Source organism: Monodelphis domestica, chromosome 1 (genome assembly GCF_027887165.1).
Source record: "Monodelphis domestica isolate mMonDom1 chromosome 1, mMonDom1.pri, whole genome shotgun sequence".
Taxonomy (NCBI): domain Eukaryota; kingdom Metazoa; phylum Chordata; class Mammalia; order Didelphimorphia; family Didelphidae; genus Monodelphis; species Monodelphis domestica.
The window spans coordinates 30,869,290-30,919,897 of record NC_077227.1 but is presented as its reverse complement, the minus strand read 5'-3'; the positions used below and the strand labels follow the sequence as shown (position 1 = coordinate 30,919,897).

The window sequence follows — 50,608 nt, the reverse complement described above, 5'->3', positions numbered from 1 at the left end:
ATCTCCTTGACTAGACTCCACTTACATGAGCACCTCACCTAGTTCATGCTTCTGTTTCTAGTTCAACCTTCTACATGCTGCCAAGGCATTTATTGTCTGATATTCCCTTTCTTAGATATCTTCACTGGTTCCATGTAGGGGCAGCGAGGTGGCTAATGGATGGAATATCAGGCCTGGAGTTAGGAAGACCCAAATTCAAATCAGAGAATTAAATGTAACTCTCCCCAGATTGTGAAAATGAAACTAACTCTCCCCTGATTATGAAAATTAACTCCCCTGCCCATTTTTAGATTTAATCATCAAAAGTATAAATATGCTACTTACAGTTGAGTGGGGAGATCTGCCCATTTTTAGATCTAATCACCCAAAGTGTAAACATACCACTTAATCATTAAATGGGGAGATCTGTGACCCACCTGTGCAATAGTGGGAGATGAATCAGAATTAAACTGACTGCCCCTGGGCAGTACTTAAGCTGTAATTGGTAGACGTAAAATTAGGGGAAGGCACAGGAAATGATGCAAAAGAAAGTGTCTTTAAAGGGGAGTTACAACTTCCTGAGTAGAGTTCAACTTGGACTTCAGCTTCTTCTGGAGTTCTGAGTTTGAGTTGGAGGCTGGTGAAGAATCTGCTGACTGGACCCGAGACCCTGTTATGTGGTGAGACTGTCCTTGAATCTCTCCCCTTTGGACTGACACATGGTAAGTGAAAAAGCTGACTCCTTTCCTGGATTTTATGAAGAGACTAGCCTCAGGAGAGACCTACCTCTTGAGAGAGACTTCCCCAGATCCTCTGCTTTGCTGAGGCCTCTCCAGCTAAGGACTAACTCTCCCTGCCCGGGTTGAGCTAGGGGCTGGGAGTAAATGCTTAGGGTAAGATATATAGCCTATCTTATGTCACTTTCTATATTTTGCAAATAAATTATAAATAAATCTCTTTGGAATAAATTCAATTCCTGGCAACCCTGTTTTAAATATAATCCAGTCCAACCTTTATAAAATTAAGCCTTATTTCCCCCTTAGTTTTGTATAGTTTCTAAAGCAGAAAGATAAGAAGAGTCCCTGGGAGTTCTCCCTCCACATTTTTGCTACACTCCCAAAGCAACATTTGGAATTTCCAACTGCAGCATTTTTGTTTTGGGGACTATGAGATAAAGCAGTGCCCTAGACTGTATTTTTTTTTTTGCGTGCCAAATCTTGGGCTCAGAAACCTAATAATCTAACATACTTTCCTACTACCATAACAGTGGTGGTGGGCCATGGGCATAAATTTGTAAATCCATTTGACACCATATTGTTTATTTTGCTGAAATTCTGTTATGAGGATTTTTTGGAGGTGCTGAAAATGCCAATAATGCAAATACAAAAAGCTTCAATAAACCCTTTAAATGTCTGTTCTCTTCCTTGCCAAATTCTTAAATATGATTTTATCACATCTCAGAATTAGATTTTCCACCCCCTCCCCTCAGGGAAAAAAACCTATCTTATTATTATGAAAAGAGCACTAGCATCAGTCAGGAAACCCAAGTTCAAGTCTTAACTGCTACTTCCCAGCTGTGTGATCTTAGGCAAGTGGCCAAGCTAATCAACTTCCATGCACAAGTTTCTTCCTCTATTGAAGGAGGATGCTAACAGGTAGGTGAGGAGAGTAGTGATAATGAAAAGAGTTAAGGGCAAGAATCACGGGCTCACTGGAAGGCAAACAACTTTTAAGTTTCAAAGCTCTATATAAGTGTTCAGGTTCAGTATAAGAGACCATCCCCCTCTGTAAGATGGCTTGTGAAGCCATCATGAGACTCAAGGGCAACTAGGCGTTTTTTCTCACTAGAATTTTTTATCTGGCGGAGACTTAGCAAAAGCAGCCTAGGACACAACACAATCTCCAGGGCCTTCCTGGGCTTGCACAAGTAAGTAAACACAGGAAAAGGAACCGATTATTCCAAAGCCTGAGTTTAGGGCCCCAATTAAAGAATAAAGCTCTCTCTTTTGTGAGTGTATGAAACGTGAGAATTCTCCCTGTAAAGATTGATGATTAGAGCCCAGAAACAGTCCTGGTATCAAACAGCCACCTATCCTGGTGATACTGTATGAGTTTTTAATTAATAGCCCTCCTAAACCCAGATCAAGATTTTTTATTAATTTTTTTCATTCCTTAAATTGGTTGTCAAAAGGTGAATATGCACATTGTATGCAATCATGTGGATTTGAAACAAATTCACGTGGGGTTGAAGTAGAGTGAAACTGAGAGTAACCAAGAACCCTTGATTTTGTCAAGGTGAGAACTCTTAGATATGACAAACTCTCCTGGCCTTTCTTTCAGTGGCTATGACCAAAAAAAGGCAGTAGATCTGTCCCTAACCTCATCATAGACCCCTTTGAACTTGGCAAGGATGAAGATGGACTACAGGTAAGAGCTGTAAGGTTCAGGCCACTAAACTCTGGGCTCAAAGGTTAAGATAGGCCAGTCAAACAGGGCCTATCACAGCTTGAGCCCCACTGGCATCCCTGCGGCAGAAGTCACCTGCTGGATTAACAGCAGTATTTAAATTCAATTGCTTGTTATCCCAAGAACAACCTCCTAACCTAACCTGTGGTAAAGTAAGCCCAACTTTACAGGACACTCATAGCTCAAGTCTAAGGCAAACAGCTAAGAAAAGAGACCAGGCTTCTTGAGAATACAGCTATTTTTAATCATTCAAATAGCAGCTCAGTATCATTTTCAAATTCTTTATTTTACATGGTTGCACAATTGAAGGCTGGTTAAATATAATCAGTTTTCAAAATCTTCTCAAACAGTTTCTAGATATTACATGCAAGTGACCATGAAAATATTTGGCATTTTAAAATTTTTTTTAAATTTCTGAACAGGCACTTACATGAGGAAAAAAAATCCATCTGTTTCCATCCCCATAGATATCCCGCAGCACGCAGACCCAGAGCGTCTTCTGTAGTAAAAGGTGGTGCTTACAGACTATTTGGTCAGTGCCATAGGAGGAAAGCAGACTCTCAGAGATGCCTGACCCAGGGACTGAGCTCCCCACCAAGTAAGGTAGAGGCACCGCCAAGGCTAGCACTGTCGTTAGGGAGAATTCTTGGTTGGTTCATGAACCTTAAGTACAAGAGGCTTCTGTGGCTCAGACAAGACTGGGGCCTCCGCCACGTGGTGGACAATGGAAACTGAACCTAGTCTACAACCACGTAACCTTCGAGAGTCTTTGTACCAAGGAGGATATAAATTCAACATTCAACAAAATAAAGGATATTGTATATTTCCTAGAGAGGTTGTTTAGCTTGCAAAATCGGAGTTTTGGTTGGTCAAAGCTGCAGCTTAACACAGGTATGTTTAATCAGAAATGGATAGAAGATGACACAAAGTTCACCCACTTCAACAATCAAGAGGTGTGTGAATCTGAGAATTAGCATCCTCTGCACACACAGCCAAGTTTTCCCAATTTAAAAATAAAATGCCCATAAGTGTCTATGGGGGAAAAAATCTTATATGAAAATGAAAAAATTTTTAAATACAAACAAAGCACTGCAGAAAATCTACTGTAGTGCCAATGCAAAACAGTTAGACTAATGACAAAAAGGAAATTCTGGGAATAAGATGGCAATCACCCCATCCTATTACAGATCTCTTTAAGCTGAAAGGCTGTAAGGAAGTCCCCATGGGATTGGAAGATTCAGGACAAAGTCAGTGCCTGAATCCCTCAAACACCCACAAGACTTTGAATAGAAATCCTCAGGGAATGGTGTGCCTAGGGGATAGAGGCTCCCGAAGCCTCACAGCCCCGCCACGTCTCTCTCATACAAATCTCAATGTTTCGCAGAGATGGGAGGGAATCAATGAGGTGGAGATGGGGCAGGAAGCTTCATAATCTACATCCTAGAGAAAGAAAACAAAATTATGAAACACCAGCCTACACATGTAGAAATGTTTAATGTTTAAGCATATGCATATCTGAGTGCATCTGAGCAAATCAAAGTAGGAAGTTTAAAAAAAAAAAAGACGGCAGCTTGAGAAAGTTCCAGTGTTTCAGAGAAAGCACTTTGTTTTTAACTGAATGTACACCTTTGAGAATGGTTAGTAGTGCGGCAAAATAGGTGAGTGTGGTCAGAGAGGCAAGGCCGGGGCCTCAGGCCTGGCCCTGTGCAGGCTGTGACCCCTGGGCCCAGGAGCCTCTCCTTCCCTCTCCCCCTCCTTCCTCCCTTCACATTTCAGGCTGCTCAGCTGATGCCTGCGGCTCTGGAGGCTCAAAGCGCTGGTGAAAGTTCGTCCTGGGCTTCCTCAACTTCTCCGGAGCTTTTCTCCATAAGATGATTTCCTGGGAAAACAAACACCAGAACACCAGCCTATGAATTCTCCATGGGTGTGAGTGTTTGAGTCTGTATTTTATTTCTGAAGTACCTACTATATGCCAGGCACTGGGGAAAGGGAGCAGAGTAAAGCAATCCCTCCTCTCAAGGAGCTTACACTTGACAGAGACCTAGTCCAGACAGAACAAATAGAGGCAAAAGGTAATGCAGTCTCAGAGGAAGGATGAAGTAAATGGGGAAGCCCTGCATCTTTAAGGAAAAAAGATTCTGAGGCAGAGTAAGGGAGGGAAGGAATGCACGCCAGTTACAGGGGACAGAAAATGCAAAGGCATGAAGTCTGGAGGGATCACAGAATGTGAAAGTAGAAGTAATGTCCAAGGAGGATGGAAAGATAATCTGGAGTCATCAGTGAAGGCTTTCAAAGGCAAAGGTGGTTCATAATTGGTTCTAGAGGTAACAGGGAGCCAGGGGAGTGGAAATAAGTAGAGGAATGACCTGGGCAGATCCGTGTTTACAGAAAATCACTTTGGCAGCTGTTTGAAGGATGACCTGGAGGTAGAGAGATCTGAGCATGAAAAGAGACTGTAACAGCCCAGACAAGGGGTGCTGAAGTCCTGAGCCAGAGTGGTAGTGGAATGAGAAGAGATGTGGACACAGACATGGAAAGATATGGCAATTACGTACTAAGGAAGAGTAAAGAGACAAGGATAGCACAAAGGTCAATAGACTGGAGGACTGAGAATGGTGGGTTTGGGGAAAACAATATTCCAGATTCCCTTCTGGACATATTGAGTAGGAAATGTCTCCAAGCCATCCAGTCTGAAATGCCCAAAGGGCAGTTTGTGAGAGAGGAGTTGGGGTGGGGTAAACATATCTGTAAATCAGTTACCCACAGGGAAATAATGAACTAGCAAAGGGATGGCCAGATCCGAACCAGGAGAGAGTAAAAGCCCAGAGAAGGGAGTGGTCAAGGTTGTCAAAGACAGCAGAGAAGTCAAGAAAGATTAGGACCAGGACAGCTAAGTGGCTCAATGGATAGAGCACCAGGCCTGGAGATAGGAAATCCTGAATTCAAATCTGCCCTCAGATACTTCCTAGCTGTGTGACCCCCAGGCAAGTCACTGAGCTCCAACTGCCAAGCCCTTACTGCTCTTAATACTCATATTTTTTAAAAAGACCATCAGAGATCACTGGCCACTGTGGCCAGGGCCATTTCTGTTCAATGTTGATGTGAAAAGTGATGATGAAGCTAGACTGGAAAGAGAGGAAAAGTGATGGAGAGGAGAGGAAATAGAAAACAATGAATGTGGACAGTTTTTTCTAGGACTGTGGTTGAAAAAGGATAGAAGAAAACAGCCTGAGCACGTGGGAGGTCAAGATTTTGCTTGCTTGTTGGTTTGTTTTTAAGGGTGGTGAGGCTGAAGTCAAAAGGGTAAAGAACCAGCAGGTAGGGACGAGGGAGCTGACTGAGGAGATAACCTGCCAGAGAAGGCAGGAGGGGATGGCAAACCTTTTAGAGGCAAGTGCTGGGCCCTACCCCATCCTCCCCAGACCATACCCACTCACCCCCTCACACTAGACAGGGGAGGGAGGAAGTGCTCCCATTGGGCTGCTGGGCAAAGGGGCAGGTGATGAGGGGCATGTGTGGAGAGGGGGAGACTGGACCCAGCACTCAGCTCCCCTCAAACCTAGCTCTTTTCCAACCCCACCACAGGAATCGCCTTTACTACAAACTCAACAGGCTGAGTGTACACTGTGCCCTCATGCAGCATGGGAGCCCCTCCTCTCCAGTCCCCAGTGCCTTGCCCCAGACAGGGGAGGGAAGAAGGGCTCCCACTGAGCTGCTGAGCAGAGGGGTGGGGGAAGGGAGGAATGTCCTCAGGCTCATGGAGAGGGGAAGGGAACAGCTCCACCCCAGTCCCTCCTTTCTAGTAAGGAACTCTGGCATGACAGCAAGAGAGAGCTCTGAGTGCCATTTTTGGTTTGCCATCACTTATCTATAACAATCCTACCATTAGCTTCAATCTGTCTAAAACAAAGTTAAACTTTTCCCAAATATCAACATAGTGAAGTCAGGAAGGGAAGGTAATAAAAGCACCCCTCTTCTTTCTCCTTGACTCAAAAACATGGAGGCATTTTCAAACATCTTCCTATCACTTGTCCCCATATTGAATCAGTCACCAAATCTTGCCTATTTTCGCTCTGAAATAAATGTAATGTTTGCCCCTTCTTAGCCATCCCAATTAAATATCTATCAAGCATTTCCTCGTGTACAAGGCATTCAGAAACATCAGTAAATTCAACTACCCTAAAAAACTCCTACCTCAATCTTCTTGCTTCCTGACCCCTCCCCAGGACCCCTTCATGCAATGCTCATTTTCCTAAAACGTGTCTTTATCCTATCACTCTCTTAGAAACCTTCATTGGTTCCACAATATCTCCCCCCCCCCCAAAAAAAAGATAAAACAGCTTCCTTTGCCTAGCATTCGTGTTGGGAAGGCTTCTAATTTATCCCCATTGCAAATGATACTTGCTGATGGTTTTAAATATATACTGTTTATTATTTTTAGGAAAGGCCCTTCTATTCCTATACTTTCTAGTGTTTTTAATAGGAACGGGTATTGTATTTTGTCAAACACTTTTTCTGAATCTATTGAAATAATCAAGTGATTTCTGTTGGTTTGCTTGTTGATGTGGTCAATAATGTGGATAGTTTTCCTAATATTAAACCATCCTTGCATTCCTGGTATAAATCCCACCTGATCATAGTGAATAAGACTTGCTGGAGTCTTTTTGCTAGTATCCTATTTTAAGATTTTTGCATCTATGTTCATTAAGGAGATTGGTCTGTAGTTTTCTTTCTCTGTTTTTGCCCTGCCTGGCTTTGGAATCAGTATCATGTTTGGGTCATAAAAGGAATTTGGTAAAACTCATTCTTAGCTTATTTTGTCAAATGGTTTGTATAGAATTGGGATTATGTCTAGCATTCATGTTATCGGAAAGCTTGGTCCTAGAGAAAAGTTGAGGAAATGAACTCCTTTCTCTCCTCTTTGCAGAAGCTTCAAGGTTCTGTGGCTGTTTACACTGTAGTTCCTGTCAACTCAGTTGACATGTTAGTTTATTTTACTATCATTTTTTTCTTGTTTATTCTTTGTTCTAAAGAGTCAAATGTCCTGCATAAATTAGTGGGGAGATATCCAGAAAAGAAAAAAGATATTTTTTAAAAAGCATGCCCATCACGGCTCTCCATAATCTAACCCCTCTTGCCACTCCCCTACACTAACTCCTCACTTCAATCCATCTGATTTATTTACTTGACCCCTGAAAATATACTTTCTCATTTCCCTGAAATAGCCACTCAAGCCTCCCCTTCCAGCCTCTTCCCTCATCTAAATCCTGCTAGACTCTACAAGGGATTTCATCCTACCTCATCCATAAAACTCCACAAATTATATACTGGCCTGTGATTTTTCTTTCCTCTGGACTCTTAAAGAAATCACTGATTTAAGCTTAGAAGCCATGAAACTAATAAGACTCATTTGTTAAACAAGTCACAATTCCCTGATTGTTGGTCTTCAAAGACAGCACAAAGTGTGGCTATGTCTATACTCATGCCATTATGCAGTTTTGGAGCTATTATATTAGAACCGATTTCAGCTTAAAATTCGTGAACAAGTAAACAAGTTTTACTCCTTTATGGTCATCCCTGATTCTGATCCTTTTGGCTCCATAACCTTGATTACCCTTATCATTTCACACTTGGCACAACTGCCTATTGACTGATTGACTTGGATTTCAATGAATTTTGGCTCTAAAAGTCAAATCCATCCTTCAAAGGATGTAAAGGTATTTTGTTGAGACTATCCAAAAGAACCTTCTACATGCTCTGAAGGATATTCCCACAGAGGTGTTTCAAGAATGTTTTGAGCCTACAGATCTTCCCATCTTTTGGCTCAATAGCCTGGGTTGTACAGAGGAGTGCCTCCTAACATCTCCAGTATTCTAAAACATATTCAATATTTACATTTGCTTCACCTTTCCCATTCAGTTGTAGCCTCTGGTACCTCGCTCTAACACTGCCCCCTCCCCCACGTGTCCAGCCCACTTCCTTGCCCAGAGAAGATGATTAATAAAGGCTCATTCATTTGTCTTCATAAAATGTGAGAAGTCTCTTAATTCACCACAAGTAGTTTTCACTTATAAAAGTCTGGGCAAAGTCTATTTAGGGTTCAGATTGAAAACCAATTCATCTGTGAACTTAACCTTTCAAGAGCCAAAATAAAGCCTATATGCCAGTCTGTGTCTGACTGCTGAAATATATTTGAAGGACATTTCCACCATTTGCACTAACAAGCTCAATACAAGCTCCACACAGTCAACAAATTCATTTGAGAGCTGAAAAAGACAGTCCCTGATTGAAGTGGCAGAGTTGAAAGAAAAGCGTTTTCAGTAGCTTCACTTAATGGACAGAGGCTACCTGGGCTTCTCTGAGTGAAATGAACACGGTATGCTGGCCCCAAAGGCAGCCATGCCTCCCATCAGCCAGCATCAGACCATACCTGCTGCTTGAAGTACCGTCTATCTTCCTCATCCACGAGGACCAGGTTCAAAAAATATCGTACGGAGAATTTCTTGTTCACGTCTCTCATTGTTGGAGTTGGGTCATATCCCGCTAGAAAGAGTCTTATGGGAATGGATTCACCTTAAGAAAAAGATAGTTATTTTGGGGTGGGGTGGGGAATGATCCTAAAATGTCACTAGACAAAGTCACGTGCCACCCAGGACTTCAGCCAGCCTTTGACAACGTGATGGTGAATTCTGGAGGAACCTCCCACAGTCCTACTACTCACCAAGTGACAAGAGCCCAGCACTATCCCATGTACAGACTCACACTATTCTCATCAATTCAATTTCCTTTAAATGTTAGGACAAAAATCAACCCCCCATGATTGATTTCAGGGTTCCATTGGCCCTTTTGAAGAAAAAGAAACAGAAGAATGCCAGGTTTTTGCACTCAAGCAAGAGGGGCTATTATCTTAACCCTTCTTTACAGAATCCTCACTCCACTTCCAAGGGATACTTTCCTCAAAAAAGCCTTTCCCACCCCACCTTGACTCAAGCACTGCCACCAGTTAGAAACACTAAAGATTAAGGAGGAAAATGTAATCTGTCCACTGGTTAGCAGTGCCTCTCCAGCTCAGGAAGCTGATTCTTGTAAAACTCAGCCAACCTGCACTAATGTCCTCCTGTGGTGATTCACTGGGCTAGGAAGAGGCCCTGGACTTCTGTAAGGCTTCCCCAGCAGAGCACAAACTCTGGTAGGTCTTAGCCTAGCCGCATGAGCTCTGCCCAACAGACTCTGCTAAGAATAGACAGGCTTGCTGCCAGGCTGGCTGCAGGGAGAGGGAGACTTTGGCTGGAGCCAGGGCCATCTCCAAGAGCAGAGCCTTAACCTGACAGAAGTGGTTAGTGGCATGTGACAGCTCAGAAATTTGACCTATCATGCCCTGTAATAGTAACAAGGCGAGGTGACCAACCAACCAGGGAAGAGAAAGTCCCTTCTAATGAAATCTCCATCTCTCCCTGCCCTGCAATCCTACAGTCCTACCTTTAGTGGTGACCCTCAATTCAAGGGGATGTCTCTAGGCTTGTGTGACCACCTTAGTCTAATTAAAGAATCTCAAGGGCAACGGTGGAGTCTTAATAGTTTTTTAGCCCCCGCATGCAATTGGGCAGAATGCCCATACCCCGAAGTGCCAACCTGCATCTTCTTGGGAAGATTAGCCACTTACAGAAAGGGTGGGGAATTGGGTTCCCATACATACAGTAGATTTGTGCCAAGGGAATTTTACATAAGTACAAAGCATTGCAAAATCCTGATTCGAGGCAGAGAGCAAACAAATATTTTCAAACTAAAATCTCAACTAGTCCTCTTAAGAATGTTTGGAACCAAAAGACAATGGGAGAAAGGAAAGCAAGTTACCTTTAACTGGTGCACCATCCATTATTTCATACTTGGCAATGGTCTCTGTTTCTGTCGTGGTACTGGGCCCTGGTCACACAATTGGAATGTTATTAATATGAACATCTCCAGGACACTCTGTCTCCTGCCTCCACTTTTCCATGTTTATTCCACAGAAGTCCAGCCATGCTTACACAATAAGAGTATCTAGCCTGCAATGAACATGCTAATTGTGCAAGTTCAAGTTTTACTCTATTCTTCCCAGAGAGTCAATACGTCTTTCCTTCATACAATGACTGAGTATTTCTTATCTCTATGGAAGCAGACACAATTCATATAGTAAATAAGCATCATTCTAAATTTTTCCTTTCTACACTCAAAGCTCAGATTTTCAATAAATTATCAATTCTGGTACAGGAAAATGATCCTGCTGGAGACTTAACAATCAATTCCTTCTGATATATGCCAACCTCTCCATCCCATTCTCCTCTCTCCAAAAAAAGTGAGTTTCTGAACCCTGACATGAGACTATAATGACCACTTACTGAATTACAGATGGGAGTCTAGGAGCATAAAAAGGCAATTCTAATGTTTGAGTTTAATTCACAACTCTTTCAGAGCATTTTCCATCTTGTTAAAATCAGTATTAGAGACCTCTGAGAAACTGAAATTATAACCAGAGATCATAAATTCTCAAAAAATGTGAAAGGGATCCCTGTCTCCATACTTGCACTTCTTTTTCAGCAGAAGGAAATAGTAACAAACTAAAGATAAAAGAAACTACTATAAAATAACTTTATGGCAACTAAAAATAAAAGGATAATCAGTGAATAATTTCCAGTTAGTACTCCAAGAGACAGGCTGCCTAATTGTGCAGCTTCTATTTTACAGTTTGGGCTAAATTTGTTAGGAAATGTTAAAATTTTAAATGAACTACATTGAGAAATTTCTAATCACATCTAGCAGGATATTTAGTTGATGAATGTTTCCAATTTACCTATTCCAGTGATCTCTTTCTTTATCAGTTGTAACTCCATATGCTGAATTTTTATTCTTACTAATAAGAAATAAATTTTTCCAACAATGACATCCTTTAAGTGATACCTTTAAAAAAAGAAGACATCTTTATTATTAAGACAGGTTTAAGTTTAACAAGCCATCTTTATACAGCATATTTATGATACCAGTGAAGAACTCTTAGGATATTTTATCTTGACAAATTCAAACTTGGAAAGTACAGTCATCATCTATCCACAGCAAATAAGAATATATATGGCTATATGAGTAGCAAAGAAAGAATATTTAATTTCATTTCATCTCTAGTCTATCCCAAGAGAACAATGCAGGCTAGTTACTTTCTGATACTTATTTACAAGGCTGCTTTAACACAAGGCAGCATGGATGCCAAGCTCAGAAAAATCTGCATTCAACACCACCAGCTAGCTCATTGGCTGGCTATGTGACCCTAGGCAAATCATTTCCTTCATTTGGCTTCATCTATAAAGTACGCGGGGGACTCAATGGCCTCTAAGATCCTGTCCAGCTCTGAATCTGTACTTAAATGATCTTTATTTCAGAGAACTTAATTACTTCAGAGAAATGTAGATTTTTCTTTCTGGAGTGTTTATTTAGTAGCTCAAGTACCATACTGGGAATACCCAACTATTGAATCTGTCGATTTGGGGTTCAGTTTTTTGGCAAAACAATCCAGGATCTGCTGGGCTCTTTTCCTTCTACACTCATTACTATTTTTCCTTCAAGTATTTCAATCTCCCAAATACCTTAGTGACACTGGAATACAATAGTTATCTCTACATGGAAAGGAACATGGAGTAAAGCACTTGAAAATCATGGTTTCAGGTCTCCCCTTTACTATTTCTGAATACAAACATTCTTATGACACCAGAGGTCTGATTTGCTTTTAATAGCACCCAACTGACCAGTCCATGAACTGACTTCATATGGACCCAAACACCATTTCTTAATTCTCTTTCCTTTGAAAAGATACTCACTTGGATTTATTATATTCAAACTCTATGTGTAGACAGTCTTCAATGCCCACTTCCATCTTAATGGAGTTGTTAACATCTGGGTAGGTGGCCAGCTGGTGAACAATAAGATCATACTCTTTTACCAAGTCTGACAGTCGTCTTACTATTGTCACTTTAAGAAAATACCTACAAAGTAAATGGGGAAAATGAGTTAAAATTTCCTAGGATTAATTTTAATGTTTTGAATCAAAAAAATCTTTAACTAGAGCCAGAACTATTTTAGGATAAACTATCACTTTAATAGAATTTCTAATTTATACAGAATAATATGCTAATGGCTCTAAAAATGAGTTACAGGATCTTCTCTGTAGCCTCCCCAGATCTCCCCTTACCTCAGGTTTCTGACATTTTGGATGAATCTGAGTATGAATAATTGTGAATCAAAAATGAAAAGGCTTAAAATTTAAATAAGAAACAAAACTGGGAAGGTAAAACCAAAGCTGTCAAATAGAAGATGAAAATTTTTCATTTATGGCATTTCCTGGGGGAGGAACAACACAGAGAGAAAACTCTGATCACCAGCCACATCAGAAAACACTGTGAAACAGGTGCGATGGAGGGTAACCAAGAAACCAGGAAATATGGGGCTCTCCAACTCCAGACTGTCTCAGGATGGCCCCAAAGGAGGCTACAGGATGCAGAAAGCATGGCCATGGTCCGTGAAGATCTGGGAGATGCCTCCTCAGTCTCTTCTCAAAACCTTTCCTCAATCTACCTGTCCTTCTGGCCTGCACAAATTCTTGGGAAAACAAATTCCATGAGTTACTTTAAGCATAGCATTAAAATGAAGAGAGCTGCTCTGAAGAATGATTAGACCTTAGTTCAAATCCTTTACTACACATGTGATTTTGGCCAAGTTGCTAAACATATTTGCATCCCAGTTTTCTCCTCTATAATATGAAGGGACTGGACTAGATGACCCCTGTGGTCCACTTCAGCTCTAAATACACATTCTCATAGGAGCTAACTCACTATATGATGGGAAAAAACAGCTAAATTGTTATAAAATGTCTTTTCCTAAGCTTCTCAACCTAAATTACCACATTTCACAATCAAAGAGCTAGACTATAATTGGATATCCATATTTGTGATCCTCAGAACCTTCAGTGATAACAAGTCCCTACTTCCCAAGATGAGTATTAGCCATAAAAACTATGGGGTCTTGACTACAGGACTTTATTTTTTTGTATTGGTTCTGTATAATTAGAATCTGTTACCCTAAAAACCAGGGAATCATAGTTTTTAGGGTAAAAGATTCTAATTACACAGTTTCAGGGCAGAAGAACAGTAAGGGCTAGGGAAAGGTCAGGATTAAGTGACTTGTCCAAGGTCACACAGGTAGGAAGTATCTGCGGCTAGATTTGAGGTGTGGCTCTCAATTCACTAAACCACCTAGCTTCTATCAGTATGTCATAATTCTGTTTTACATCAGCATTTTGCTTTGTAGCTCTCATAGAATAGGGAGAAAGGGAAAGACTTGTAAAAGACTGGCCATAAATTACTTTCGTGCTTTGACTCTTTTCTTTCTTTCCTTCTTTTTTAAAAATGAATTGAGGTCTAAGACCTATTCCAGTCCCAGATGTGTAACAACATTCATACCTCAATCGGACATTGGCACCAATGTAGGATTCATATGGCTTTTCAACCTGCATAAATTCAAAGTCATAACTTCTGCTTTGTGTCAATTCTCCAGGCAAGGCCAATTCTTTCACTAGGTTTACAAATTCATGAGTATTACTCTTGTCATTGAAGAGTTCTAAGAAATTAAGAGAAACAGAAATCGACCAAATTATTTTAAATATCTACTTTATAAAGTTTACAAGTGCTACCTCTAATCAGTCTGCTGAGCTTTCTTTCCCCAACTTCAGCAAAAATCTGGACCGATCAAATTCTTCTTCACTGGAATAGTAGCCTAACTAGTCATTTGTGTTGCACAAATCTTAGTGGCCAACACTATATAAAAATGCCTCGGAAGATTTGCTATTTTGATGGTGTGGTAACGTTACCAGTAGTCATCTGAAGCTACAAGGTCAAAAATGGGGTCACCATCCCAGGAACATAAACAACTTTGGTAAATCTGTCACACATTCCATACCAAGATGCCAAGATGTGATTTTTCTCTTCTAGGAAGGAGAAAATTATCTCCCATTTTTATACTCAAGAACCGAGTCAAATTTCATAGAAGTCCTCTGACCTAATGCTTTTACAGAATGTCAGTGGGATCTGGGTGTGCATGGGGATAGGGAGATGATGGGTGCCACTGCCATCATCAATCAATTCAAGGATTTGGAATTTGGAAGGGAAAATAGGCAGAAATATCTTTTAGATATGAAAGTTAAGATACTACATTAGAACATAGCTTTTAATTGCTGATGCCAAAAGCTTTTCCTGGGTATCTAGTCTATTAGATTTTGTGTTGCTAGATAAAACTGTGGATGAATCAGACTCCAGGCAAACATGAGTTGATGAACCCTAACAATAATCTGGGAGCCGCATGAGGGGAGGCTGAGGACAGGCTTTAGTAAGTGACTCATTGTTCCATTTTACAAGTCTGCTGGTGGGCTGAAGCACCTCCACCTCATTTCCATTTCAGTAATGGAAACCAAAAGTTCATTTGGAAGCATAAGACTAGGATTAGGAAGACTGTTCTTAAGATGTTACTCAGCACGTTTATAAACTGTCTTCTCTCCACATCAATTCTCTCATTCCACTGAGATAAGCATCGAGTTAATCACTTAAATTCCAACACAAACCTTCCTTTCACTCTTGAATTAACAGGAAAAAGAAACATTTTAAAACTCACCAATTTGGCCTACAAATTCAATTCTAATTCCTTGGTGTTCTAGCCTCTTTCCAGGTTGCTTAAAGGCTAGGTTTACCTGCCAAGACATAATGTTTTAATAAATGTTAAGGGAATGCCATCACAAACAGCTTTTTGGGGGGCAAGTACATATTTATTTTCATTTATTTTGATACCATATTTAATTCTGTGTCTTTAGCAGATTTCACACCTGTTTATAATTTATATATTTAAGTATTAAGTATTTTCAGGAATTAACACAACTTTTCCTTTGCATGGTGGCCCACCCACCTCCCTCCTTCCCTCCTATCTCAGAGAAAGAGGAGATGACCCCCATATTCCTTGGCTAAATGAAGTAATTAAGCACTCTATATATGGAGGAGTAATATTGTCAACAATGTACTTCCTCACCAATTCTGGTCTTCTGTTCTTTTTTTAGTTATGCAGTGATCTGCCACATTGGATTCATAAAGTATATTCACTGCTCTGATAAATCAGGAAAAGGCTACTTACATTTAAAAGACTATTTCCCTATTTATGAAAGACCTCATACTGAATCAGAGATTTAAAGCTGGAAGGGGCTTCAAACCTCAACTAGTTCAGGCCCCAATCTTATAGAGGAAACAAAGGCCCTGAAGTAGCAAAGTCACATGGGATAAATGACAGAACAATATTTGAACCTAGGTCCTCTGATCCTAGATACATTGCTCTCTAAGGAACATACTATCCTTAAGTTTCACCCAGGTCCTTCTGGAAGGCAGGTTTAGGACAAACATATAATACCAAACTCTACAGAGTGATATCACCCCCCCTCTTCCCCACTCAATAAATTTAACCCTCTATGATCAAATATGAAGTCTTTTAATGAGTGTCCTTTGCAGGCTACTTACGCTTTACCCCATACCCTGCCATTCCTCAATACTGTGATACTAGCTTCCTGGCCGCTCCTTGTACACTGGTCACCCCCCATGCCTATAACTCTCTCTCTTCCCTCATCTCAGCCTTCACTCTTCCTTCGGTTCAAGTCCCACGTTCTGCAAGAAGCATTTTCCAGTCCTCTTTAGTCTTAGTGTCTTCCCTCTGAGAAGAACAAGCTCTCATTTATCCTGTCTCTGGCTTCTACCTTGTTGGTATCTTGTCTCCTTCATTAGACTGGGAGCTTCCTGAGGGTAGGGACTGTCTTATATCTTTCTCTGTCCCCTCATCATGCTTAGCACAGTGCCTAGCTCATAGTAGGCACTTAATGCTTGAATGAGGCTTCAGGATTTCCAAACTAAGTTTCTTTTTTTCATTTTTTTTAAACCCTACCTTCTATATTAGTTTTGGGTTTATGGCAGAAGAGCAATAAGGACTAGGCATTGGGGGTTAAGTGACTTGCCCAGGGTCACAAAGCTAGGAAGTATCTAAAGCCATATTTGAACTTAGGATCTCCCATCTTCAGGCCTGGGGCTCTATCCACCTAGCTGCCCCCAGAATAAGTTTCAAATTGTTCCCCAAAGAGCACTATTCGTGGTCATACTCACCAAGGAGTCAATACAATATCTCCTTGTTTTAGTAAAAAGCTAAACAATATCATTACCAGCTGCCTATCATCTCATCTAGTCCCTTTTCCTCCCTGATACTCAAAGTCACTGACAAAACCAGAACTATCTTCAAAAGAAGAAAATTACCTCTAGCTACATGAAGACATGCTCCAAATCGCTGAAATGGGAATTACAATTAACTACAAGAATCTGTGGTTTTCCTCATACCCTGAAAATTAACCAAGACAACCCAATAAACAAGGGTCACTGCAATGGTGGGAAGGACTGAAGGAAGAAAGGCACACAATCCTCCCTGCCAAGAACTATGAAATGGTCCAACCATTCTAAAAAGCCATTGGGAACTCACAAGTACCACTAAACTGTTCACACCATTTGACCAAGAGGTCCTGCTCCCCAGAATATAGCCCCAGGAGGTCCAGGACAACAACCACCATCTGATATGTGCCAGAATATACAGAGCAGCACAATGGAAGATACCAAAGAACTGGAAACAAAAAAGTGTGCCATTGATTGGGAATTACAGCACAGTAAGAAATGATCAATCCTAGAAATTCAGAGAAATAAGAGTTCTATGGGCTGATATAGATGAAGCCTAAACTTCCTGAAGAATACCTCCACCTGGGACAATAAAAATGAAAAAAAAAAATCAAAGTCCAATAGTCCTGAAGAATAATGGCAAGGGTAAGGGTCCCTAGGAATGTTGTTGCTGCTTGCATATCTTTCTTATAAAGGAAGGGTCAACTGAGGGATGGTATCCAGAAATGACTTAGAAAAAAAAGATTAGGCATCAAAGTATTTTAAAATAAATATATTGTAACTAGTAAAGAACTTGACAAGAATCATAATTATAAAAGATTCTATATGACTAAAAGTGAGAAGAGAAAGAGGAAAAAAGAAGACTTACCTCTGGAACTGAAATAAATGCCCTTTCAAGAGGTTAATCCCTTTCCTATAAAGTGTGATAGTAACTCAGAAACACATATCTCACTTTTTTAAAATGAGGGACAGCAGCTCATACTTGGAGATGCTTCATGACTTACCAAACACTTTTTTGCAGCACCCTTTTGGGAGAAGAAGTGCATTTGGGTGGTCACTTTACAGATGAGCAAAGTGTCTCCTGCCAAATGCTAGGTGCCTCCTGTGTGCAGAACACCATATCAGGGGGCAGAGGAGGAGCACAATTTAGAGAAGCTCCATTCCTAATGATCATGGCAATAATGCACATAAACTAAGTGGTCCCAGGACCTGAGAGGATGCCCAGGAAAGGCTGCCTGGGGAGGCAGCAACTCAGTCTGGCTTTACAGGACTATCTTTTGACTACAAGTCCTATCATAACCACATTGAAACAAAGTAGAGAAAAATCTAAACACTCTTTTTTCTCCACATGAAAAATATAGAAGAGGAAAACCTTTCTGTCAGGTTGCTCTAGGATAATATGCTTTAATTAACTACTATGCTCTTTCTTTCTTTCATCTTCTCTTTGAGGTAACAATTCACAGTTCAAGGTACATATGCTGGATTGGAAAATCCAGGGCTCTTCAGACTTGAGAGCCAATGAATGTGGTACCACAAAGCCTCTTCCCTCCTCCCTTCATATCTGAGTGCAGGATAACCAGCCCAGAATCAGACAAACCCAAGGCACCAAGAAATCAGAGTTTAAATGTTCAACTGAAAAATGTCTCTGGCCACTGCATGTCGCTAAAGGTCCCAACCATCAAATCCGGCAGCATCAAATACACAAGTTAATAAATGTAGGGAATTTGTGTCTTTTGCCCAAGTTCATTATTTTTGTCATTATGTACTGGTTCTACGAGGCTCTCAATGAATGCTTGCTAACTGGCAGCCCTTCTTCAATTATAGGAGATACGATACCCAACCCCATAACTGAGTAAATTTGGAAAGTCTCATCACCAGGTTAGCTATGGGATAATGCCACTCCCAGAGATTCCCTACTATGCCAAAGAGGGACTGCACTATCAGAAGGAGTGAACTACACACAAGGAAATCATAGATTCTTTAGATGTCAGCCAGGTGATCTGCATTCTCCTTAGAGACCCAGTTTCTTGGCTGGAAACATGAAGGCGCTGTATTCACTAACTTCCTAGGGAATGTCTCTGATAGTGCTTTTTAGCATACAGTATGCTCCCTTGGGTGGCCACTTCTCTCCAACTTTTTTTAAGCCATTTGGAAAAAGGTAATGTCTTTGTTGTTCAAGATCTGAAAGCTAGGACAAATGAAAAAAGGCTGGATTTTGCACAATACTTTTTAAAAAAGCTAAATAATTAAAGCTAAATAAGCAAACTGGAAAACAGCAATATGCTATTATGTCCACTGGAGCACAAAAAGGTTAAGTAACTTGCCCAGGCTTCAAAAATTAATTTGTCTGAGGTAGGATCTGAACCCAGGTTTTCCTGATCCCAAATCCAGCTCTCTCCACTAGCTTCCTGACGCCACAGCTGGCTCTCTATCTGCCATGCACCTTCTCAATGACCATTACTAGTTTCCCTACAAGTAAGTTTCATCCAAGACTCAGCCTGGATCGCTGGAGTAGGTAAAGCTCAGGTTACCAGAGGCTAGTTGCCATTTAGCAAGCTTGGTCCCTGATGGCTCTAACAAGAAGCTGTGCTAAGGGAGCTTGGGGGGAAAACCCCCAAGTCCACACATAGTAAGGGGAGATAGTGAAGAACGCGATGTGCCCACCCCCTAACCCCCATGACCATCATGAGCTTTCCCTAGTTTTGTCAAGATGACTCCAATTCACCTAAGTCTGGCACTGGGAGTGCTTGGGGCCATGGCCCCAGGAGGCACCAATGCCTGGAAGCTGCCTCCCCTCTGAGATTCTTTGTTCTCCCTCATTTCTCCCATCCAAACAACTGACCAACTCCTTGCAATTTTGACTCCAATGCCTTTCTCACATAGGCTCATCCCCATTAATCACTGCCAGCTCCATCCAGCAGAGGCTCACTGGTACCTGAACAGCCCTATCTGCTCAATTCCACCAACATCACCCCAAAAGAACATAAACTTATCAGTGCACATAGGCACAGTTCCGTGTTCAACTTGCTGAAAAGTCAACTACCTCCCTTCCCTTCACCTTGTCCACAGGGCTCTGCCAACTACTGGGCAATCTGGCATCTTATGAAAAAATACAAGGCAAGAAGATACTTTATGAAGCCGTGACCTTCCCCCAGCCTTGGCTTCCTCATTTGTAGAATCAGAATAACCCCACCTACAGAGCTGGCTTTGTCAATCTTAACCACACTTCAAAGCATCAGACCTCACAAGAATGATGACATTTAAAAAGGCGTACACAACTTTGACCCAATAAAAGCAGCACACTGTGCTTCTATATTTCATGGCTAGGACTGCATAAACATTTTAAATAATTCCAAAAAACACATAATTTGAACAAAAGTCATTAAAAAAGCCCATAGATTACTTCATTGTATACTGAATTTCTCTCTTCTTTTTTACTATCAGTTGCTAATACTGAACTGGCAAGTATGTTACTGGAAATCAATTCTTTTAAACCAGATATGAAAACCTTTAATGGCAATGGACACAGTTCCAAAAGTAACTGGTGTCTTCTATAAACACAGCATGAGGCTAGGTTCTGTAGGAGCTGAGCCTCCATCTTTAGTTAGGGAGGGAGATGACAGGACTTCTCTGCCAGTTACCTGAATGTTACATCAAATGTTAGTTGGCTAAACCTCCACGAGGCCGACTTATGTCACCCTTGTATTTCCTCTCTTCTCTGGGTCAAGCAGCCCCATTTACTTCCAAACTTTTCCCTTTTCCATCCCCCTTGATTATTCTGGTTCATCTTCTGCAGGCTCCCCTTATCTCTTAAGAGTTGGGGGTTATGGGAGGGGGAGATAATGAAGATGATTGAACCTAAGAGAAGAAACATCCTCTCCTTTCTAGGCTCTGACCATCCCTCCCCTATTGCCACAGATTAGAGGTGACTATTTCTGAATACTCAGCTAACTCTGCAGATTGGACAGTAGGAAGGAGGGGGACATCAAGCAGCTGGCCAAGCAGAAACCAGGTCCCAATTCCTTCATGTAAAGAAAAAAAAATCTAGTGCCAGTAGAAATAGTGTAGCATAAATATAACAAGGAGTAATCATATCCTGAGGAAAAAGGGATAACAGACCAGGTTCTGAAGTCAGAGGGCCTAGGTTCAAATCCTGATACAGTATCTTGTATGACCCTGAAAAAGTCGCATAACGTAAAGGTCTGTTTCTTAATCTGCAAAATAAAGAAACTGGACTAGATAATCTTTGAGATCCTTTTCCTATGAAACTCAACTACTCTACTCTAAACAACTTGACCACGAGAGCAAAAACTTGTGCTTAAAAAAAAAAGACCTCAAATGTATTTCAAAAATCAACCATTTTAAAATCTTTTACAGGTAACAGAACTTTGTGAAAGAACAAAGGCTTGTTCTACAAGGAGGCAATGATGGAAATTCTAGACCCAAATAAAGAGTTTACCTTTCCTGAAACAGATTCACCATCGTAGAAGAGATAATGTTTTTCTACTTTGCCATCTTCCGTTTTCATTTCTGCCATCTTCCTTGATTCCCCATCATTAAGGACAACATCAATCTCACAGATGGGACCAAAAAAACCTCCAAGAAAACTCTGAAATAAAAAGAAATAGATCCCAATTACTAACAAATGGGGGAAAAAAAAGTTTAAGCATATTTTCTAATTAAATCTCAACTAAGTTATTTATCAAAGAGATTATGGAAATTTATGCTGATGAGCTTAAAGAACTGGTAAGAAATAGTTAAATAAAACTTAATTATAACTGAAACTTTTAAATAAAATTTATCAATATGTCAGTCTTTGCTCATTGAGTTGCATATTACTATGCACCCCTTAAAAATAAAACTGGCTCCCGAGTGAGTAGGATGAATTTTAATAGATTAATTTTTCTAAATCTACTTAAAGGGTTAATTAAGTTTACATATTTTGACCAATATCCATGGACATGTGGGTGTCAAAATACATTAATGGGAAATTAAAACATTCAAGCTTTATACAAACATCATTTTTGATATCAGAGTTGGCCTTCAGTTGTCATTCAAAATCTACATATACCCTTATTGGACAGTCTATACATGTTCTTTAAAAAATAAAAGGAGGGAAGGGAGGTAAAGAACATTTTGTCCTAATAACAGAAAAAATCAAGGAGCTGTACATAAAAACAATACAAGAGGCATATTCTTCATATGCCTTCACAGGCAGTAACTTACAGCACAGTGGGAAAAGCCTGGGGTTGGGAGACAGGAAATCTGCAGTCTAGTCTTTGAAACTAGTTATGTGACCTTGAGTAAGTCACCTGTTTCCTCATCTATAAAATGGTGAGAATAACTACCATTATCTGACCTCATAAGAGTTATATGAGAAAAAAAGATGCATGAGCAAAGTTTGCGAAAAGACACTCTATATAGCTAAGTAATGATTACAGAAAGCCAAAGACTGGTTTCATAGCATTCTTGTACGCTGATGACAAGGTTTCCCTGCTTTATCTGAGATACCTTAGCATAGCTGATAGCATTATGCTCAAATGAGCTAGTTCTTTTTTAATGAGGAAACCCTAAAGGCCAATTCTAGGAGGCAGATTCTAGGAGAGAAGAATTTGTCTCAACAGAATTCCACCTGGAAAAAAAATTACACCAGAATTTAGAAATGTTAGATAGGACCTATCTAGTTAACATCTACATTCCAAAAGCATTTAAAGTTAGACAGTTAAAACCCAAGAACCAGAGAATTGAATATTTGGAATGCCAAGTCCTGAAGTGACAAAAAGTTCTATCAGCCTCTACCACCAAGGAGCAGACAATCAAACAGGAAGCCAGGGCATATACGGGGAAAAAATAGAAAGCAATATCTCAATGGCCCCAAGAGTCTCTCCCTCCACTGGACTGGCAGACAATGAATCTAGCTCCAACCCTTCCTTATTATGTAGAGACTCCAGGAGCAGATTCAGAGCTGAAAGAGACCCTAAGAGGCAGAGTTCAACCCTCTCTTTTTGCAGAAGAGAAACTGCCTCGGAGTGTGTTTAAATTATCTGTCCCCATCACCCAGGGATGGGATTTCAACCCAGGTCATTGCGTTCCCAGCCCCCTCCCACCCCCCGCCCACACACACACACACAGAGCCTTTTCAAGAGCATTCTGAAAGACTTCCAAGATGATGTCTTCTGACAGCCTCCAAGTCTAGTGGCAATTTTTCCTTTCACACTAATTTTACATATGCATCCTTGTTCTCTTTAAACAAAGCCAATTACTAATGAACTGTTATTTTAATAACCATATTAATGCATGTATCTCAAAGGCTAATATATTATACCTGTACTTTTTAAGCAAGGGAAGCTGAAATTACAATCACCTTTTTTAAAATCCCTTAACTTTTTCATTAGTATCAACTCTAAGTAAAACAAAAAGCAGAGGGCTTGTACCCCAAAGAGATAATGGACAAAAAGACTTGTACAAAAATATTCATAGCTGCGCTCTTTGTGGTGGCCAAAAATTGGAAAATGAGGGGATGCCCCTCAATTGGGGAATGGCTAAACAAATTGTGGTATATGTTGGTGATGGAATATTATTGTGCTAAAAGGAATAATAAAGTGGAGGAATTCCATGTGAACTGGAACAACCTCCAGGAAGTGATGCAGAGCGAAAGGAGCAGAACCAGGAAAACATTATACACAGAGACTGATACATTGTGGTACAATCGAAGGTGATGGACTTCTCCATAAGTATCAATGCAATTTCCCTGAACAATCTGCAGGGATCTAAAAAAAAAAATACTACCCACAAGCAGAGGATAAACTGTGGGAGTAAAAACACCGCTGAAAAGCAACTGCTCGACCACAGGGTTGGAGGAGATAAGACTGAGGAGAGACTCTAAATGAACACTATAATGCAAACTCCAACAACAGGGAAAAGGGTTCGAGTCAAGAACACATGTGATAACCAGTGGAATCATGCGTCGGCTATGGGAGAGGGAAAGGCGGGGGGGGGGGGGGGGGGGAGGGGAGGAAAAGAAAACGATCTTTGTTTCCAGTGAATAATGTATGAAAACGACCAAATAAAATAATATTAAAACTTAAAAAAAAAAAAAAAAAACAAAAAGCAGAAAGGGCTAGATAATTGGGGTTAAGTGACTTTCCTAGGGTCACACAGCTAAGAAGTATCTAAGGCCAAATTTGAACCTAGGACCTCATGTCTCCAGGCCTGGCCCTCTATTCACTGTGCTACTTAGCTGCCCCTAAAATCACCTTTTCTTGAATAAACCTAAACTATCCTTAGTAAATAATGCTTCAAACTAGCCTAGAGGAAAATTAATTTCTCCATTTCTTTAGATTTCTGGTAACATGTAGCTGGATTTGCAATTTGAAGGTTTACCAAGTACTCAAATAGCCAAACTAAAAAAAAAAATCAAACTTACTAAAAATTAATCAAGCTGCCACTTTAGAAACTTCAGAAGCCTTGCCAACTTTGTAATTAAGATGTTGATGTCAGCATACTCATGTCACCCCTACCCCCAATGTTCTTTCTGGAGGAATATTCCTCCACCTCTTCAAATGTAAAATTCTAGCTCAGTAACAAGTACAAAAAAAAGGGGCAATGTCATAAAAATGACCAGAGTCTTTGTGCAGGCTGCACATTGCCAGTGACTCCCTATAATGTTGAATGAGGCCTCGCAAAATACAAAATTTAATGACAACCCCTACAAGGAAGAGAAGAGGTAACAGCACTCCAAGTAAATTCAGCATCTAGAAAATACCAAATGTTCCTATTTGCATTTTCTTCCTAATTCCAAAACATGCCCTGAACTGGGGATACTGCAGGATTTAATCTTGTTCAAGAAAACTGTCTATTCCTGAATTCACATCCAGGAATAAAGAAGGCACTGAAGCCTTGGGCATCAGGAGACTGGGATATGATGTGTTAGTTATGTGATTCTGCCATCCCTGCTAGTTGTGTGATCCTGGGCAGGAACTTTATCAATTGGTTTCTTCTTCTGCAAAATGGGGATACCCTATTTGCACTGCTTAGCTTGTAGCCTGGATGTTACAAAAGCATTTTGCAAACCATAAAAGTTTAAAATAGCCTGAAAATACCAAGGCCTGAGCTTGAATTCCAGGTCTCAGACTCCAAAAATTGCTTGCTTTTCACACATGTTGAGTTCCTTTACCTACGAGAGCACTTCTAAGAGAAATTAAGAGAAAAAAGAGCCTAAAATCTCTATCATTCTAAAGATGGGTACTCCTGCCCCTTTCCTCATAAGAAAGTGGTAAACCCAAAGAGTTCAGCTTTGAAAGAAAAATAAATCCTGATCAAAGTAAACAAGTCTTTTCATTTCACTTTTCCTAGAACTCCTCTGAAGATGCGCCTCTCCAAAAACAGGATCATGGTAAGATTTAGAGCTTTGGAAGGAACCTTAAAGTTTATGATGTCTAGCTCCAATCAGAACCAATGGATGGTCTATCTAATTCTCCCTGTGAAAGTCTACTTCTGGTAGACAAATGAAGAACCATCTCATCTCTGCAGAGATGTAAACAGGCAGTGAAAGAACAGATAAACACAATGGTCTAGGCTGGTAAGGAATTAAGGAAGGAAGCTAAGTGGAAACTGTTTGCTAAAAGGGTTCTCGGTGCTTTAATACAGTCCTATTATAGAATAACAGACTACTGCTGAAATAAAGAAGGCTATTTTGAGATCCTATTTGAAGCTCAATGAAACTAAACAAAGGCAAGAGACTCCACCAGATCTTTCCAGTAAAGTGCTGGGTCCTAAGTAAGTCTGTCAGCAGTAAAGAGGAGGCTTTCAGAAGCAAGACCAGACTTGAAGATAGAGAGTCTAACTCAGACAGTAGATAAAAATGAGATCAGGGCCAAGAAACTAAATAAATGTAAGGTATCATTAAAGCGAGTACCTGGACAGTAGTCACTTTTATAGGCCTATTCCCAAATCTACACCCATTTCACTGACAACTGACTTATGAACCTAATTTTGAACACCAATATCCAGTAAAATTTCTCATACAGACACCGCCCCACTCTCAATTATAGCTTTCTGCATTTGTGAACCCCCTGAACTCCATCCAAGGGAGGACAACAAACAATCAAGAAAATTCTCAAAGCCACACAATGGACCAGATTTACTGAGTAAAACAGAAAGGCAGATCTCTTCAGTAAAAGAAAAATAAGCAATAGGAGGGGAAGATTTGAAAAAAAAGGAATGCCTGGCCAAAGAGAAACATTCCCTGACTAGCAATGTAAATAAAGTCTTCAAGCAGAGGCAGTGATCCCCCTGCAGATAGGGAGAAGCCAAGAGGCTCAGTACAATGGTAAGTTTAACTACAATGAAACTTTTGGGATGTCCAGTACAAGTCACTGCTAGAGCCATCCTGATAAAGCTTGAGGTTTGTACTTGTGTGTCTGAAGTCTACAAAGCTAGGTCCATTCTTGTATAAGGAGAGCATTATTAATAGGTTGGTTTTTTAAAAAAAATAAGAATTATAGACATTAACTTTCTGTCATTTTCAAAATTTTAAAGGGAAGGGGGAATGGAATAAGCATGTCTAAAATGTCTACTGTATGCTAAACATTTTGCAATTATTATCTCACTTGATCTTCTCTACAACCCTGGCAGGTGAGTGTAACTATTATCTCCATTTTACAGTGGGGCAAACTGAGGCAGACAGAGGTTAAGTGACTTACCCAGGTCACAGGGTAAGTATCTGGATCCAGATTTGAACTCGGGTCTTTCTAATGTCGGTTCTACAACTCTATGCACTCAGTCATCAGTTGCCTTTAAAGCTTTTTTCTTAATAAGTCATTTAAAAATAAAAACATCTGCCTTTCCATCATTTTATTAAAAGTAATATTACATAAATTCTACAGGAAGCTTTTCCCATTCTCCCTTAATGAGTAGCTTTCTCTGTTGATCATTTCCAACTGATACTGTATATAGTTTGTATACAGTTAGAGACATGTTGTCTCGCCCCATCACACTGGGAGTTCCATGAGAGCAGGGACTGTCTTCTATCTTTCACTGCCTCCCCAGCACTTAGCACCTTGCCTAGTATATAGCAGGTGCTTTAATAAATATTTATCCAAATACTGTCACACAGGATGAAAAAATATGGACCAGTGGAGAGAGGACTCTCAAGTGAAGGAGTTAACAGCCATGGAAGACCTATTAGAGAAATCCTTCTTAACCCAAAATAGGAAACACAAAACTCCAAATTAAAGAGCAAGGAGAAAAAAAAGGAATACAGAGACATGTATATGCACACAGTAGGAAGAGCCCTGGCTCTGGAGTATGAGGTCATGGATTCAAATCCCACCTCTGAGTGACTTTGGGGAGGTCATGGTACATGAAGTACAGAAGGTTCTTGGGCTTCAGTTTTCTCATCTGTAAAATGAAAGGGTTGGGTTAGATGGCCTCCAAGTTCACTTGTAGCTGGTGGAGTTGTGAATTGATCCAACCATTCTGAAAGGCAATTTGGAACTATGCCCAAAGGGCTTTAAAAGACTGTCTGCCCTTTGATCCAGCCATAGCACTGCTGGGTTTGTACCCCAAAGAGATCATAGGGAAAAAGGCTTGTACAAAAACATTTATAGCTGAGCCCTTTGTGGTGGCAAAAAATTGGAAAATGAGGGGATATCCATCAACTGGGGAATGGCAATTGTGCTATCTGTTGATGATGGAATACTATTGTGCTAAAAGGAATGATGAACTGGAGGATTTCTATGTGAACTGGAAAGACCTCCAGGAATTGATGCAGAGTGAAAGGAGCAGAACCAGGACATTGTACACAGAGACTGATACACTGTGGTACAACATAATGGACATCTCTATGAGCAGCAACGCAATGATCCAGGACAATTCTGAGGGATTTATGAGAAAGAATGCTATCCACATTCAGAGGAAGAATTGTGGGAGCAGAAATACAGAAGAAAAACATAGGATTGATCGCATGATTCAATGGGGATATGATTAGGGATGTTGACTTTGAATGATCACTCTATTGCAAATATTAATAAAATGGAAATGGGTTCTGAATGATACATGTAAAACCCAGTGGAATTGCTTCTCAGCTTTGGGAGGGAGGAGGGAAAAGAAAGAACATGAATCATGTAACTATGGAAAAATATTCTAAATTAATTAATGAAAAAGTGAACGGACATGTAAAGATAAACAAAAGAATTTTTTTAATTAAAAAAAAAAGTTCATTTGCAGCTCTAAATCTATGACTTTATGAAACAACCCAGAGTGAACAATCATGTTGTCTTTGTTTTTACTTAAAAATTCAAGCAGTTATATTATGAAGTTATTTACACAAAGTTAAGCTTTACAAATGAACAAATCTAGCCTAGTTTGACAGACTGTTTTAAAGTAATTTATGGTGTCCTTTTTTTGCTGCCTGTTGACACAAATAATAATCCCTATGATAAGATAACCCCATGTGAAACAGCCTACCAAAGGCAGCTGACAAGACCCAACCTCAAAGCAGAGACAGACACAAGGAAGCTTTCCCCTAGGAAGGCCATGGAGGAGTACTTTGGTTTCTCTCTTCTCTAACATTTGATCTATTTCCTCATTTCAAAAGACAAGTTTACACATGTGGGAAATGGATATTTATTTGGAAAAACAAACATCAAACTCCCCCCCCCCACATAAGTTTTAAGGTTTCTGCCTCTTTTTAAAAAACATTTTCCTTTCACTTCTTCAATCCTCAAGCTCTGAAGGGTCATGAAATGCTAGAAAACCTTAATACAATGTGGAAGTTAAGTTCAATTTGTAGTAGTAGTGGCTTTGCCACTGTGATACTGGCCATCCTACTTCCCATCCCTAGGGCTCAGTTTCCTCTTCTGTTCCCAATATCTTGAATACACTCCTTCCTCACATTTGTCTTTTAGATGAAAAAAAAAACACCCTATTTATAGTCTTAGTTATCAGGTTTTCTTCTTTTGTTTTTCAGTCCTTACCTTCTGTCTTAGAATCAATATTACTTATTGATTCCAAGGCAAAAGAGCAATAAGAGCTAGATAATGGGGGTTAAGTGACTTGCCCAGGGTCACTCAGTTGGAAGTGTCTGAGGCCACATTTGAACCCAGGCCCTCCCATGGATAGGTCTGGCTATCTATTGAGCCCCTCCCCCCCAGCCCCCAATTCAGTATCAATCCTAGGATAGAAAAGTGGCAAAAGTTAAGCAACTGGTCACAGAAGTTGTATCTGAGGACTAATTTGAATCCAAGATCTATCTCTGCCTCCAGGCCTGGCTCTCTATCCACTGACCCCCTAGTTACCCCCCACTAGTTTCTTTCAAAGCTCTGCTCAGACAGAATGCTCCTGTTACATATCCATCTCCTCCAGCTGCTACTGCCTTGCCCAAACATCTTGTGTTTCTTTTGCAACGTATATATGCAATATACATTTATACATATATGTATACATACACATATATAAATGTTACCTGTATACACACATACATATAAATGTTCTCGCTATACACACACACACAGAGTGTCCCAGAAGTCTTCGTTTCAAACTTTAAAGCAACAAGGCTTTTGAGACAACCGGTCAGCGCACACCTACCGACACATCTATCCCGCAGACATTCCTGCCCTCCGGCGTCTCAGGGTTGGGGCCCGGCACATAGTAGGTGCTTACTAAGCTGCAGACGGTTCTCTCTGATGTGACTTCCTGCCCGCCACGGTCCCCGGCAGGGCTAAACCTTAGGAGAATGACCCAGGGCCGGCAGGCTGCACGACTCACACCCATTCTACCAGCGCTGGGTCTCCCCCATGCTGGGGCCCTGGCCTCTGCTACTGCCCGCCCTGAGCCTAGCCTTGTTGCATCCCGAGCCCCGGCTTCTGGAGGCTCCTGCCCGAGCCAAGCAGCATACAGCAGGCGCCTACTGGGAGCCAGCCCGGACTCAGACCCAAGCGCAGCCGGTCCCCTCCAGCTCCGCCCTGGAGCGGCGGGAGGGGAGTCCTTCCCGGCCCCGGGGCTACCTTAGGGGAGGCGGCGGCGGCGGTCAAGAGGGCCCGCAGGGGCGACGAGCCCACAGGCAGCCAGGGGGCCCAGAAGCGGCCGGGGAAGGGCAGCGGAGGCCCAGCCATGACAGCTCCGCTTCAGGCTCCGCTCCGGCCGTTGGCCCCGCGCGCCTCGCTGCGGCGTTCACTCACCATGGTCAGCTCTGCCGCTGCCGCCGCTGCCGCCGCTGCTGCTGCCGCCGCCGCTCCGCACGCGCGCCCCGCACGGAAACCCCGAGCCCCGGCTCCCTCCGCCCAGCGGCACCCCCGTCATGTGACCACCGGCCGCCCCCCCCCGCGAGCACGTGACCCCCTCCAGGGAGGGCGGGGGAACCTCGGGCTCCTCCTACCGCGACCAAAGGCGTGACTGGGATGACGTCCGCAGGGGTGGGGGCGGGGACACGAGTTGCGTCAGCAGGGGCGGGGGCGGGGTCATGTCTGCCGTAGCCGCTCCTCCTTCCAGCCCCGCCCAGAGGGGAGCTGTGGCTTGCTCCTCCCTGGCCTTGACTACAGCTTCTTGCCCCACCCTGAGAGGAAGGTTGAACGTCTATTTCGCCACGCCATGTTGGTCCTCTTCTCTTCTCTTTAGGCAAGGTGTTGGTCATTCCTCCATACCCCTGGAGATAAGTTTCTCCCAGCATCCCCTTCCACCACCACCCCAAACCACCCAAAATTGTTGTCCTGGCCCTCCCTCTCAGGCTATTCAGTGAGCTGGAAGAGACCTCGCGAGCCACCCCCTTCATTTTACAGATGGGGAAACAGGTCCAGGGAGGTGAAAGTTGCTCCAAGTCGCTGGATTTGAAACAAGCTCCTTTGACACCAGAACTGGTATTCTTCCCCTGGGGAAAATGACATCTAGTTCTCCCTCTCCATCCCAAGCCTCCCTTTTTTCCTCTGGAGGGAGGGGAATGGTTCACCATCCCTCTCTTCCTTTTCTTTGAAGTTGGCATTGGCTCTCACTCTGCATTCAGTATGATTCCGATCCAACCCATATTGGACCCAATCAACATTTATTAAACACTTACCTTGTGCAAGGTACAGAGATAAAATTTTGCAAAATGAGGCAGTCTCTGCCCCTCTTCTTCCAAGAATTCATCTTCTCTTGAGGGCATACAACAGCTCAATTAAAATTCTTCTGAAGGGATGTTGCCCAGGAAGGTATGATGGAGGTAAAAGAGACAGAGGACATCAGACATTTCTGCTCTAGAAATATGAGGGTGAACAAGTCCCGTGAATAGAAGTCTTTACTGATGTGTTGTCCTCTGTTTACAACATGAGCTCCTTTTCTGGGATATTGTTTTCAGTTCCCAACACTTTGACTTAAAATGACATAGATAAACTGAAGTCCTTGACTTAAGAAGGATTGAAGGAGGTGGAATAGTTTAGCTTGGAGGAAGAGAAGATTCAGGGGAGACATGCTACCTCAGCGATTCTCAACCTGTAGGTCGCGGGGGTTGAACAACCAAAACACAGGGGTCGCCTAAAGCCATCAGAAAATACATATCTTCTGATGGCTTTAGCCGCTGAGAAATCACGCTACTTTGCAGCAAGATCTCGGAAAGAACGGGGACCCTGCTGTCCTCACATTGTACTAATATTAGTTATCTATCAGCAACCCTATTTATCAGCAGCAGGCAATGGATTTACCCTGTTGCCTGGAGACTGGACTCAAACAGAGACCCAGAGAGCCCACTCAGGTGCTGGCTCCAGAGGGGTTAAGACCGAGTCCTGGAGTGGATAACTCCTGGAGCGGATAACGGAGGAGCCGAGTAACCCCAGCAAAGTGAAGCCTCAACTGGAGGGAGACAACAGGAAGAAGAAGGTAGTGTCTGCAGACCCCCTCCCCAGGCAGGACTTATCTCCCGCCCCAACACTCAGGCTGCCTCCTGCTGGATTAATATTTCTCAACATATAATTAAATATTGTTTTTGTGATTAATCACTATGTTTAAATTATGTCTGATTTGTAGCAATGAGAATACATAATGCATATCAGGTATTTACATTCCAAACCATAACTGTAGCAAAATTACAGTTCTGAAGTAGCCACCAAAATAATTTTTTGATTTGGGGTCACTGCAACATGAGGAACTGTATTGCGGGGTCACAGCATTAGAAAGGTTGAGAACCATTGTGCTACCTTATCTTCAAGAACTGAAGGCCTGTCAGGTAGAAGAGGAATTTTGTTTGTTCATTGACCCTAGAGAGTAGAACCAAGGAAAGAAATCACAAATTTAGGCTATAAGAGAAGAATATGCAAAAGAGAGGAAGATGCAAACGAAGAAAATCTCATCCAGTGAAGCAAGAAGTAGCCCATATGGGAGAGGGGCAGAAAGGAAGAGACCCAGGATTCCAGGGTGAGAACAGAGGCTGAGGAGAACTCAAAACTACCGCTTTAACTCTCACTCCTTCAGCTGAGAGCCTGACAAGAGGGATCTCGGAGGCTGGAGATTTCTCTTTGGACACCAACTGCTTTCTGGTGATCCCTGGAAGTCTTTTGCTCATCTCAAATATTGTAGATTGGACTTTGAAGAAACCATCTATCCACCTCTCTATCCCCAATTTCTCCCAAACTTCAGCAATTTGATCAGATTAGCTCAAGAATAGGGACAACCAGCAGCTGACCAGAAGAGGGATCAAGGCTGAGGACCTGGACCCCCCAAGGTTTGGGGGGGTCAGTCTGCCAGTCTCTTGGGACTCCTACCCACTTTCCTTAACCAACTTTCAATTTCCTTCCCTGTGTGGTTCTCTATTAAAGTGTTATTAGTTAGATCGTCTGCCTACTTTTTGACACCAAAGAAGGGAACTGAAGATTTGGGGAGAACCATACCTCTCCCCAAAGAGGAGTACTAGCTCAAGACCAAGGCTGAGGATAGAACTGAGATCTTAAAGGGAAAAGTGGTAGTTGGGGTACCAGGAGGATCCAGAGGCAGGAAAATCTATCCTGCCTCTCAACAATAGCTAAGATCAAGAAGGGAGGTAGTGGGTCATTTCCCTAAAGCCTTCTCATCCAGTCCTTAACCTCCACCTCCCAACTCCATTCTCTGAGGTGACATCTTCTGTCCCTCAGGGAGTCAAACTCAGGTTGTCTTCACCAAGGGAAGAGAGGGGAAGATCAATCTCTTCTCCCCTCTCATTCTCTAAACCCTTTCTCTCTTTCTCCCCAATTCACCAGTGTAGGTGGGTGTGACCTTTCTTATTGGCTTATATTACAAGGCTTGTTGTCAGGAAAAGCTTCCTCATCATTAGAGCTGTCCAAAAGTTCAATGGATATCTGCAAGAGGTAATGGAGTCTCACTTCTTGGGGAACTTCAAGCAAAGATTGGATGGCCACTTGGGAATATCATAGTAGGGATTCCTTTCCCATATGGGTTGGACCAGATGACTGCCAAGATCTCTCCTACTCTCAAATTCTTTGATTCTGTCACTGGTGAAACACAATGATTCTCAGCCCTTCAGATCCTCAGTCCTCAGTGACAGCAATAGAATAGCCAAAAAGGAAGAAGGGGAGAGAAATCAATTAGTAAGCATTTATTAATAGACATTGTGCTAGATGGTTGGGCTACTTATGGTCACTTCTCTGAGACCCGACTCTGGTACACCAAGATACTGGAGCAGCTCCTGACCCACAAGATCCTGGAGTATCCACATCATTCACATAGAATGAAAAACAACAAAGACAAAGACCAAGGATTAAAGTCCACTCATTGGGGCTTTTTTCAACTAAACAATCAATATTTATTATCTCCTATTTGCCAGTAGCTGTGCATAAAAAGGCAAAAGACAGTCACTGCCATTTAGGAGCTCACAATCTAAGGAAAGAGACAATATACAAACAAATATATTCAAAGCAAGCTATATACAAGAAAACTAGGAAATAATTACCAGAGGAAAGACATCAAAATTAAGAGGCTAAAAAATGATTCCTGTAAAAAATGAGATTTTAGCTGGGATTCTAAGGAAGCCAGGTAGGTCAGTAGTCAGCAAAGACAGGAGAAAGCTTCCAGTCTGAAGATCTTGTTGAATGCCTCTGCACCCAATCTAGATCTTGGCCAGGTTGTTAGCCAACTTGAACCAGTTACAGAATATCCATGCAGGTTTCACAATATAGAAAAGGCACTTCCATCATGGCAACTCTCCTGGAAGAAGGCTCCCTAGCTATCTCCAAATGGACAGATATAGTCTATCTATTGAATAATTTGGTGGGGTCTGTGCCTGCTCCAGTTCCCAATTAGATATGTGTATAAATATATAAAAGATAACTGCAAAGTCATTTCTTGAGGGAAGGAACTAATAGCTAGAGGATGGGGCAGGGAAGTAGAGACAGATCAGGAAAAGCCTCATGTAGGAAGTGGCCTCTGAGCTAAACTTTGAAGGAAATTTGAGAATCTGTGTTCAGTATCTCACCATTTATAGACTGTCAATAATAACCGTCGCAGTAAATTAACAAATATTTATTAAGTATTTACTGAATGCCAGGTGCCACACTGGGCATAAAAACAAAACAAAAACAAACAAACAAACAAGAGTTCCTGCAAAACTTTGACCCAAGAACCATTGATTAGAAATGCTATTAGAAAAATTGAATCCACTGAGATGAATATTCTCATAATTACTGGATAAAAAGCTGGCTTCATTGTCAGGAAGACCAGAGTTCGAGTCTCATCACTGACATAAAGGTGACTCTGAGCAAGTCACTTAACCACACAAGGCCCCTAAAAAATTATTTTAGGTTAATAATTTAGATAAGGTACCAACCTATAATGGTAGCTTAAGTTCATCACTTATTCCTATGAAGTCAAAGGTCTGTCCCTTCCCCCCCCCAAAAAAAAAGAATATAGAATACAGAAATAAGTGGTAGCTAAATAGAAGTATGATATGTAAGTTCTTCTTGGAGAGTCAAGAAAAGAGTTGGCAGAGTGGATTTCACCATGCACCCCAAAGTAACAAGAAACATCAGGCCATGGGACATGTGAGTATTTTATGCAAAACCATATCAGCAAAATATATGTAAAAAGAGCAAATGAAGATAATTTAAGTTTCTGTGCCAATCTCTTCTGAAGAGGATGAAGCAATGGATTGTTAAAGTCAAGACATGAGTTCATACTCAGCCTTAGACCCTTTCTAGCTATTTGACCAGGACGAGCCACTTCACTTCTGTCAAATTCAGTTTCCCCATCTGGGAATAATAATAACACTTACCTCTCAGAGTTGTTATAAGGATAAAATAAAATATTTATAAAGCAAACCTTAAAGTACTATAGAAATGCTAACTATTATTACTCAAAGACAGCAAAATCGGATGAAGACATTGACTAGATCCTCCAGAAAGAGGTCAACGTACACTTTGATGCTTGGTGATTTCCATGGGAAGATAAGCACATGGTTGATGGTGAATGATATCTTAGAAAATACAGTTTGGGGGGCAGCTGGGTAGCTCAGTGGATTGAGAGTCAGGCCTAGAGACAGGAGGTCCTAGGTTCAAATCTGGCCTCAGACACTTCCTAGCTGTGTGACCCTGGGCAAGTCACTTGACCCCCATTGCCTAGCCCTTACCACTCTTCTGCCTTGGAGCCAGTACACAGTTTTGATTCCAAGACTGAAGGTAAGGGTTTAAAAAAAAATACAGTTTGGGGTGGGGGGGGGCAACTGGGTAATTCAGTGGATTGAGAGCCAGGCCTAGAGACAGGAGGTCCTAGGTTCAAATCTGACCTCAGACACTTCCCAGTTGTGTGACCCTGGGCAAGTCACTTAACCCCCATTGTTTAGCTCTTACCACTCTTCTGCCTTGGAACCAGTACACAGTTTTGATTCCAAGACTGAAGGTAAGGGTTTAAAAAAAAAAGAAAAATGAAAGATAACAAGGGATCTATAGATTACTTGAAAACCTTAGGTCTAGATGTCACAGATTTTTTTTTTCTGGAAGATAACTGAAAGTCCCTCAACATAATGACACTGCACAGTGCCACCAAAAACATGAGGAAGGGAGATAGTGTGGAATAAAGGAAAGAGCTGAATTTGGATTCAGAGCAAATGTACAAATCCTAGCCTTATATGAGCACGGACTAGTCCTTTAACCCCTGAGGGCTTCTGTTACTCATCCTTAAAAATGAGGTGGCTGGACAGTCTGGCAATCAATTTGAAATTATCCAAAATAAGTGACTAAAATGGTCATTCCACTTGACCCAGAGCCAGAGATATACCCCAAGGAGGTAAAGGACAAGACCCAAGGTCTTTTTGTTGTAGTTAAAAAGTATAGCCAAAGTAGATGCCCATGAATTAAGAAATGGCTAAACAAGTACATAAATGTGATGAAATATGACTGTGCTGTAAGAAATCAAGAATATGATGTATACAGAGAAGCATAGGAAAATGTTTGTGAACTAATACAGAGTGAAGTCAACAGAATATTTGAATTTATTTTGAATTTGAATTTGAATTATTGAATTGAAATTGAAAATGAATTAAATTGAATTTATTAGTTCTTCTGGATTTTCTTTTTTTTTTTTTTAAGATAACTCTCCAAGAAGGTTTGGAGAAGGAAGGGATACACTGGGAAATATAGGTGATCTAAAACCAAGAGATATCAGTAACGGTTTATTTTTAAAAAGTGAAATGAAGAGATCAGGTCAAATGGCCTCTATGATCCCTCTAAAGCCATGTTCTTGTGATCCCATGACTATATCTTAAAGGATAGAAAATGACTAATGACTGACGTGGTAAGTCCTATCACAATCAACTTTGAGCATGCAAGTGTGCCATCTCCATTGGAGCAAAGGTCAAAGTTGACTTCAAACTAGAATAAAAAAAGAAAAAGGAGAAAACACAATTCCAGCACCTCAGGTCATCACAACACCTCTACTCTGATCCATTCCAGGGCGTCATTGGTGCTCCAAATTAGGAAAAAGAAAAAAACAAAGATGTTTACCTTGCTTATCACATTTCCTGTAAATAGTTTAACCAATATAAAATAATTACCACAACCAGGAAGCCAAAAGAATCCAGAAAATCAATTCAATTAGCATTTATCAATCATTTAGTATTTGGTGCTAGGCACTGTACTAGGGAATTAGGTCTTCCTGACTCCAGTCCCAGCACTTAATCCACTGTGTCACCTAACTGACCTATTCTAGGTATGGGAGACCATCTCTAAAAGTATATAGGCAGGAAATGAAAAGTCACAGATAAGAGGCAGCTATGACTAGAGTCAGAAACACCTGAGTTCAAATCCAGCCTCAGATACTAGCCATTAGGCAAGTCATTTAACTTCTCTTTGCCTCAATTTCCTCATCTGTAAAATAGGGATAATGATAGCATCTATATTCTGTGTTGTAAGGATCAAATTAGATAAAAAACTGTAAGGTGTTTAGCCCAATGCCTGGCACATAGGAAGCACTATATAAATGTTAGCTTTGATGATGTTGAAGTGCATGAAGGGGAGAAGTGCATTGAGCCTGGAAAGGCTGACTAGAGTCAGACTCTAAAGGGCTTTAGATGCCAAATAAAGGGATTTGTATTTTATCCTAGAGCTGCTGAAGTTTCTGGAGAAGGACTGAGGGAGATGGTCAGATTTTTGCTTTAGGAATGCCAGTTTGGCAGAGGATGATTGAAAAGGGGAGAGAAAAGAGGACAAGAAACCAATTAGAGGACTATTGCTATATAGTCTAGGTGAAAAATAATAAAAGCACGACCTAGAGGATGGTTTTATGAATGGAGAAAAGGAAAAGGTGAGAGACATATGGAGGAAATAAAATGGACAGAATCTGGCAACTAATTGAATGAGTCCAGAGTGGAGGGTGAAGGAAAGAAATGACTCCGAGGTAGCAAACCTGGGTAACCAAGAGGATGGTGGTTCCATCTTAGGATGGTAACTTTCTTTGCCAGCAAAAAACAAATATCCTTGCCAGGGAGTAGAAAGAGGGCAATCATGAATCATATCGGTGTGCAATCCAGACTCTTTTTTTTTTTTTAAACCCTTACCTTCCGTCTTGGAGTCAATACTGTGTATTGGCTCCAAGGCAGAAGAGTGGTAAGGGTAGGCAATGGGGGTCAAGTGACTTGCCCAGGGTCACACAGCTAATCCAGACTCTTTTGAAAAACCCTGGAATCATGGATCAAAGGCTCAAAGCTGGAAGAACGCTTAGTTACCAAATGATTGAACTGTCATTTTATAGGTGGTGAAAAGGCAAGTGTCTTGCTGAAAAGTCACATAGTTACCAAGTGCCTGGAGCAAGCCCTACTCTTCCTGACTCAAAAGTCAGAGAAACAATGTGGGGGGGGAACTATGAACAGTATCAACCTTCGAAAACTATGAGAAACAATGAAATTGAAGCTTAGCTAGAGATCCAGACGAGTCACATCATTTTAAGTCCTGTTGAATCTGAAAGTGACTGGCAGGAGAGCAAACAAAATTAAAACAAATTAGTCAAGTTTTCTATTTTCATAACCAGCCAAAGAAGAACCTGCCATATTTGGACAAAAGCCCTACAGTCCCTCATGTCCTAGGCAAAGAAGGAGAAATGATACCTGACAAAATTACTTAGAAAACAGCTAGGCAAAGCCCATACTGAGGGAATCTGTGCTATTGGTGGCCCAATCTTTTTTTTTTAAGTTTTTCTTCCTTTATTGAAAGAAATATATTAAAGATAAAAATATAGAATAATGATTAGCTTTAACATGCCTTATCCATAATATATTGGTGGCCCAATCTTAAAAGCAGTGAGGGACCACTTTGTAATCTCAAGGATGTGAAGGTATCCTGTCATTTAGAAAATCTCAAACCATTAGGCACTAATATACAAGGAACTGATGTACACTCTGCATTTTCAAAGACAAAAATGAGGCATTCATGAAATTTACATTCTAATGGAGGGCACATAGAAATGTCAGCAATTAAACAAGTAAAATTGAAACAAGAACCATAACAACTAGCAGGATCAAGGAATGTCTCATGAACAATCATAAACTGAGGCGGCAGTTGGGTAGCTCAGTGGATTGAGAGCCAGGCCTAGAGACGGGAGGTCATAGGTTCAAATCTGGCCTCAGCCACTTCCCAGCTGTGTGACCCTGGGCAAGTCACTTAACCCCCATCATTTAGCTCTTACCACTCCAGCTGTGTGACCCTGGGCAAGTCACTTAACCCCCATCATTTAGCTCTTACCACTCTTCTGCCTTGGAACCAGTACACAGTTTTGATTCCAAGACTGAAGGTAAGGGTTTAAAAAAAAAGAATCATAAACTGAGGGCTCTTGGGGATCAGCAGTTAGGCCATCTGTCACCAAAGTTACCAGTGATCTATCAATCTATCAAGTGCCCATGATCACTCAGTGAATTAATGTTTCATTCTTTGTACTTGTACCTCACAAAGTACCTAGCACATAGTAGGTACATAATAAAATTGTTAGTTAATGATTGAACCCAAACTAGAAACTGCTCTTGGGGCAGCCAGGTAGCACAGTAGAAGAGCATCAGATATGGAGTCAGGAGGACCTGGGTTCAAATTTGACCTACCTATATGACCCTGGGAAAGTTATTTAATCCCAATTGCCTAACCCTTACCTCTCTTCTGCTTACTTATTATCTATTCTAAAATAGAAGTTAAGGATTTTTTACAAAAAGAAAAAAAAACTGGTTTCCTGATTCCTAATTTTCCTACCAGTTACTCTTCCTACCAGTTAATTCAACAAGGATTTACTGAACTTCTGATATGTACCAGGCACTGTCCTAGAGGCTAGAGATACAAGACAAAAACAAACAAACCTTTCCCTCAAGTAATTTAAATCATACTAAATGAGATGGAAGGCAGTGTGTACTCAGATAAGTAAATATTAACTATATTCCAAGAATAATACATTCCAAGAAATGGAGGTGTGAGGAAGAAGGACTTAAATAGTATAAAGCCTTTGTGATAATGAAGAACTTTAAATCTGAATTGGTAGAGGGAGTTTGCTCATCTGGGAGATTCTGATACCAGCAATCACAGGTCCACTTCCTCTCTCTCCCTTTCCCTATGACATTAACCTTGAAGACCATGAGGAGAAGCCAAGATGCCTACATGTCACAGCTAACTGGGACACTAAAATATACTGGACAAACCAAAGACAACTTCTGTGGACCCAGGGATTTTCAAAAACCATTTGTAGGACCATGTTTTATTCATAATAAGAATGAAAAGAGCATCGTCTCACTAAAGCTTACTTAGAATCGTGCACATGAAAACACTAGACTGCTAAGTCAACTTTCCCCAATAACATATTACTAGAGTGAGTAATTACTAATCTGAGTCCAAGAATGTTTTCTCATAGAATTGGTTTGTTTGGGTTTTTTTTCCTTTTGAAGTTAGGGGCAATCTGATCCACTACCTTCAAGAATTTGAAGGGCCCAAAGAAGGAAGGAAGAAAGGAAGGAAGGAGAGAAGAAAGGAGGGAGGAAGGAAGGAGGGAAGGAAAGAAGGAAGGAAGAAAGGAAGGAGGGAAGGAAGGAAGGAAGAAAGGAAGGAGGGAAGAAAGGAGGAAGGAAGGAAAGAAAGAAGGAAGGAAGGAAGGAAGGAAGCAAGGAGGGAAGATAGGAAGAAGGAAGGAAGGAGGGAAGATAGGAAGAAGGAAGGAAGGAGGGAAGAAAGGAAGAAGGAAGGAAGGAGGGAAGAAAGGAGGAAGGAAGGAAGGAAGGGAGGGAGGAAGGAAGGCAGGAAGGGAGGGAGGAAGGAAGGCAGGAAGGGAGGGAGGAAGGAAGGAAACAAGGAAGGAAGGAGAGAAGAAAGGAGGAAGGAAGGAAGGAAGGAAGGAGGAAGAAGGAAGGAAGTAAGGAGGGAAGGAAGAAAGAAAGAAGAGGAGAAAAGAAGGAAGAATGGAAGGAGAATAGGAAGGAGGGAGGAAAGGAAGAAAGGAATAAGGGAAGGAAGGAATGAGGGAAGGAAAAGTAGAAGCTACAAAGCAGAAGATTCAATTCAGTTGAGTTCAACAAGTATTGATTAAGTGCTTATTGTGTACAAGATACTGTCTTAGGTATTAAGGATAAAGAGGGGAAAAATTATTCCTGCCCAAAAGGAACTTACATTCTTTTCTATTCTTATTAGACTGGAGGCAAAGATAGCATCTGGGAGGGAGCACCTACAACTCTAATGTGCTTCATCAAAAGGAGACTACCTGGAGTTTCAAATCTTCTGTGGATCTGTATTTGATGAAAAATGATATCTCATGAACTCCTGTCAGTGAATTTACTTTGTAAAATCAGCTTTTTATCATAATGAACCAGATTAGTTAAGAGCAAAGGCATGTCATGAAAAAGTAGTAATAAAATATTTCTTCCATAAACCTGAGGGACATTCTCCCCCAAAAACACACATTGTAACTGGGAAGAATAGATATAAATTGGGAAGACAGCTGGCTAGGGAATTTGTGTGATCAAGGTCCATGTGTAGTGGGACGTCCACCTTATGTCTCTGATCCCACTAATTGTGGCTGTCTTCTGGTGATGTCACTGAATGGATCCCTTTGGACCTGCTCCTTGTCTTAGGGGGCTCACCATCTTTGCCAAGTTTGTGGGCATGCTTTGTAGCTTCTGCTGGGTGATTCTCCCTGGTGGTCCTGTTTAGTAGAATTCTGGGAGTCTTATAATCATCTCTGGTCTCTGTCAAGTATAGCTACACTGAGTCTCCCTATTTTGGCTTCAGCTGGAGTCCTTGACTAAGATGTTGCCTCTTCCCCATAAAAAGAAGAAAGGATTCTGCCATCTATTTTTTTTCCCCCAAAGATCTCTTAGAACAGCAAAGCCCTCACATATACCATCATCAGATTAGGAAGAAAAACCCATAGCAGCTTTTCCTACTTTTAGGAATCTTTTGGTTCTCAGCACCTTGTTTGTAAAGGCATTTCCTCTCCAAAAGAAAATTACTTATCTCAGGGAACAAGGTCTTTGAGCCTCTCAGGCTTTCTCTCTTTTTATGTCCTATTTCCGTGTAACTAAGGGCAGAGTCTGTTAGAAGCCTCACTATGATTTAGGATTAGAAATTACTTGCAACTCCTTGCTTAATCTATTCATTAATCAATCAACTAGCATTTATTTAGCATCTACTATTTTCTAGGCAGTGTGCTAAGCAGTAGAGATACAAAGACAAAAATGATACAGTTCATATCCTCAAGGAAGTTACAGGCTACTGTGAAAATACAATATTTTTCACAAATAAGTATATACAGGATATATACAAAAGCAAATACAATGTTATTTCAGGATAGAAGGGAAGGAATGGAAGGCTAATAACCAGGTCAATCTGAAAAGTCTTCTTAAAGTAAATAGCACTTAATATAATCCTTGAAGGGAGCTGGGGGCTTTAAGAAGCAGAGATAAAGAGGGAGAGCAGTCCAGAAATGGCAGAAGATGTGTACAAAAGCATGGAGGTAAGAGATGGAATTTAAAGTACAGGGACCAGTGTGTTTGGAGGGGTGTGAATGGGAGGAAGAATGGAATGGAGATCAGAAAGAAAAAATGCTTTCCTGTGCTGGAGAAGAGAGTCATCCTCCACTTCCATGTCTTCCATAATTACTAAGGACCTTGATCAGGTTACTTGCGGGCTGAGCTGGGTGCCTGAGACCATGGGAGTTAGAGAGGACTGAAGGAGGTGATTTGCTCACTTTTTCTCATCTGTATGGGCAGCTTTGCCCCAGGCGCCTGATCTGAAAGTAAATGCCATGAATATTACCTTTACTCTACTGATCCAATGCCTAGACATTGCACCATGGAAATAAACACCAAGAGAAATTGACCTAAGCAGAATAATTGCACTAACTTTTTTGCAAGTCAGAATGATAGGGCTGTGTTGCCAGAAGCAAAGAGAAGTATCTCAATAGAGCAATTTAGCTGCCAAGTACCTGGGCCAGTCTCAATGCCAATCCTCCTTGCCAACACGAAATTCACCCTTTTAGAATAGAAAAGAAAACTGGCTGAGTCGTAAGCATCTACCTCTACGCCAGCGCTATCAGGCTCGGTTTCTCATTTCACCAGTTGGTGAAAACAGCATTTGAGCCTTCACCCACCAGGACCAGCTGGGCCAGAGGACAAGCCATTGACAAAGACTTATTATCAAGGGAGAAAAGAAGGAGATGAAGTATGGAGGTCAGGGAGCAACGACTTCCAGGGCTAATAGAAACAGCAGGAAGAAAGAGAGCCACATAAGCTTAGGAGACCCATTTAATTTAGTCTGACCACTGCCCATCCCCCAAACCCCCAGAGGGAAGAGGAAACCAATGTATACAATCAGCTAGAATCTCCGAGAGATTCTTGAGGGCCTCCCTAGAAACTCTGAGTGTGTCTGCATCTAGCTAACTCATGGCTGGTGTATTCAAAATGCTAGGTATGTAGCTGGAAAAGGCTCTTGTTCGCTTTGCCCTCCAGGGTATAAATCAGCATTAGTCCCAGTGGCTCCTGCGGTCTATATCTAGCCCAAAGCCCTGGCCAGGACTCCACTGTCTTGGAGCTCCCGCTTTTAATCTATTGCTTCCCCAGGGCTGCAGCAGATCATTGAGAAACTGGTGGCTGATCAGCACATATATTTCTTTTCTCCCTTTTGGTGTAGCATCTACCAGGGTGCCTGACATATAGTAGATACTTAATAATGTTAGTTGATTGATTATTTACCATCAATCCAATTTAATCCTATTCGACCATTTATTCAGTACCTACTATGTGCCAGGGATTATGCTAACATAATATAGTCCAATAATTTGTATATTGTCAGAAAGCCTTGAGTTAAGCTCAATTCAGTTTATTCTAACAAGCATATAAAAAAACCTACTATGTGTCAGTCATTGGACTAACCTCTAGGAATACAAAGACAAAAATGGATCAGTTCTTGCCCTCAAAGAACTTAAATTCAACTAGAAGGAAATAACATGTACACAGATAAGTAAATTATATATATAATATATCGTAATATAATATTATATATTAATAAAAATATAGACATACATATATAAATATATGCATATATATATACATATAGTGTAAATGCAAAGCAATTGGGAGGAGGAGGGGAGGACATGAACTGGGAGATTGAATGGAAGCAATGACTTCTTTCTTGAGATCTAAAGTAGGACTAAATGACCCTGGAAAATATTGCAGTGAAGGATGGAAACACTTGATCTATGATTCTCTTAATGCCATAGGAATTTGCTGGGCTCAATTCTGCTTAGTCTAGCTGCAGAGTACCAGCCAATGTAGCTGCAGTGGGGCCTTCAAATGTTTCTCTGGCAACCCAGCCGTCTCCTTGATGCAGCAGGAAGGAGCCCTGGACAGTGCAAAACAGCTCTGCCCAGCTGTCCAAGGGAGGAAAGCTCGTGAAAGAGAAGGGAAGAGAGAAAGAAGCACTTTCCCAGCCTTTGAGCTAGCGAGAGGAGTGACCTCCACAGAGACAGAGGGGGGCCAACATGGCAAATCATGCTGAGATCATTGGAAGTTGATGCATTAGTGAGATATTCAGAGAGGTTGGTTCCAGATCTTTACTAGCTCTTTTTGTCTTCGTATTCTCAGCCCCCTCAGCTCAAGTTGTACAGCATGAACCTCATTATTTCCCCTCTAGATCAGGGATCTGGAAACTTCTTTGCATTATGGACCACTTTGGAAATCTGGAGAAACCACTGGACTCCATCTCAGAAGCATGTCTGTGGCCCAGTGGAAAGGAAGTCATCCTCAATTCTTCATTCTCTTTCCCTCACTCATATTTAATCACTTGTCAAGCCTTATTGCTACTTCTTCCACAATATTCCTTACTATACTCACATCACAATCATCCTGCTTCAGACCTCTATCATGTCCCACTAAGTCTATTACGACAGCCTCCTAACTGGCCTCCCTACCTCCATTTCTTCTTTCTCCCATTCATTTTCCACAAAGCTGTCAAAATTATCTTCTTAAGTATGTTTTCTATGATAAATACATGTATAATCCAGATCAAATTGCTTACCATCTTCGGGAGGGGGAGGGAAGGGAAGGAGGGAGATCATTTAGAGTTTATAATTTTGAAAAATGTATGTTGAAAATTGTTTTCATCTGTAATTGGGAAAATAAAATATCTTTGAATAAAAAAAATCTTCTTAAAGCACTTAAATCACTCACTGCTCAAGAAGTTACAAACTCTTCAGTTTGGTTAGTTTTTTTCTTTTTTCTTTTTAAAACCCTTATCATCCATGTCGGTATCAACTCTAAGACAGAAGAGTGGCAAGGGCTAGGCAATTGAAGTTAAGTGACTTGCCCAGGGTCACACAGCTAGGACATTTCTAAAGCCAGATTTGATTATCTTGGTCTTTAAAAGCTTTCACAATATGGCTTTAAGCTACTTCAATAAACAGTTTACATTATTCCCCTTCACCCTTTTACACCCAGTCAAACTGGACTCACTACTATTTACAGAACCTGGAATTCCAACTCTTGCCTCAGTGCATTTGCAAAAGCTGCCCTCTCCCATCCTCAGGACTAGAATTTGCTCTCTCCTTACCTCTCCTATTTAGAATTCCTATGTTCCTTCAAGACTCATGGAGCTCAGTGGATAGACCTATAGTTTGGAGGATCTGGGTTCAAATCTAGCCTCAGATACTTCTAGCTGTGCAATCCTAGGCAAATCACTTAGCCTCAGTTGCCTGGACCCTGCCACTCTTTTGTCTTAGAATAGATTCTTAGAATTGATTCTAAGACAGAAGTTAAGAGTTTTTAAAAAGCAACAGCTCAAATTTCTATAGCACTCATTCTCTAAGATATTCAAAACACTTTGTATATGTTACTTCATTTTATCCTTACAATAATCCTATGAGGTGATGCTATCCCCACTTTAGAGATTAAGAAACTAAAGCAGGCAGCTTAAGGGGGTCACACAGCTAGTAAGTGTCCAAGGAAGAACAAGACTCCAAATGCAACACTGTCCACTATCTCACCTAGATGTCTAAATAACCTCCTAACCTTCCAAAATGATTGCGAGATTAGGCCATCTGCCAAACGATTCTCTTGCTGCCATGTTGTATCCTCCCAGAAAGCAAATAAATTGTAGTTTCTTAGAGGTAGAAACAGTTCTTCCCTTTGTCTTTATATTCCCAGTGCTTAGGATGTAGTAGCTACTTAATAAATGCTGATGGCTGATTTAGCTGCCTTGGTTTGACTACCTGTTATTGCCCTCAAAGCCTGGCTAGGCTATGCTTTTGCCTGGCTGGCCCCAGGAGACAGGGATCAGGGGCCAGGAGGTCTAGTTCCCTTCTCCATCCCCAGACACTCATTCAGGATATGTCAGCCAGTCCATCATGCTGTGAGATGGCTCCAAACTTCCCTATAAAACAATTCCATAGCTCTGAGAATGGTTGGCAAAATTCTGTTTTCTTTTTTCATTCCTCTAGAAGACTGCTCTAACGCTGAATGAACCACTGTCTAGGCTTTAGGGAAGTCAAGACAAACCTAGAAACCACCTTACCATCCCCTCTAGTACTCCCTTCACCTGGTGAATTCCTGTTTGGCCATTAAAATCCAATAAAAATGGCCTCTTCTCCAGAGAACCAACCTTTCTTGATGTCTCTCATGAGTAATGACTCTTCTTCCTTGAGGTGCTTTTTGAATCCCGCTGTAAAGCACCCAATATGGATTTTACAGAGGTGGGATTTGGAGATCCTGGAGAACCTAGGTATAAATCTAGGCTCTGCCCTCACCTTAGGCACCGTCTTGTTATCTGGATAATGATGGGGCTAGACTTTCTGGACTGGGAGGCCCTTCCAGCTCCAGAGGCAGACTGTGTGTGTGGTGGTAAGGCAGGAGGGCATTAAAGACCAGCCTAACTGAGGTAGGAAAGGCTCTTTAACAGGGGAATGACCAATAGTGATGAATCTTTGTGGTCACAGTGACTCAATAAGCCACCTCCCAAACTGTGGAGAATACTGATCAAAAGAACTCTAGACCTTGAATGCCATGGTTCTAGAACTCTCAAGGTCAAAGTTCTTAAAAAGTATTGTTCGTTGGTTGGCCTTTGATGACTTGGATATAAAGAAAAGTCTGGGCTGTGATTCTAGGCAGCTAAGTGGTGCCCTGAGGCTGGAGCCTTCCTGAGATCAAATCTGGACCCAGACATTTATTGTTGTGTGTCCACAGGTGGGTCACTTAACCTCTGTTTGCCTCAGTTTCCCTAGCTATACAATGGGGCTAATAACAGCACCTACCCTCCCAGGGTTGTTGTGAAACTCAAATGAGATAGTAATTCTATGTTTTGTCTTTTTTTATTTTAGTAATAAATTTCCACATGAGTTTTCTGAAGTTATATGACTCGCGTTGTCTCTCTCCCTTCTTCGCTCCCTCCTTCTGGACATGACAAGCAATTCAATGTGGGGTATGCATGTATTATGAGATAACAATTCTAAAGGGCTTAGCATATTGCCTGGTACAGAATAAAGGCTATGTGTTTTTATTATTAATCTCTCATGATGTTCAGCAGCTTGAGGAAGGCTGGTTTTTATTTAGTGAGTTGGTGCTAAAGGGTTTTCATTTCCATCAAGAAATAAAAGAAGACAGAATTACAGGAATCCTTAGAATCAAGGGCAGAGGGAGGAGCTTTAAATTCTTGATTAAGTTCAAGCATTTGAAGAGCTGTCCCATGGGGAAAGGAGTTAGCTGTTCCACCCCAGAGAGTAAGACAAGGTAAAAGATGCCAAAATGCAAACTGAGGCCTGGTGTTAGGAGAAACTTCCTAATAAGGAGAACTGTTTAAAAGTGAAAAGGGAGGGAGCTAGGGAGCTAGGTGGCTCGGTGGTTTGTGTTGGAAGGTCCTGGGTTCAGATACTTCATGGTCTCAGACACTTCCTAGCTGTGTGACCCTGGACAAGTCACTTAACCCCTAATGCCTAACCCTTACTAGTGTTCTGCCTTGGAAGCAATACACAGTATTGATTCAAAGACAGAAGGTAAGGAATTTAAAAGAAAATCTATTGAGTGCTTTTGGAGTAGAGTCCTCTTACTAAAAGTCTTCCAGCAAAGGTTGAATGATCCCTTGGTGAAGAGCTGATGGAGGAGATTCCTGTTCAAGTCCAGATTTGACTCGATGGTCTTAGAGGTCCCTCCCAACCAGGAAACCTGGTGATTTGGGCAGGGTGGTTTTTGCCTTCTGTGAGTGGCTTTCACTGGTCCTAAGCACACTCTTCTGCACTCACCATAGACAATGTTTTTAAACACACTCTCTTAAGAAGACTATTCGAAATGAACAATTAATTTTTAAAAACAATTATTGTTCTGGGAGCAGAGACCACAGGCAACATTGCTCTGGTTTTACAGTCATTTTGCTTTATTTAGGTAATATGAAGCATGTACAAATATCTAGAGAAGAAGATGAAGCAATATTAGATTCAGAAAAAGGCACAAACCTGTCGGTTCAGAATCTTATTAGGATAAAAGGGATTTTGGACTCCCAGAAAACAATGGCTGAGGCCCTAGGAACAAAGGACAGTCGTGAGTAGCTGGATGCACCATGCTATATGACCAACTCCAAATATCCATTAGAAAATTCACAAAATGTGTTATTTTTCAATTTTCCCATCAAGAAAATTTTAATTCTCTGAGGGAATCACAACTCCAAAAATGGAGGAGGGGATTCAGAACTAACGTCATCTCCCCAATATTTTGCTTCTCAAATATATATATTTAAAATGTTTTTGAAGCCAGGCTCTTCCCCCCAAACCCTCTTTAAAGTCAGTCTTGCTTCTGCCTTGAAACCAATACTTAGTATTGATTCTAAGGTAGAAAGAGTTTTTTAAAAAAGAAATAAGAAATTAACCTTATGAACTTCAGGCAACTCAGTGGGATCTCAACTAGGGATATCAAATGTGCCAACAACCTAAGATGTGTAAAAAATAGACTCGAATACAGGACTACAATCCCCATGAACCTTTGCTCCACTTCCCCAGAATGCCTTGTAATCTCACCTGGGCCGAGATCAAGAAGGTATTTAAGCTGATTCAAAGGCTTTTGAGGGGCTCTCTCGGCTCTTTTGGACTTCCGTTTTGGAGCAGAGGCGTCTCTTCAATGATGTGAGGTTATTTTGTCTAGGCCTCTAGCCTAGGCACATGTTTCTTACTTGTATATTTTTTAATCTTTAACCTTTAATAAACCTCTAAAAAATATAATACTCCTTGCAGAGAGAAACTAATTTCTACCTGCCTCAGTCTCCCCATCTCCCCTAAATTTTAACTGTTAGAGATGGCGACCACGAAGGGATGTTCCCTTCGTGTTCCCGAACAAATAGCCTAAAAGGCCACCAGTCCCCAATCCAGTCCAGAATCCTGGGCCAGAGTGGCCAAACGCTTGGGGACCCGTGAAAGAATTGCCAAAGCCCCATCCGGGTGTGCCTGATGCTGTGAAATAGGACTTGAAGCCTGGGGGAGGAGGAGGCGGGGGTGGGGACGCCTGGAAGAACCTCTGGTGGTCCTGGGGATGCTCAGTGTAGGGCGGAGGGAGATCCTCATTCTGGGCTTTCAGGAAAAGCTTATAAATGCCCAAGGCCAGCACTAGCAGGATGACTACGGCCAACAGGCCCCTGGTGCTGGAGGGCACGGGGGAATCCATCTTCTCAACGTACCCAGGGAAGTAATCAGCAACACTCCCAAATGTAGCCTGAACTATATCAAAATGTAATTAGGAAATATTTAACACACACAATAAATTAAAATATAATAAGACATAGATGGCTAATTTATGGTTTTCTAAGTCAATGTATAGCCCACAGGGATCCTTATGTATGATTTAATGGCATTTGAGTTTGACACCCCTGCTATAGGCTGATGGAGCTGAGTGGTTTCCTGGATTAAAGGTTTATCTTCTTTTATATACAGAAAAACACCCAGGGCCTATAGCAGCAGACACAGTGGAAAACACACTGGATCTGCACTCGAAAATCTTCAGTAGGAACCTTTCCTTCTCCTCTTTACTAGCTGTTGTGTTGAATAACTGGTTTGGCTTCTGTGAGCCTCAGTTTCTTCATTTGTAACATGGGAGTAGAGTGGAGTGGGTATGAGGATCTCTAACATCTATATTCTAGATTAAATTTAAGAAAACTTTATTATTTTTTCTATGTGCAAGGCACTGAGGGGTTCAACAAAAAAGTAAAATAAAAACGGTTCCTGCCCTCAAATAGATTACATTCTAATGGGGGAGATAGAGTGTGTGTTCGAGATAAGTGAATACAAAATTATTTTAAGAAAGAGCGAAAATTAACAACTGGAGGAATCAGGAAAGGCTCCACGGGGGGCAGCAGCATCTGAACTGCACCCTAAAGTGGATAATTCCCAGAGGAAGAGGGACAGAGGAGGAGGGAATATATTTCAGGGATACAGGGAAGCCTGTGCAAAGGCATGGAGATCAGAGATGCTTTATGTGTGAGAAAACGAGAGGCGATGGAGCTTGCAATCATGAATAAATGTACATTTGGTTAAACTCTATACTGAGAAAAAAAGAGATAGGCTGAAGAAGCTTCTCCAGAAAGGTTACATTTTGTACAAAGCACTCTGTCCACAAGCCAATCGTTTCTTATCTATAACACCCAGAAGATGTCTGTCTGTTCAGCCTTCAGTGTCAGGGAAAGCTTCCATGCTTATATAAGCAATTCCTCCTCTGCTAGTTCTTGCCCAACAGCCTCATCTTCAGAAGGTCTGAAATTGTAGAAATCTTCTTCATCTATTGGCTGTGTTTCCATTTCAGGTAAGAAGTCATTGCCCAAGCCGGAACCCGAGCCCGAACCCGAGCCCGAACCCGAGATGGACCAAGGATCTTCCTCAGAGAAAGGAGACTTTTCGCCCATGTTCAAGGGTTGCTTCATTCTGAAGGAAAATAGAAATGAAAGTCAGCCTTTGTGTACCACGATGGA

At 41.3% G+C, this 50,608-nt stretch overlaps 1 protein-coding gene and 1 long non-coding RNA gene across 5 annotated transcripts in view; both read right to left on the bottom strand.

Annotated features, from left to right (window-relative positions):
- Window positions 1–2,665: 2,665 nt before the first annotated feature.
- VPS26A (VPS26 retromer complex component A) lies at window positions 2,666–30,045 on the bottom strand. 3 transcript variants are annotated; one of them, XM_007505875.3, is made up of 9 exons: window positions 29,891–30,045; window positions 21,169–21,318; window positions 15,133–15,208; window positions 13,929–14,085; window positions 12,291–12,455; window positions 11,276–11,382; window positions 10,300–10,368; window positions 8,876–9,018; window positions 2,666–4,324 (listed from the first exon to the last, which is right to left on the bottom strand). In XM_007505875.3, exons 1-9 carry the CDS (start codon window positions 29,891–29,893, stop codon window positions 4,211–4,213), a joined length of 984 nt encoding a protein of 327 aa, XP_007505937.1. In that variant the 5' UTR covers window positions 29,894–30,045; the 3' UTR covers window positions 2,666–4,210. The 3 variants fall into 3 exon arrangements, with proteins under 3 accessions (XP_007505937.1, XP_001380628.2, XP_007505936.1); XM_001380591.5 differs by having other exon boundaries at window positions 29,298–30,018; XM_007505874.3 differs by having other exon boundaries at window positions 29,717–30,016.
- Window positions 30,046–48,011: 17,966 nt separating this feature from the next.
- The window catches only part of LOC103102619 (uncharacterized), a 24,709-nt gene continuing 22,112 nt past the window's right edge, over window positions 48,012–50,608 (bottom strand). For both annotated transcript variants that reach the window (XR_008911630.1, XR_008911629.1), the window contains exon 4: window positions 48,012–50,561. This is a non-coding gene — a long non-coding RNA (uncharacterized LOC103102619). The remainder of the gene's footprint in view (window positions 50,562–50,608) is intronic.

Excerpts from the sequence above, each read along its gene's own strand:
- VPS26A (XM_001380591.5), bottom strand. The coding sequence starts at position 29,483 with ATGGGTGTGAGTCGTGCAGCCTGCCGGCCCTGGGTCATTCTCCTAAGG. Across the intron at positions 14,086-15,132 it reads TGAATTTGTAGGCCAAATTG|AACTCTTCAATGACAAGAGT; the intron begins GTGAGTTTTAAA and ends TTAATTTCTTAG. Across the intron at positions 11,383-12,290 it reads TTTGAATATAATAAATCCAA|GTATCACTTAAAGGATGTCA; the intron begins GTGAGTATCTTT and ends CTTTTTTTAAAG.